The sequence below is a fragment of the Mustela lutreola genome, chromosome 16 (assembly GCF_030435805.1).
Source record: "Mustela lutreola isolate mMusLut2 chromosome 16, mMusLut2.pri, whole genome shotgun sequence".
Lineage (NCBI taxonomy): Eukaryota > Metazoa > Chordata > Mammalia > Carnivora > Mustelidae > Mustela > Mustela lutreola.
The window spans coordinates 42303467-42365385 of NC_081305.1; the positions used below are offsets into that span (position 1 = coordinate 42303467).

Below are 61919 nucleotides of genomic sequence, written 5' to 3' on the forward strand. Positions count from 1 at the left end.
CGACCATATTGAAAGGTTCCAGTCTCATGACTTGCCCGTTCACTAACATTTCATGTAACTTCATGTAAGTTACCTTTCTTCTTCCTGATACCTGTGTGCTCTTCCCTCAACTCTTGGGAGCTGCTGAAGCATCTAGGTAAGTGACCAGACGCCCCACCATTCTTGCCTTTGGAGGAAAAGCATGGGAATGAGAATAACTGGATGGTAGCACTAAACTACAAATATTTTCAGATTGCCCTGTGCCTTTTAGGAGCAGGCTGGCAGTTCTGACGGCCTGGCTTGAATTATCAGCGTTTCCTGAGAGCTGGATGGGGAGGAAGTGGTGGAGGAACTAGCTCTAACTTTCTGATGTAGAAACTCCATATACTGAAACTAAAAACTGACCGTGGGTACTCGAGTGTTCCCTCCAATCTGCCTCTGACCCACATGGCCCTTATTCCCTCTTTTCCCACCTCTCCACTTCGCCATGCCTCTTGGTTGCCCTGCGAGTCACAGAAGGGTAGGGGGTGTGGCCGAGGAGGGTGAAAATCCTTCACTCTGCTTCCCCTTTCACTCTCAGATGCGCCCAGGGTCGCCGAAGAAGGAAGACACGAGGAAACAGGTAAAAACCATTTTGCTGTCTTTTGCATTCGGCAAGTCAGTGTGGAGCAGCTTCTGTGTGCCAGGCCTGGGAGCACAGTGGCTAGTTGTCCTTCTTCTTGCCTGTGTTCTAACAGGACACAGACCCCTGTCTTTGAGCATGGCCGCTGATGGGCTTGATGGTCTTCTGAGAGTAAGATGGGTCACCAGATTCCCCGGGAGGGAAGAATGGCCTCGGGCAGGCTGGCTCTGAGATCCGGCAAGGCCCTCAACTGGCCTGTTTTGAGAGACCAGGGGTTTGGTAGTGTGACCTTATGCTGAGCCTTTGTGCCTAATGCCTATCTCCGCCCACCCCCCACCCCCCCCAGCCTCCTGCCTAGTCTCAGCAGCCTTCCAGTTCCAGGTCTGTGGTCCCACTTCTTATGGCCCAGAGACGGCCTGGGGGTGAGCACACAGCCCTGCTCTGAGGCGTGTCCTCTCACACTCGTCCTGGTATCCTCAAGCCATTCCCCCATGAGGGCAGCTGGTGGCAGATGGGGCGCAAGTGTCCAGCTACTAGAGGCTAGTCTTTGCCACAGAGAAGGGGCTCTAGCCCTTGCCACAGCTCTTGTGGAAACACAAAGGGACTTCCAGCGCATCCCTCAAAACACTGACCCTGCGACCTTGCCAAAATCAGTCCGGTGACTGAAAAGTAAAATCAGTCCCATAACTAAAGAAGTGTGGGGCAATGGACTGTACTCTGGCCCCCATGCTGGGAGACATATGATTTGCACCCAGCTGATGAAAGGGACCAAAAAGACACACATTTGGGAATCAATTTACCTTTTTAACCCAAGTTTTCTCAAGTGGATGTGGCCTTGAAGATGTTTTTGTGTGTAGCACTGTTAGCGCCCGCACAGCTGGCATCTGTTCTGCCTGGAGAGTCTGCCCCCATTCACAGTCCTCACTCCTAACCTAGGCCCAGCCCAGGCTGGCACAGCCTCTACTCCTGGGGACAGGCCCCCTTCCTGCTCAGCAAGTGGCCTCGCTTTCCCCATGCTGGGTACTGGGCCCCCAACAGCAGCTGGCATGAGCCACGCAGCCTGAGAAGATGAACAGCCCGAGGGGGTGAGGGGCCCTTGGTGCGTGGGAAATGTTGGCTGCACAGGTGGGATGGGTGCAGGTCTGTACTGAGACCGGAGACACACTCTGTCACACATCCTGCTAACTCCAGAGGGACCAGCACAGAGGGGCCCAGCCATGCAAATTGGCACTTAAATTTAACTCTCTGTAAATGTAACTCTATGTAAAAGTCTAGTAAGGTGGTGGAGAAGCTCACTAGTGTCTCACAGAGAGACAGACGGGTCGTGACTGCAAACTGGGGGCCCTTGACTGCCTCCGGCCCACAGATAGGTTGGGTTTGGCCAGCACCGTGTTTGTTTCTGAAAGCAGGACATTTCACATGAAAATCTGGCTTCTTACTTCTCTTAAAACTGGAAGGTCAGGCAGTACTGAGCTCCATGTTCCCAACTGGCAGCCACCAGGCTTCTCTGAGTGGGACCCTTGGACCACATTCTCCTAAGTTCTTTCAGTCCCCTCTATATGTTCTCCTGGAATCACACTTAATTATTAGTTTTAGAGAAATTTTGTTCTTGGTCTTTAAAATCAAGTTTTGAGCATGGTTCTGCCCTACATAAAACCCTCCACTACTTGCCTCAAGGTGAGCTTCAAGTTACCCAGGGCCTGGGATTCAAGGCGACCTAGTGGTCTGGTGCCACTCAAAGACTGAGAGCTGGGCAAGAAGTTTGTAAAATTATGAATGGATGGACAGGTGGATGAATGGAAGGAAGGATGGGATGGATGGATGGATGGATGGATGGAGGGATGGATAGATGGATGGATGATGGATGGATGGATGGATGGAGGGATGGAGGGATGGAAAGAAGGAAGGAAGGAGGGAAGGAAGGATAGATAAGTAGATGGATGGTTGGTTGGTTGGATGGAAGGAAGGAAGGAAGCTAGGAAGGAAGACAGGCTCTCTGTACAGAGTTCTTGGGCTGACACAATAGACATGGCATGCCCACAAAGGGCCCCATGAACATCCAGAATTCAGTTCCTGCCATGTAACCAAATGTGGTCCTCCTGGGATCAGGGAAGAGGGGTTGGAGCTTGGTGGGTGAGCAAGAAAGTCATCTGAAAGAAGTAAGTGACCAGACAGCTCAAAGACAAATTCTTCCCGGCCCAGGTTCCTGCTTAGACACAGCACCATGCATCTCCTCGGCCCCTCACTCCTGCTCCTTGGTAAGGACTATGGTCTAGGCTTGGGTTCTGGGATGTCTGTGGGAGCTAGAAAAGGAGGAGAGTTGGGGAGGGTGGGGACAGACAGGTAGTGTGTTTGTGTGTGTGTGTGTGTGTGTGTACACTTCTCTCTTTGTGTACCTTCCTCTCTCCCTCTAGCTAATATTCTAGAATACTTGGCCTTCTCTGACTCATCTAAATGGAGGGTTGAGCACCCCCACACTCTCTACAGCTGGGAGGGGGCCTGCGTCTGGATTCCCTGTACCTACACAGTTTACTCTGGGAGGAAGGATGAGCTGGAAGAACTGATCGTGTACAGAAACTATAAATATGATGAAGCCACCAAGAGCTTTGAGGGGCTTATTCTGTATAATGACACAAAGCCTTGGAAGGGTCCTGATCCCCTGGAGAGGGTTCAGTTCCTGGGAGACCAAAGATCCAACTGCACCATACACATCAACCCTGTACTGGAAGAAGATGATGGCTGGCTGGGGCTGAGGATGATAAAGAAGAATTCCAAATGGATGGAGAGAATAGACCTCAATGTCTCCAGTAAGGCCCTGGGGGATGGGGGCCTCTGCCTCGGTTTCGGGCAAGGAGGGAGGTGGGAAACCCCCAATTCCTGGGACAGGGGATGCAAACCAGGCTGCCTATGGAGGCCAGCCAGGAGCAAGCCCGAGACAATGGAGCCTGAAGCCTGAGCCCCTGTCTCTCCTCAAGCATTGAACCTGGCCCTCAGCTCCCACCCATGCTAGAATCTGGGTTCCAGTTTGCCTCATTTTTCTTTCTTTCTATTTTTAAGACTTTATTTATTTATTAGAGGGAGAGAGACAAGAGGACAAATGGGGCGGGGGGGATGGTAGGCAGAGGGAGAAGGAGAAGCAGGCTTCCCACTGAACAGGAAGCCTGATGTGGGGCTGGATCCCAGGACCTTGGGATCATAACCTGAGCCAAAGGGAGATATTTAAGCCAACTGAGCAACCCAGGTGCTCCTGCTTGCTTGATTTTTCAAGGGAGGATGGAAATCTGGTTTGAGTGAATTCTCCCAGTTCCTTAATATTGGCAATTCATTCTAATCAGGCCTCCATGTCTAGAAGAGACACAGGTCAGGGACGAATAAAACCTAGGCCTGGGACCTCCGCCCCACAGCCTATTTCTTCAAGTGCAGGGGCTGGAGGGTTCTAAACCGAGCAGCCCTACACTGCGATGAGAGATGTAGCTTCACACCGTCAGTCCTAGGGGTGGCCGAGCCGGGGGTTCCCTAAAGGAATGCCATGTTGGGCGCCTCCCAGCACTGAGGCTGTTACAAATGCAGGTCTGTCATCAGAGCCAGGAAAGGCATGGTGACCAAATCTGGTAAAATTGTCCCAGGGCAGGGGAGCGATCTTGAAAATGCTTAGAGAGCAAACATCAGGGAAGGATAACGAGGTTAAGCATATAATATAAAGCAGGATTCCTAAGGAGAAGCAGGGATCACAGGACCTTGAGCAAAAGCGATGCAAAGCAGAGAAATGCAGGCCTGAAGAGAGAGATGGAAGGGACTGGCAAGGGGGCCTGAGGGCTTATTTGGGGGCAGGGCATCTATAGCCAGGGGTGAGAGGCCGGCAGGAAGGCACCTGGTCTCCCAGGCCTCCAGCTTGGCCCCTACTCTCTTGCAGAGACCCCGCTTCCACTTCAAATTCAGCTCCCTCCAGAAATCCAGGAGTTCCGGGAAGCCACTCTGACCTGCTTGCTGAATTTCTCCTGCCCTGGGTACAATATCCAGCTGCAGTGGTCCCTGGAAGGGGATCCTGGAGGGTCCCTGAAGGAGCGTGCCATCACCTTGACCTCCCTGACTACCAAGACTATCTCCACCCAGAGCAAGCTCACCTTCCAGCCGCGGTGGACGCAACACGGCAAGAATCTGACGTGCCAGCTCTGGGACCGCAAAGCAGAGCAGATGCTCTCCAAGGCAACGGTGTTGCTAGATGTGAAGCGTGAGTGCCCCCCCCGCCCAGGGCCCCAGGGGAAGGATGAGGGTCTTGTCTCTTCTCCTCCACCTCAGAGTGTGCCAAGGGTAGCGGGTACCGACACGGAAGGATGCGTAATGGGTCCGGGGACATCCATGGCTGGGAAAGGTCCCACCAGGGCTATGTCCCTCCATCACCCCTGTTCTTAGGCCCAGTGTTTTGGGGGAACAGCTTCGTCTTAGCATCTGGTTTGGTCTAAGAGAATAACATAATATCCTTGAGGTATGGTGTGAATTTGAGATCATGTGGTTAGGTTTTTTGCTTCCCTTAGGTGGAGGAGGCGCGGGGTAAGAAATGTCTTCACATCATTGTTTATGCCTCATTCATTCATTCAGTAATATTTACTACGAGCCTCCTAGGTGCCAGGCCTCTTCTTGCCCACTGAGGAGCTAGCGCTGCAGCTGGGGAAGACAGACAATGACTAGATTAACAAAGAAATGCCGATCTTAAGGGTAGGCAGTGATAAGTGTATTAGAGGGAAGCAAAGCTGGGCTCCGACAGAGAGAGGGAGGGACAGAGGCCTCTCTGAGGACAGTGAGCTTGGGTGGAGGGAAAGATTGAGACAGGCAGCTATTTGCCAGAAGATCCCAGGAAAAGAAAAGAGGAAGGACAAAGGCCTGGGGGCGGGAGCTTGGTGCACCTGGGTCAGAGTGAGGGGCCGGAGAGCCTCAGACCTGTGTCCAAGGGGCCAAGTGGTAGGAAAGGAGGGCCAACGCCAGACCTCGTGGGTGGCAGTGCAGTTTTGGATTTTATTCTGCATGGGGAATCCACTGAGCAGTTTCAAGCAGGGGAGGGGCCAAGTCTGACGGACAGGATCAGGAAGACAGCTGACTGCTGGTGGAGACCAGAACTCTGGGAACAGGTTAAAGGGTGGTGCACAGAGCAGAGACTGGTTAGGAGTGTGGTGACAGTCACCAGGTGCTTGGACCAGCCCACCCTTGTTGACAAGGGGGACAGCAAGTTCCGCCCACCCTCACCCACTGTGTATAGGCCGCTGCTTTATCTGAATCAAAGCCCTGTAACATCCCACCCCACGTGGCCCCCTCTGAGAAGTCTCCGCCCCCCTCTCCCGCTGCCCCTCTGCTCCTCCAGATGTCCCAAAGTTGAAGATTGAGGGCAGTCCCAAAGAAGTCAATGTAACAGAGGGAGAGTCTGTGACCATGACGTGCCAGGTCATTAGCAGCAACCCAGAGGTCCGGAACATAGCCTGGCTCAAAGACGGCACCCGGCTGAGGGAGCAGAAGACATCCACGCTAACTCTGTTCTCTGTGACCAAGAAGATGAGTGGAAAGTACCAGTGTGAGGCCTTCAATGACGTAGGCTCAGGACAGTCGGATGCAGTGGTCCTCCAAGTGTATTGTGAGCCTCCTGGGAGCTGGGAGCGGGGGGCAGGCAGGGAGTTAGCAGGGCGTGGAACTGAGGCCCTGGAGCAACAGGGGCCTCTGTTCACCTCCCTCTTCTGCCTCTGCAGATGCTCCGGAACCTTCCAGGGTTGAGATCTTCTCCTCGACAGCTAAGGAGGGGGATCAAGTAGTGATGACTTGTATGTCACTGGCCAATCCTCCTCCAACCAATTACACCTGGTATCACAACGGGGTGGCAGTGCCGGGAAGGACAAGCAAGATCTTCCAGATCCCAGCGGTTCTCCTCAGCCAAGCTGGGAAATACTCATGCATGGCAGAAAACAGACTTGGTTCTAGTCAAATTGGCCAGGAGACTGAGTTAGACATCCAGTGTGAGTAGTCACAGAGCCTCCGGGTTCTAGCGGGAGAAGGAGGCAGGCCAATGGGGTGAAGGAGAGTCCTGGACCCCCCTGGCAAGCAGGGGGTCTCCCGACACGTACGCTCCTTGGGCAGGTGCCTCACTACTGTTCTGAGTTGTATACCCAGCGTCAGAACAGGGTCTGGCTCGTAACAGGTGCTCAGTAGATGTTTGCTGAATGAATGAACAGCAAGATGCCAGGGCCCGTGAGGGACGCGGAGAACTTGGTGTCACTTAGACAGTGCTGGAGCTCCAGAAGGGGGCCTGAAGTTTTGAGAACTGGAGCAAAATGTCTCACGCCTCTCATCAGAGGCCAGACCCTGTTTAGCATAGTCTCGTCTGTCAGTCAAGCCCGGGACCAAGAGAATCCCTAAGTTTGAGCCTTGGACCCCGAGATGTCCGAGTCTGAGTCAGATACTCACTCTGATGGGGATGCTCGAACCCTGAACATCTAGACAGTGGGTGTGTGAAGCAGCAGCAACAGCCACGTTTCCAGACTGTTTACTCCTCTCTGAGGGCTTCATCCCAGGTCCCCCTGGCAGGGACTCTACCAGGTCAGGTGTTCTTAGGACTCCATCTGATGGAGAGCACACTGAGTCCCACAGCCCACCATCACTCAGCTCTCAGCCCATCCGGCTCCAGGGCTGTGCTCCGCACTCCCCCCCCCCCCCCCTTAATGCCTGCACTACAGCAGACTAGCGCTGTGCCCCAGGTCCCCGAGGAGACCCACAGATGGAGCACTTCTACCTTGCATACCCCATGCATTCTCTGCTTGAGCTCTGCTCTAGTCACCACGCCTCAGACCACAGCCAGGGCTCTGGTCCTCGTACAGACCCAGGAGGGAAGCACAAGCCTTCCTTTGGTTGATTTAGGAACTGTGTGAATGCAGGGGATATGCTGGGGTGGGGCGTGGTGGAGAAGGCCCTGGGAAAGGTAGCCTGGACAGCAGACTTTTCCTCGCCCATCTGTCTGGTTTTCTCCCAGATGCTCCCAAAGAGGTAACCACGGTGATTGAAAACCCCATGCGGATTCAAGAAGGAGATACTGTGACCCTGTCCTGTAACTACAGCTCCAGCAATCCCGGAGTTACCCAATATGTATGGAACTTCCAAGGCTCTCAGATGAAACAACCACATGAGGTGCTGATAATTCAAAAAGTTGCCTGGAACACCAGGCCAATCACCTGTGCAGCCTGTAACCAGTGGTGTTCGTGGGCTCCCATTGTCAACCTGGATGTCCAGTGTGAGTGACTGGGCAAGGGCACCCAAGAGGTAGCCCAGCTGTGATATGGGTTCTCAGGGCGAGGGACCTAGGGCCTGGGCCGGAACCTTCGCAGAGAATTAAGGGCTGAGAATCTGGCCTCAGGGCCAAGGGGAGAGGAAATCATGGGGACGGGAAGAGGGAAAGGGACCCAAGAGGCCAGCCTGAGGCCCTTGCTCTCCAGATGCCCCCAAGGATGTCAGGGTCCAGCAGATCATCCCCTCTTCTGAGATTCGCTCTGGGAACCGAGTCCGCCTTGAATGTAACTTCTCAAGTAGCCGCCCCAGAGACGTCCGCTTCTTCTGGAAGAAAAATGGAATCTTTCTGAAGGAAGGAAAAGAACTGAGCTTTGACTCCGTCTCTCCAGAAGATGCTGGCAATTACAATTGCTTTGTCAACAATTCCATAGGTCAGACCATGTCTGAGGCCAGGACGCTCCAAGTGCTATGTGAGTGCGTGGCTGGGGCTGGAGACAGGCCGAAGAGCCCGTGGCCAGCTACCTGGATCCTGATTTTGCTTCTCCTTATAGATGCACCAAGGATGCTGCATGTGGCCATCAGCCCGAAGGACCAAGTGATGGAGGGGAAGAAGGCCATCCTGACGTGTGAGAGTGATGCCAACCCTTCTGTCCTCCAGTACACCTGGTTTGACTGGAAGAACCAAAACCTCCACCATTACGATCAGATGCTGAGATTGGATCCTGTGAAGATCCAGCACTCAGGTGCCTACCGGTGCGAGGCCACCAATCAGCTGGGCAGGGTCCAGTCGCCCCCCAGCACCCTCACTGTCTACTGTAAGTCTCCTCCTGGCCCCTCCTCCCCTGACCCCTCCCCCGCCATCCTGTGGGGTGGCCCAGTAGGTCACTTCCTGCTCCACACAGGCTCACCTGTCTGCCTCCTTCTCTCAAGACTTCTCCTGATTCTTTCTAGGAGGGTTCCCTCTAGGGCTGCCCCTACCTGCCAGACATCCGGGGCTCTGTCTTTCTCTGTCTCACCCCTGATAGGCTGCTCATCTTTATCTTGAGATTTCAGTATTTTTTTTTAAAGATAAGGTAAAATAAAATAGCATGAGAAAGTAAATAGTAGAAAGACACCTCTCCTTTCTTTCTCCCTGAGGACTCTACCCTCTCTCTGAAGGCCTTCAGCACTGGTGGCTGGTTGCATGCCCTTACAGAACTATTCTGTACACAATACCATATTCTGCACAATACCATAAGTAGGTCTATGTCTGTACACCCTCCATCACGTGCACACATTGTCTTGGACGTTCTTTTCTTCCCACATAACAATACCACTCGGAGACGGTGCTATATCCATGTGTGGATATACATACAGGGTGTATGAAGAGTCTGGAAACAATAGGGAAGATATTTAATTGACTTTTTCAGATTAAACGTAGAGCTATGGCTTTAGATTTAGAGGATCGTGGCCTGCAAAGCTGGATGCCTGAACTTTGGAAATGCGACATATTGTATAAACACCTGTGTCTGGGGTCTCCACTTTGCAGACACCCTGGAGACCTGCCTTTTCCCCTCAGGGCTGCATTGTCATTGTCTTCCCGTGCACAGAAGCGACAAACCCTATCCACCCTGAGCCTTCCCCAGACCCAGCTCTGGTCCCACTGAAAGACAGTTGCAGGAGAAGTTCTGATAAGTATGGCCAAGCAGCCGCTGAAGAAGTTGTAGCTTGTACTGTGTGTCCAGTGTGTACCTGTGTCTGTCACAGAACAGGTGCTTTCCTGAAAGTTAGCCCTTCCCCCACCCAGGCCCCAGTGGGCAGGGGTCAGCTTCTTCCTTTTTCTATATCTTGGCCCCTGCGTATGGAGAAGTTGCCCATGCAATGACAGTGGCCACGCAGAGAAGCTGAGGATGCCTCCTGGGAAAATGCTGCAAAGCATTGCTGGCCATGATCCAAGAAGCAGTATCCCCAATTCATGGTTACTCCTTCTCCCACCAGACAGCCCAGAAACCATCGGCAGGCGAGTGGCTGTGGGAGTGGGGTTCTGCCTGGCCACCCTCCTCCTGGCGTTCTGGGGAGTCAAGCTTCAGCGAAGGTAAGCTCCTCCCAAGGCCCACATCCTGAGCTCTCCCTGATACCTTTCCTGGAGTGACTCTGGTTGGCCATCCTGGAGCCCCCCCAGCATGCCCACTGCAAGGGGTCCTGTCCCACTCCCCGATCCTCACAGAGTGGGGCTTTATTTATTAGCTGGAAGAGGATACGGAGCCAGCAGGGGCTCCAGGAAAGTTCCAGTGGCCAGAGCTTCTTTGTGAGGAAGCAAAAGGTAAGAAATGGAAAAAGATGACCAGGAGGGCAGACTCAGAAGTCAAGTGGAGACAGAGGGAAGGGGGGATGCAGAGCATAGTCGGAGGGGAGGTCAGGGGTCAGAGGCCAGGGGAGGGGGACTCGGGTGGAGAAAGGAGTGGTGAAAGCTGAGGCCTTGTCTCTCTCTCAGGTTAGAAGGGCCCCACTCTCCGAAGAGCCCAACTCCCTGGGGTGCTACAATCCTGTGATGGAAGATGCCGTCAGTTATGCTGCCTTGCGCTTTCCTGTCGGCGACAATGACACACCAAGAACTGGGTACTGAGTGAGGGTCCCGGGATGGGGACACGTGAACCCAGGGAGGGCTGTGGGAGGAACAGCTCGGCTCGTGTCCTGCCTGCCCTCTTTGCGGCAGGCCCATGAGCCAGGCTCCACTCTGGGGTGCTCTCAGGGGCTCGGGGAGTTTGAAACAGGAAGAGTTCACGCAAAAGTCTTCATCTGCGGCCATCCACCCACCCTCCTTCAGAGATGCAAGGACCCTGGAGACAGAGGGACCTTCTCCAAACACGGATGACACCGTCACTTACTCTGTCTTGAAGAAGTGTCGAGTGGTAATGGGACTGGGCTGGGGAAGGAGGGGGTGCAGGGGGACCTGGCCTCAGCTGGGAGCCCCAGATGGGAAGGACTTGGAGACCTCTGCGGTGGCAAGGGCTGGTGGGGGGCAGGGGGCTGCTCAGACACAGGTGTGGTGGGAGCCAGGGCGGATGGCCCAGTCTGAGATGCTGACTGCACCAGCATGGGAGCAAGAGGACTTCCGCTCGGGCTCCTGGACCCTCAGGAGGAGCCAGGGAGGGAGAAGGCCGGGGACGCAGACCGGGAGGCCGGCGGCCGTGAGGCCCACCTCACACTGTGTGGCTTTCTCAGGGCGACTATGAGAACGTGCTTCCAAACAGTCCAGAAGATGAGGGGATACACTACTCGGAGCTGGTTCATCTTGGGGTGGGGGAGCGGCCTCAGGCCCAGGAAGCCGTGGAATACGTGACCCTCAAGCACTGAGGGGCCACACCCGCTGGAGCAGAGGCACCGAGGAAGAGACCAGAGGGAGAGACCAGGGACGGAGGAGCTGGCCCCACCCCTGCTGCTCAGCTGCAAAGCCACACAACCTCCCTTCCACATCCAAGCACACGCACGCGCACACACACACCATCACTCATGCCCTGGTCAGCGCCCAGAACTTCGTATGTGGCCCAGGGATGGGCTTCCTTCTCCACGCTGGTGACCCTGACCTTCCCAAAGACTTTCCTTGTCCGCTTTCCTTCCCACTGGGAAAGTCCTCTAAACCCCGATCCTGCACTGCACACATCCCCCTGCCCCTTCCTGGCCACCTGCCGCCTACCCCCATCCCCCACCCCCAAACCCCATCCCCAGCGGGCCGGCATCCCTGCTGGAGTCAGCTTGTGACTGTATTTTTTCCTTTCCCTCTCCATCCATTTGGACCTCTCACTCCTGCTCTGAAAGCCGCACTCACTGGTCCTGTGCCTAATTTCTGCCTCTGGGGCAAAGCACAGGGATAGAGCGGCTGTCCTGAGCTGCGTTCTCCACAGGTCAGCAAGGCATTCCATTACGCTGCTGCAGCCCCTCCCCATGGGGGTCTGGTGGGCTGAGACTTACACTGGTGTGGACAGACGTGTAACACACACAGAGCTGCATAATAAAGATGGCTCAGATACCACCTCAAAGAACCCATGAACGATTCCCATCTGTGGGGTCAGAGTGAGAATGGGGAGATGCAGGAGGGCCTCGTGGGACCTGGGGAGAAGGGAAAGTGGTCGAGGCAACCTCAAGGTCAAATCAGCAGCCTGGGGAGTCCGTTGTCGTGTTGCAAAGGGTGCACTGACCCTGCAGGCAGTGTCTGAGTCCTGACACTTCTGCTAACAAGCTCAGCGATCTTGGGCAAGCTCACCAGCCCACCTGAGCCTCAGTTTCTTCATCTGCAAAATGGAGATGCCGCCCCCTACGCGGCAGGCAGCTCAAGACAGGAAGTGAGGACATATATTGGAGTCACTTATCAGAAACGTAACACAACAGCCTGACGTCCCTAAAAACCAGATTGCCATCTTGTTTGCCACTCTTAAAGAATGTAAGAAGGGGAACCCGATTCATCACTCGCAGCTCTTCTCAAAAGTCCCACTGCCAAGCTTGGTCACACCCCACAGTTGCCCAAGAACTTCTCGAAAGCCAGCTGCCTTGAGAAATCTCATCACTTGCCTCTTGACCCACCATCACCTTTACCCGTTCCCTGTCACGTTCGCTAATTTGGACTTTCCAGTTCAGTCCTCCCAGTTTCCCCACCATGTTCAGGTTTGACCTTTCTCCACCTATTCTTAAAAGCAGAAACAAGGGGATGCAAGTTCCTGGCCAGTGGTGGGCGCTGCACAAATTCCACCTTCCTCCCCTGTGCTCCCTTCCCATCTGCTCGAGACCGAAATCTACTCTCTGAGCAGACGACGTTCTGGTCATTCTTGGAATTGTGCCAGAACAAGGCACTCATTTCCCCACCAATCCACTTTGTCCCCAGTGTGAGTCAGCACTTCTGGACGAAGGGGGGACAGCCAGAACTGTCTCAGGCAGAAGGTAAGGGTTTAGGTTTTCTGTCTCTAGAATGAGGTCCAGGATCATTCGCCCATTCAACTGTGTATTCAGCAAACATTTACTGAACACCTGTCAGCGTATCCAGTATAGAGCAGTTGTTGGGGGTACAAAAAAGAAAGGACATCAGCCTCATCTTGGGGACCTCTAGTCTAGGGTACCCATAAGGTTTTAGGGCTTGATCCCCTCTAAGGAGCTGGAGGCAGCCCTGAACCTGATGAGGCCTGGCACGGGCTCCCTGGCAAGCAGCATGTGCCCTGCCTTCCTGTTTGAGCCCAGCTGCCGACATTAACCTACTTCGTGACCAACTGACCGAGAGATGTGGCTGTCAACAGGCCAACGGAATTCAGACAGCTCTGAAGCCAGGGCCTCCAGAATCCAGGCAGCAATCCACATGGCCCCAGATCACCCTGTCCTCTCAGGGCCCAGACAACCAGCCATTCATTCACTTACTGAGTCCTACTATGGACACAACAAGCAGAGGATAAAGCAGACAGAAATCTTGGGCCTCACTGACCAACATCCCAACAGAGGAGCCAGCAAATCTGATATCACAGACTCCTGAATGCTAGGAATAAACACAGCGTAAGATGAAGATAGACTGGAGTGGGGGAGGGACCCAACTGGAGAGGGTTTGAGGAAGGCCCTCAGGTGACACTGGGCAGAGACCTAAGCCGGCAGAGGCATGGTGCTGAGGCAGAGATCTTGAAGATCCAGGGTCTCCCCTCACAACCTGCTTTTGTCTTCTTCCAAATGCTTGTTACAGGAGGTGAAATGGCCCTTCTTTTGACTTTTCCTGGGTTCTGTCAGTTTCCGAAGATAAAATATTAAACACAGATGGCAAGCTCTTCTACAGTCCAGGGGAGGTGCTGGACCACCTATGTAGGACAGGGAAGGGAGGCAACCAAGACTCAAGTTGAGTGAATGAAGTAGAAAACGGGGATCCAATCGTGTCTTTGGAGGCCGTGGTTGGTATGCTGAGAATCCCTTGCTGTCTCCACCAGAAGCCTGGTGGGGAGCACTTCGGGAAACCACTAGCGAATCTCGTTCTGGGTGACGTGGAATCTGGGAGAACGTGGCAGCCTGATGACTGACACACACACCCAAAAAAAAAAAGTCCAGAGAGAGGCTGTCTTGTCCATTTGAGGGAAATACAGACAGGCAGAGAGAGAGAGAGACACAGGCATAGTCAGAGACAGAGACAGAATCATAGAGACAGGCTGTGGCCATTTTAAATCCCACTTGGGTTTTCCTAGAGAGGCAGGGTGACCCCAGTAGGGGGTAAACAGCTAAATTCTGAGAGGCTGAGAAGAAATCTAAGCAGGCAGCTGGAGTCTCGCACCGTCTATGCTTTACTGAGAGCCGCTCAGTGTCCCTCCATGTGCCCCAGAGAGAAGCCTGGCACCTTCGTGCCACCAAAGGAGACCCATCCTTGGTCTGTCCCCCTCCCCATTCCTGTCAGCACCAGAAGGCAGGGTCAGAAACTACTGTCACTGAGCCAGAGGGCAGAGGAGAGGGAAAACCTTCTCCTCCCAAAACGCGCCCACAGCCTGTCGCAGAGGCAACACCTTGGAATGATGACTTCATCGTCCCCACATCAGTCACCAGATGGATATGGTGTGGGTCACCCAAGCTTGTTACCTATGAGTGAGTGCTGCCCACTAGCCAGGGCCTGCCCATGGGCTCATCTGGGAGGAGAGAAAACAGTGCCCAGAGCAGGTCTGAACGGGCTGGGGTGGGGTGGGATTGAGCTGTGCTCTGGTCGTACCCCAACAACCCGGCTCCTTTAAGGGACTAGCTACACACTCCTCCTGCTGCCTAGGGGTAAAACCCTGGTTGCCACCCTGTCCCTTCCTGTGTTTGCATCATCTGTTTGGACCCTCACCTCCTTGCCTCAGCTCCTGCTCGAGATGCCCCATTAGCTGCTCACCCAGGCTGCTGATGCCTCGGGCTAATGGCCTTCCACCCCGCCCTCCTCTCCCTTCCGGCTCACTGCCCATCCCGGACACCCTCCCTCAGCCGGGCCAGGGGGACTCCTGAGCCTCAGAGACATCTGGCAATGCCAAGAGGTGAGTCTGTCTTTCTGTGGCTCCTCTCTCCATGGTGATTATTCCCCCAGACTCCTCCATTTACCCACTTAGGGTGCCCCCGAAGTTGGCTAAGCTCATTCCCTTTGGCACTGATGGGACCTGGCTTCCCCTCGGGCTCTGCCCCGCCATCCCCCGTGCCTGCCCTTGGCCACAGCCTCTACCTTACCCAAATCCTGACATTCCCTCCACCCCCCATCCCAACTAGGAGTGGCCTGCAACCCTCAATGACTGCGATGCAGACTCTCAGCCATCCCTTTTGGGAGGAGGGGGGCAGCTGCTTCCCTTCCCAGAGAATTGGGGGCGGGGAGTGGACACAGGACTCTAACTTCCCGTCCTAGGAAAAACACACACCCCGTGGGGCCCAACTATGTACTAATTTTCTACCCTTTCTCTCCCCAGTCTCAGAAATTAGGAGGCTTTTCCTCTAATGGGACGTGCACGCTTTCCATTGTGTTTTAAGAGAGGACATGGTGGAAAGGAAGCAGAGGACTGAGGGCGAGCCGTCCTCACTTCGAATCCAGACTCACCGTCGTACTGGCACCAGCTCTCTCATGGGCCTCTCTGCTTGAGATAGTTGTCATCCCACTAGATGACTTCTAACACCCTGAGCAGTCTGTGACCCCAGGAGCCCCCGAGCACCACCCCTCACCTTACCTCAGGCCTATCCAAGGGTGGGGAGGAAGCAGAGCTCAGGAGCGTGGAGGCCAGCCCCGGTCCCATGGACCTGCCCCCGCAGCTCTCCTTTGCCCTCTATGCGGCTGCCTTTGCGTTGGGCTTCCCACTCAACGCCCTGGCCATTGGGGGTGCCGTGTCCCACGCCCGGCTCCGCCTCACCCCTAGCCTTGTCTATGCCCTCCATCTGGGCTGCTCTGACCTCTTGCTGGCAGCCTCTCTGCCCCTGAAGGCGGTGGAGGCCCTGGCCTTGGGTGCCTGGCTTCTTCCGGCCCCACTCTGTCCTGCCTTTGCTCTTGCCCACTTCGCTCCGCTCTATGCCGGTGGGGGCTTCCTGGCTGCCCTGAGCGTCGGCCGCTACCTAGGGGCTGCTTTCCCCCTGGGCTACCAAGCTGCCCGGAGACCGTGCTATTCCTGGGGGGTGTGTGCGGCCATATGGGCCCTTGTCCTCTGTCACCTGGGGCTGGTGTTTGGGTTGGAGGCTCCGGGAGGCTGGATGAACAATACCACCAGCTCCCTGGGCATCAACACACCAGTCAATGGCTCTCCAGTCTGCCTGGAGGCCTGGGACCCAGCCTCAGCGGGCCCCGCTCGCCTCAGCCTCTCTCTCCTGCTCTTCTTCCTGCCCCTGAGCATTACAGCCTTCTGTTACGTGGGTTGCCTTCGGGCACTGGTCCGCTCAGGCCTGAGCCACAGACGGAAGCTAAGGGCAGCCTGGGTGGCCGGGGGGGCCCTGCTCACACTGCTGCTCTGCTTAGGACCTTACAATGCCTCCAATGTGGCTGGCTTCCTGCGCCCCAACATGGGAGGCTGCTGGCGGAAACTGGGGCTCATCACAGGGGCTTGGAGTGTGGTGCTCAACCCGCTGGTGACTGGCTACTTGGGAGGGGCTACCAGGAGGGTGACAAGTGTGGCAAGAACAAAAGGAGGGACATCCCAGAAGTAGTAGCCCCTACTGGGGAGAAGGGGTATGGAAGAGAGCTGGTTGCTTGTCTGGGCCCCTGGAGCCCAGAGCAAAAGAAACTTCCAGGGCAGCGTGGACTGGGAGCATCCTTGGACCTGCTTATGGAAAGAACTGAGCCTGGCAGAAGACTGCATCCCAGCTGGAGGGCAGAACAGAGGCTGGGAGCTAGGTCACAGCAAGAAGGTAAGCTTGTGTCTGTACACATCAGCATGACTCCCTACCTCTGCCTGTCCCTTTTCTCCTCATGCCCCACCTGCCAGTGCTATGGAAGTTTTCTTCCAATATAGAGGAAATGCCACTCTGATGATACACTTTGGGAGACGCTACTCCCAAAATATTTCCTTGGAAAGAACAGTTTAAATTTCCCAGTAAGAGAAGACGCAGGAGCAAGATACTGATGCTGTTATACCATCTGGAACTCACAAGAGGGCACCATTCGAACTGTGAATGGGAAGTTGGTAGGAAAAGCTGCCTCAGCAGCAGAAAAAATACTAGCAACACCAGAAATAGTCATGAACAAACACAGAGTCTCTGAGACGTGACAGTCACCACATCGAGCACTTTAAAAGTGTCCCATTTCACACAATCCTTTGATATGGCCATGCAGCTGCTGTACACATGGGCAGGTGGTTCACTGCACAAGGGTGCCAGGCAGAGGGGCAAACATTGATCAAACTCTAACCTGAGATTTGCTCACGAGGCCATGTGCCTGGCATGGGGCTGTTTCCATCCGAAGGAAAGAATATGTTATTCTAATCTGAACAAAGTTGCTGCTTACTCCTCAAGCAGTGCACCCTGGTGGAGGGTGCTGCCACTTGGAGGGGGGGCGCCTTTTCCTCATTTGTACAGAGGCCCTATGTAAGTTAGCTACAGTCCTGGAACAAGTCTTATCACCATCTTCATTTTGCAGGTTAAGAAATGTTCCCAAGGACAAACCATAAGAGACTCTTACTGTCACAAAACAAAATGAGGGTGACCAGGGGGAGGGGAGCAGGTGGAGCAGAGAGAGGTTATGGACATTGGGGAGGGTATGTGATATGGGGAGTGCTATGAAGTGTGTAAACCTGGTGATTTGCAGACCTGTACTCCTGGGGCTAATAATACATTATATGTTTATTTAAAAAAATAAAAAAAAAAAAAAGAAATGTTCCCAAGGCCCTACAGCAAGGAAAGGGTGGATGTGGGATGCGATACTTCAAGGCAGGACCTCCAAAGGGCAGGGGCATTTGAAAAACTGGGTATCAGGGTGAACGCCTGTCCTTGTGGTCCACTTTGCGAAGGTGAATGGTGGAACCCTCAACCTGTGAGAGAGTGGGTAGAGGAGAGTGGCCATGGAGGAGACAAACATCTGGGCATCTGCTCTGATGAAGCGAGGTGCAGGAAACAGACTTGTTCCTTTAAAGACGATAATGCCACGGACATATAAGACACAGGAAGTCAAGCTGCGTACCTGGCATGCACGAAGCAGTTTATACAAGCTATTTCTTTTTATGCATAAATGTCCACGAGGGCAAGGCATTTTATTTGCTGATATATTCCCAGCACCTAGAGGGGAGCTTGGCACATAGCAGGCTTTCATTCAATGTTTACTGCATGAATGAATGTTCACAATAGCCTTCCAAGGAAAACATTATTTCCTGTTGTATAACTAAAACAGACCAGAGAAGTTATGAAACTTGCCTGAGGCTCTGCAGAAGTGAGAAACAAGTTTATTCCCTGCACAGTGGTGAGACCAATGAATTTCAGTGTAAGCTGACCTCTAGCCCAAGTGGCCTTACTCCCCTCCTCCCAGGAAGCCAGGGACCGACCGCTCTCTCTCCTACCGCTCGGGAGCACCTGCTGCTTCTGGACCACTTCTTCTGAAGAATTGTACCTGCTCCTTCTAAGGGTGGAATTTAGGGTCCCTGAAACCCCTTGTGATCTGCCACAAGCACCCTCATGACCCTTGCCCCTTAAGCCCGAAGGCTCCTACATGTTCTCCCAGCAGGTCAGTCCATGCACTTGTCATTCTGCTTGCCTTAAGTGCTTCCACCATGGCTCTCTGCCTTTGTGACGCTGAGGTTTTATTACCCTCTGACCACTCCATTCCCTGAGATCTCACTCCCATGAAACCCACGACAGCAAAAACTATTTTCAACAACTTATTTGGGATAAAATCGATACCTCATAAAATTCACCCATTTTAAGTATACAAGTCAATGCTTTTCAGCAAATTTACTAAGGTAGGCAACTCTCACTTTCATTCAGTTTAGAACATTTTCATCTTCCCAGTAAGACCCCGTCCTGGTCATTTACAGTAAATCCCCCTAAGTCCCCGGGGCAACGAGTAATCTATTTTCAATAGATACAAATTGGCCCATTCTGGACATTTCATATACATGGAAACATACGGTGTATGGCCTTTTATGTCTCACTTGTTTCACTTGGCACATTTTTGGGGTTCTAGTACTCATAGATATTTCATTCCATCTTACGGGCAAATAGTATCCCATCGTAGGGATAGGCCACGATCCATCCTTTCAGCAGCTGATGGACCACCGGTCGGGATGGGGGGTTCCTACTTTCTGGCTAGTATGAAAAATGCTATGCGAACACTGCTGAAGCAGTGGAGCTGGATCACACAGTAAACTGATATTAACTGTTTTAAGAAACTACTTTCCAAGGTCACTCTACCATTTCATATTCTTACCAGCAACATATGAGAGGATTCCCACTCCTTAACCTCCTGCCAACCATCTGGCCTTGTCTGATTTTTTGCCTATAGCCATTCCAGTGGGCATAAAAGGGTTATCTCACTGTACTCCATAACTATTTGAATGAATAAACCCATAATCTCTGAAGTCAGACAGAACTGGGGTTTGAACCCCAGGGGTGATCCTTAACAAGCTGTGTTGCCTGGAGTGAGTCACTTCCCCACCGAGGAGCCCGAAAACAGAATGGCGATGCCCTCATGGGCAGAGTGTCTGCTACTGATTATGTGACCCCTAAATCATCATTACTGTCATTAGTCTTCTCATTATTACCATCACCCCGGAGACAAGCCCACACCAGTGACTGGGATGATGGCAGCCACCATCTGTTAGGTACCCACCACCACACGCCAGGTTCCCTTCTCAGCCCCTGACATACTAATGCTCTCATCTAACGACAACCCTATGAAATTGGTACTGGGATGGTCCCTCCTTTGCAGATGGAGAAGCAGAGACAGAGTTTAGGTCACTTGCCCGAAATCACAGAGTCAGTGACAGAGCTGACAGCACAGCCAGGCCACTGGCTCCAGATCCCCAGGCTCCCCATCACTGCCTTAGGCTGCCTGCCCTTATTAGGCAAATTAGATGGCTGCCATTCCAGAGAAGCAAATAAGAATCAGGTGGGGGATCCAGAAGGGAAGATGAGGTTGGCTCAGGGTTGTCTCAGGCATCCCCTCTGAGATAGCCTGAGAGCAAGGCACGGAGTAGTGGAATTTGCTCCTTGTTTTGCATACTGGCTTGGAGCTGATAAAGGAGCTAAACGCATCTTTTGTGCGATTGCTCAGTGGTGAATGATGTCACGGGTCTTTATCAGTTCTGCCAGATAATAGCTAACTTACACTGTTCTCCAGAAGCTGGCAAAGAGCTGGACGCAGAGCAGCTGAGTTCTCAAATAAGCAGGTAAGCATGGGGCCCTTGAGGGGCTTGGGAGGGGGCCCCTTGGTGGAAAGGGACAGGGAATAGGGTACAACCAGGAAGACAGGCAGGCTTACCGTTTTGGAGAAAGCATCAGAGGGCATGAAGGGGCTGCGTGGAGGGGCGGGTGTTCCCTGCCAATGGTTGAGATGCTGCTGGCACGGGGCATGAAGTCCCCCTACCCCTGAGCCTGTCCCCTCCATCTAGCTGTCTCTTTCTCCAGTGGCCATCACCATGGGCACAAGTCCGAAATGGTCCTTCTTCCCCGGTGATCACTGGCTCTACTTCTCCGTGTACCTCTTCACCTTCATCGTGGGGCTCCCCCTCAACATGATGGCCCTGGTGATCTTCGTGGGCAAGCTGCGGCGGCGCCCGGTGGCCGTGGACGTGCTTTTGCTCAACCTGACCCTCTCCGACCTGCTCCTGCTGCTCTTCCTGCCATTCCGTATGGTGGAGGCCGCCAGTGCCATGCGCTGGCCCCTGCCCTTAGTCTTCTGCCCCCTCTCTGGATTCCTCTTCTTCACCACCATCTATCTGACCTCCCTCTTCCTGACAACTGTAAGCATTGAGCGCTTCCTGAGCGTGGCCTACCCGATATGGTACAAGGCCCGGCCCAGGCCTGGACAGGCCAGCCTGGTCAGCGGGGCCTGCTGGCTCCTGGCCAGTGCTCACTGCAGCGTGGTCTACGTCACTGAATTCTCAGGGAACTCCTCCTACAGCCAGACTACGAACAGCACCTGCTACCTGGAATTCGAGGAGGCCCAGCTGGCTCTCCTCCTCCCCGTCAGGCTGGAGATGGCTGTGGTCCTTTTTGGGGTGCCCCTGCTCATCACCAGCTACTGCTATGGCCGCCTGGTGTGGGTGCTCAGCAGGGGAACCAACCACCGAAGGAAGCGGCGCGTGGTTGGGCTTGTGGCAGCCACCCTGCTCAACTTCCTTGTCTGCTTCGGGCCCTACAACGTGTCTCATGTCGTGGGCTACATCAAGGGTGAAAGCCCTGCGTGGAGAAGTTATGTGCTGCTTCTTAGCACCTTGAATTCCTGCGTCGACCCCCTTGTCTACTACTTCTCATCATCCGGATTCCAGGCTGACTTTCACGAGCTGCTGAGAAGGCTGACGGGGGGCAGGGGCCCTTGGAAGCAGGAGGGCAGCGTGAAGCTAAAGAAGAGTGAGGAGGGGGGCAGCCATGGGAGCTGTCCAACGTAGGGAACAGGGAGCGGACTCTGGCAGTGGCCAGGCAGTTCCTAGCTGGAGTCAGGCAGGACTAGGGAGTGAGATGGGGGAGCCGGCGGTTGATGCAGCTGGGACGGTGCAGGCATCCAGCCTCCCCAAGGATGCTCACCCAAGCCTAGCTCTCGGCCTCACCCAACTGCCCTCCTTTTATATTCCCCCTCTGCCCCCCACCCCTGAAGCTGTGGATTGAGACCTGGGAGACAGTCGGGATGAGAGCATGCTCTGGAGAAAAATGACCTCCCATGGCAGCAGGGCGGCTCCCATGCTTTTTGGAAGGTAAAGGAGGAGTTGAGAGCAGTGACAAGGGACTGAGGGAGCTGCCTGGTGGCTTGGGACAGGAGGGAGAAGAAGCCACCCTCCAGAGCTGCTCCTACTCGCAGGTCAAGAGTGGGTACACAAAACCCCAGGCTTGAGGGAGCATCCTGCTCTCATGCGGATTTTTCCAGAAAGTTTCCATTGTTCAGTAAATTCAGATTTTGGGGGACATTTATGGAAAATAATAGAAGAAAAATTACCTAAATAAATCTGGTAGCAAGTAAAAGAGAATGGTCTTTCCTTATTATTATTATTATTATTTTTTTTTTTGAGAGAGAGAGAGAGAGAACATGCATACACGTGCAAGTGGGGCCGGGGGGGATGCAGAAAGAGAGAGAGAGAATCTCAAGCAGGCTCTACACCCAGTGCAGAGCCTGACACAGGGCTTGATCTCACAACCCTGAGATCACGACATGAGCTGAAATCAAGAAATCAAGAGTTGGATGCTCAACTGCCACCCAAGGGCCCCTGTCTTTTTCTTATGGTATATCTAAGCCAAATGGGATTGGTGCATGGAAGCATAAAACACCTAGACTCCGAAGGAAAAGAGCTAAAATCCCTAGATGCCAGGAGAGGATCTGCGTCGGAGGAATAAAAGTAACAGCTACTCTATGGGAAGGACTTGGCCTCACCCACTAGCTTCTTCCATCCTCTCACTAACCACAGAAGATACTATTATTATTCCCACTTTGCAGGTGAAGGGATGGGCCAAGAAGCTGAAATCTACCTGAGATCCTACAGTCCGTAAGTGATTACAGCAGGCCTGGAGGCCAGAATTAGCTGACCCCGACTCCCATGTCCCCCACCCACTCTCCTCTTTTGCCTCCAGCTGTGTCATCTGCAGAGAGAGGGCCAAGTCTAGCTTCCAGAGCCAGCGAGACAGTCTGCCCAGGACAGATGTAAACAGGCCATGAGGACAACTGGAACGACATGCAAAGCAGCTCGGCTGTTGCTAAGTCCTCTTCCCTTATTATTAGAAACCCACTCGAAAAAACAAAGCTTATCAGTCAGCACAGTTGACTTCAAAGACAGATGTATGTTCTTAAGAGCTATTTTTATAAGATGGGACCATTTAGTAAGCTTTCCTTTCCTACTGAGGGGTGGTGCATGAGAAAGCGTGGGTTAGAGCCTCCTCTACCAGCAAGGCGACCAGAACAACACGGGCACCTGTTTGTACTCACTCTGCTCTAGTTCAAAAACATTTGTTGTGCACCTACTGTGTGCAGCTGGCTGGGCTGAGAACTGCAAGGGCTTTTAATATGAACGTCTTTAGCGTCTGCTTTTCTCCTGGGGTGAAGGTCACTGGAGAACCACAGCTGGCTGTGGGTGCAGGGCTGGGTTTCAGATGGAAGGGGAGAGACATTATCTCAGCGCCGAGATGGAGGCATGCGCTGTCTCTCTGACTGTGACTCATCTTCTGTCCCAAGGCACTCAGCCCTGGTGACAGCTAAGAACTTAATAAAAACATGAGTCTACATGGTTCAGATAGGGAACAAAGGTTGACATGGAGTTCTATCGCTCCAGCATTGGTAACAAGGACCCAACTCAGAACAAAAAGGAATTGGAAATCCTATGTTCTAGAGAGAGCCTCGAAGAACAGGAACCTGACTCCTCTCCCAGAGTTTACAATGAGGAAGAAGAGGCAGCTTTGAGGTCTTTGCTACTTCCAACTATCCCCCAGCACTAATTCCTTCCCAGTCTGTATAAGCAAAAGGCTAGGGGTGGGGAGAGCGAAAAGTCATCAGAGGCTGGGTGGTTGTCTGGGCCGTGGTGAGGGGACTGTGGTGGCATTTTCCATATCTTGCAGAAGCCAAGGGACAGGGGTGCTCAGGGAATGGCAGGGCAGGTGTCTTCTGCGACTGTTGCCCTGTGCCTGTCCAGGCAGAGAAATGAGACCAGCAGACAGGTGGCATGGGAGCGTCTGTGTGCGTGACGAGCACCGTGCTCTCTCACCAGCCGGCTGAGCAAGCAGGTGAGAGCTCCCTATGGGTGAAGTGGAAATTCTAGATGCCGGAAGAGGTCAAACCAGGTTGGCTCTCCCAAGACAGAGGTCAGAAGAACTCAATTCTAGCTACAACAGAAAGCCAGTAAGTGGGCTTCCAATGCACAGTGGACACCAAAGGCTACTTGGTATTTAGCTAAAGCACTGTTGCCCAAATTTTTTTTTGTGTCTCCATGCCTTCAAGGAACCTTGTTGGGCATTTTTTCCTATTCATCACCTTCTTCTGCCCTGTCCGTGAAATTTTAATACAACACACACTAGATACCTGTTTATGGGTATGGCCATTTGGAAGGCCACAAACCATTGCTCCTCTGCGGCTCATTTTCTCCTCTTTGGGGAAGAAAAGGAGAATGCAGAGCTAGAGAAGCGGTTTTACCTCACAGAGTGATAAGGCCCATCTCACACAACGGTAGCCCAACGAAGTGACGTTTACTAGGCTGCCAGAGCAAAGGAGAGCACATTCCAGAGGAAGCGTGGGTGCCTCACCAGAGAAGAGACAGGGGTATTTTAGGATTCGGGGTGAGAGGAATATTTGGGTGAACTTTCAGTGAAGCAGTGCTTGACAAGCTCAGAGCAAAGACACCTGTTTGCAACGATGTCAATGTCAGGTCCCGGCTGAGAAGTGGACTCCGGGTCCTGTTCTTCTGGAAAATATGAAGAAAAGGTAAAGGCAGGATTCTGTGTCTGAAAACCCTTGTTCTGAAGCTCTGGGGATTGAAAAGCTGGGCTGCTTCTTGGTGTCACACGCTTCCGCTCAGACTCTCGGAGCAGCAAGGGGAACGTTCAGTTCTTCACTGACCGGATTTCAAACAGCCAATTTTCTGACAGCGGGATTTTAGGAAGTAAGGGTTCTCAGCAATATAATTTTGTTAACTAAAAAAAACAAGTTCTTCAAGGTTTACAAAAGGAACTCATTGATGGCCATGATGGAGGAGGAGATTTTCTTTCCTAGTAGTAGGAAGGGTCCCCCTGCAGCACGACCCAGAAGGAGGAGAGGAAGGACAGACATGACCCATCCCTGCCACAGGTTCTCTGGGCCGCAGGTCAGGTCTCAGCATATAGGGAACAGAAAGGAGGCCAGAGGTTTTAAATTTCCAAGTGCACCAGAAACTGAGGGAGGCTATTCACAAAGTCATTAAGAAACTGGCAGAGAGGGGAGGCGGGGTGGCTCAGTCGGCTAAGTAATTGCCTTCGACTTGGGTCATGGTCTCAGGGTCCTGGGATCGAGCCCCACATCAGGCTCCTTGCTCAGCAGGGAGTCTGCTTCTCCCTCTCCCTCTGCCTGCCACTCCCCCTGCTGTGCTCCTGCTTTCTCTCTCCCCCTCTCAAATAACTAACGAACTAACTAATCTTTAAAGAAAAAAAGAGAGAGAGACGGGCAGAGACAGTTCAGTACAGCTTGGCTGATGGCCGTGAGTGTTGCAGGGTTGTGCTACAAGTTCAAACTCTCTGTAGACCAGTGCCCATCTGAGGAGGGCAGGGGGCAGGCAGGAAAGCAGAGGGACAATGGTACCGCGAGGCAGGCTGACTCACTGTCTTTTCCTAAGTTGAAGACACCACCTGTGACCAGAGCCTTTCACTGTTCTAGCAAGTGGCCTCTCAGCCAGTGAACGTGCCTGGCAGGGTAAAAGGAAGCTGTGATGCAGGGCCGAGAGGTCAGTCTGCCTCAGCAGGGTGCTGGTCAGGGTTGGGGGAGCAAGAAAGGAGGGGAAGGACAGACGGGGGTGAGCAAGAAGCTTGGGACTCTGAAAAACTGGTTGCAAAACTCATCCCAAAGCAGGAAGCAGAGCAGCAATAAAGGTAAGAGAATGTGGAAGACCTCGGGCCATGGATTCCGGGAGATGAGAAATAAGTGGGACACAGAGTCTGCTGTGGAGGAAAAGAATAAAGTGAAGTAGTGTGAGAAAGTGCTCAACTTTTTACCTTCCTCTCTCTGATATGACCTCTCCGGTTTAAAAAAAAAAGAACCCAAGGCAATATAGGTAGTTGCAGCCCTTAATACTGCAGAGTCTATGAGAAGCCTGCTGACTTCCCTTTAAGGCCAGTTCTGAAAAACCATTTGAATGGAGGGAGATCAAGGCATCAATATGCCGGCCAGCAATCTGGGAAAAGGATGCTGGGATCACATTCCAGAAAAGAATAGGAGAGAAGAAATGAAGTCTGAGAAAGTGGGTGGGCATGGGATGGTGCACAGAGCTCACCGCCCCCCTCCCAACCATGGAAGCATGGAGCAAGGGGAGAGAAAATGTTGTAGAAGAGGAAATGGGGTCCAGAAATGTTTTGGAAGGGAGGTGATTTCGCTGAATTTAGACTCATTTCACTGAATTTAGACAAGCAGATCAACCAACCATCCCCTGGTGCAGAACCCCCAGTTCCAGCATTAAATTGCAATTGGCACTAATCACGACGATATCATTCCCCTTTACTGGCGACTGCTCTCAGAATGTACACACAGTGACCCAATTCTAGACGGCAAAAGGTAAGAAGTCTGCAGGAGAAGGAGGATGTCTGGGAAAGATTTTTCTCCATACTGAAAGAGATAGCTGTGTGAGGAGCTGCCCTCCCCCTTCCTGGTTTGAAAACTTTTTTTTTTTTAATTAATTTTTTATTTTTTATAAACATATATTTTTATCCCCAGGGGTACAGGTCTGTGAATCACCAGGTTTACACACTTCACAGCACTCACCCAAGCCATCAAAAGAAATGAAATCTTGCCATTTGCGACAACTTAAATGGTTTGAAAACTTTTACATAAAGATGTGATACTTGGAGCTGTGGCAGCCATTTGGGGGCCATAAGGCCACAAACTTGAGGAAGGAAGCTAACAAGCTAAGGGTGGCAAAGGAGAAGGATAAAAAGGCCTTGTTGAGCTGAGATCCCTACCTCCACACTCATTGTCAATAAACACTCCTATAGGGGCGCCTGAGTGGCTCAGTGGGTTAAAGCCTCTGCCTTCGGCTCAGGTCATGATCCCAGGGTCCTGGGATCGAGTCCCGCATCGGGCTCTCTGCTCAACAGGGAGCCTGCTTCCCTTCCTCTCTCTCTACCTGCCTCTCTGCCTATTTGTGATCTCTCTCTGTCAAATAAATAAATAAAATCTTTAAAAAAAAAAAACACTCCTATAGCTGATTCACTATTAGCTAGAGAGTCTCTCTAACTTGTAGCAAATGCTTAACTGTAACAGATAAGCCTCTCTCTAAACAAGACTATCTAAACATCCTATGTCCTACTAGAGTCCACTTGGTGACATCTTCTCATCTTCTAACTTGTTTAGCGATCCTGGAATTTCTAAATTCTGACTATTTACTTTGGAGGAACTATGAAATCCTAGTGTTTTATCTTACTTATCAGAGCTGGACTCGAGGGAGATTTCTTATGGATCCCAACAAGTAGCTCTGGTACCATGATGTTGGGACTCCCCTCATTCGAAGGCTTATGAGAGTTGATTGGCTGGGTCTGTGAGGATACAGCATTACAAGACAAAAAACCCAAACTTACTGGATGGGACCTTTTTTGAGGCTGAATATCATCTGACTGATAGTCTGCGTTGCAAGCACCTCTCCTTTTATTGATAAAAATTCCCATGCTTGTTATGGGACACAGATTGCCATGGAAACAAGAGAGGGTTGAATGGGGTGGAGGGATCATGAACGATATCCTCAGTGTTCTTAGAAACAGGAGAGCTACACAGTCTTCTTGCCTGCGGAGTCACTGTCACACACATAATGGCGACATGACGATGACAAGGTGTCTTCCTGGATGCCTAATTCACCACTTAACAATGTGTGTACATGGTCAGGAGTTTGTGGCTTACCTTGTTCCTGCCCCCCCTTCTAATAATTGTTGCCTAGTGGTTCTCAGTGCTCAGAACACATCTTTCTGACGCCCTAGAAACCTCTTTCGGAATAACTCCTTGTTTGTTCATCCTCTGGAAAACTATCAAATTATATGCTGTGACTCAAAAGGTCAGCTGGAGAACACATAAATGGGAAAGTTCACTGCAGAGTGGACTGAACAAACAGGCAGCAAGCTTGGGCCCGGTTGAGGGTGCGGACAGTGTTCCTGCTGTTGCATGCCCTCCCACCATACCCCAGCCAGCCTGATAAGGCATCAGGCCAGGACCTGGGAGAAGAGAAGAGAAAAGCACAGGCTTTGGAGGCATTACTTGTGACCTCACAACGCAGCAATGTCCTCCCAGGTGTTACTTTGGAGGATGAGAGCAACTCTGTGCACACAGACGGTACACAAATATTCATACTGGCTTTAATCACCATAGCCCCAAATGGAAAATGGTGCAGGTGTCCATCAGGAGAGAATGAGTTTAAAAACTGTGAGGTAGCCATGCAACGGAATACCTCCAGGCAATAAAAGTAATGAACTGCTGACCTAGGTAACAGTATGTAGCCTCTGACTCTGATACTGCGATTTATAATAACAAATAGATTTGGTCTTCAGCCAAGGGTCTTGGATGCTCGGCGGCCCATTCCTGCCATAGAGCTCCTCAAACCCTTGGGATTTCCTAAGTGATAAGAGTGACAAAGGGGTCTTTTGTTATACTGAGGTGACTCTTGGACCCCCACTTAAGGATGGGGACTGGTTGCCAGCGGGACCAGCTGAGGGATGAGAGGGTTGGAGAAGGAACAGGGGTAGAGGCTGAATCAATCCCAGTGGCTAGTGATTTCATCAATCCTGCCTCTGTAATGAAGCCTCCATATTAACTCAAAAGGGTGGGTGCAGAACTGCAACTGGGGTGCTTCCAGTTGGTGAATACGTCGAGATTTGGGGAGAGCATGGAAGCTCTGCACCCCTTCCCCATCCCATCGCTTGTCCTGTGTGTCTCTTCCATCCAGCTATTCCTGAGTTATAGCCTTTTACAATAGATGGGTGATCTAGCAAGTAAAATGTTTCTGTGAGTTCTGCAAACCACTCTAGCAAATTAATCGGATCCTAGAAGGGGATGGTGGGAACCTCCAATCTGCAGCCATTGGGTCAGAAGCACAAGTGGACAAACTGGACCAGCAATTAGTGTCTCGAGTGATGGTGGGGCATGGGACAGGTGGGATGGTGGGGGAAGGACCAGCGGGGGAGGGTAGTCTTCTAGGACTAAGCCCCCTAACCTGTGGAATGTGACATTACCTGTAGGGAGACAGTGTCAGTATTAAGTCGAATCACAAGACACCCAGCTAGTGTCCAGAGAATTGCTTGGTGGTGTGGGGTGGGGGGCAGTCCCACTCCTGGTTAGAATTGGTACCAAAACCCTACACTGACAGAAAGCAGATGAATGGTTGCCAGGAACCAGGGATGGGAGGGAAGGGGAAGGGGACCGAGTGGCACTTGAGAGGGATGGAAGCATTCTATAACTTGATTGGGATGGGGGTGACACAGATTTCTAAATTTGTCAAAACGAACCCAACTCTATGCTTAAAATGGATGCCTTTTACTGTGTGTAAATTTAGCCTTTCTAAAAACAGTTACAAAAGTCACATCGCCCTGCATCTCTGGGTCACTTCATGTTATGTGTGTACATAGTGTCGGCCATATACCCTCCCCCGTTTTGACGAGCCACGCAGCTCTCTGCCTTTGTGGTGCCACTCTGCTGAAGTGACAGCTAGAGGGTGACCCAGATTGCAGGAAAAGGCCCGAAACCATGGTACAAACAGATGAGAAAATGGCAACCGGCTCTTATCTTGGTGCTGGAGACCCACGGGGTGTAGCAGGGACGAGGCTGACAAGGGAATGCACCACTCGTCACAACTCAACTCCAGTCTTGTTGCCAAGAAGGGCTGTACGTTTGGGGCTGCCATACCTTCCCATTCTTCTAGTTGAAAACCCAGAAGCTGCTGCTGGTTTTGAAATCTTATCTTTTTTGAAGCCGATACAATGTTAACATTTGTGTTGTGTGTGGTGAACCTGAGACAAACCTGAGGGTTGTGGTCTGGCGCCTGGGCTTGGATTCAGTCTGTGGCCTTGCAGCAGGGGAGGCTGAGGAGGGTTCGTCTACTGGGAATGGGTGGGGAAAGAAGTAGGAGGAAGTGTCATTTTGCCACAAGTGCAGCTTGGAGATAACTTTGTCCAGATCAGCTGGTAAACAGTTGCAGAGATCTGCTGACTTTCTAAAATCATTCTCAGTATTCCCAAGTACCCCCTCCGCCCCAGCAGCCTAGCAGCCTGGCTCTGAGAGCTGTACCTCCTACCCCTCTCCACTCCCCGCCCCCTACCCTCCCCTATCCCCCTTTCCCACGTTAGAGAGATGTCTCTGAAGAACACAGACAGCAGCAACATCATCTACCTATCTGCCCATGCCAGAAACCCAGGAATTGCTTTGGTTTTTTAAATTATTATTAAAGGTTTCTTTTCTTACGTTTAAAATGATCATATAATAAAAAAAAAAAGGAACTTTTTCAGGGAGGACTCCACAGTTCTGTGAATTTGAACACTCATGGATTCCTGTAACCACCACTGCAAGCAAGATAAAGAACTGCTCTAGTCACATCCCCCCCGGCTCCTGACCACTTAACAACCACAGACCTATCATAGTTCTATCTTTTCAAACATGCCACCTAAAGGGAATGAAACAGTCGCTAAACTTTTGACATTGGCTTCTCTTACTGGACACAACGTCCTTGAAATTCACCTCGGTTGCTGTGAGCATCATGGTTTGTTCCATTATCTGGCTCTACCATGATGTGCCCATCTACACACCTGCCAAAGGACATCGACGTGCTTGCTGGTTAAGGCAGTGATGGATAGAGCTGCTTGAAACGTTCACATACGATGTCTGTGCGGACTCAAGTTTTCATTTCTTGAGGTCAGATATCCAGGAGATGGACAGCTGAGTCATCTGGTAATTGTATGTTTAACTTTTAAAGAGAACTTCAGCCTATGGGTTGGTGGCTGTGCCATTCTGCATTCCTTCCAGCAATACGAGAGATCCGGTTGCTGCACAACCTTGCAGCACATGTGGGGTGGTGTTTCTATTTTGGCCATTCAGACAGGTGTCTGGTGGGCAGGCAGCCATCCTTGATGCCTGCTCCTTACAGCCCACAGGCAATTTATCATCAAGTCCTACTGCTTCTATCTCCAGATCACGTCTTGCATGAATCCGCTCCTCTTGCATGAATCTGCTCCTCGGCAGAATGCAGGGCAACCATTATCTGTCATCTGGACTACAGAAGCTTCCAACCTGGTTCTTCTTCTTGCCCTTAACCCCATTAAGTCCACACCACAGCCAGAGGGCCGGCTGAAGGACACTAATTGGATCAGGTCATTGTCAACTATTCATTCCTCTCCCCTCCCAGGCCCTGTGCATCTGGCCCCACCTCTCAGCGTTTCTAAGCTCCTGGGGAGCCACCTTCACTGACATTGCTGTGCTGGCCTGGCCTCAATCAAAAACTAGCACAGAGTAAGCATTTGGTATTTGACAAATAAATGAATGAATAATAATAAGTATCTCTGATTTTCTACTATTATAAATAATGCTATAAGGAATATCCTTTTCCATAAATGCTAGTGCATCTATACATTTCCTAAGGGGTACTGCAATATTACATAGTATATATATTTGATTTTTTATAAGTACTGACAAATTACCTTCCCCAGATGAATCAATTCTCTGTTCCTTAACCATCAGTAGGAGACTTCATAACCTTGCCATGAAGGGGAAATACCATTTTTCATTTTTTTAAATTGACATTTAATTTTTTTAAATAGGCTCCATACCTAGGGTGGCGCCCAACATAGGGGCGCAAATTCATAATCCCAAGATCAAGACCTGCGCTGAGATCCAGAGTCAGACAGTTAACCAACTGAGCTACACAGGAGTCCCTTTAAGTTGACATTTAAGATGTAGTAACTCAGTGTATTAGGGTGATCCGGAGAAAGAACCAGTAGAATGTGTGTATACATAGAAAGAGATTTATTTCAGAAATTGGCTCATGTGATTATGGTGATTTGCGAGCCCAGAATCTGATGGAGGAGGCTGGCAGGCTGGAGGCTCAGGTCCAAAAGGTTGTAATTCAATTCAAGTCCAAAGGCAGTCTTTGCTGAGAGTCAGGAGTCAAGTTTACAACTGAAATCTGAAGGCAGTCTGCTGGAGAATTCCCTCTGACTCCGGGAAGGTCAGCTTTCTATTTAGGTCTTCAACTGATTGAATGAGACCCACCCACATTATGGAGAGAAATCTGCTTTACTCAAAAGTCTAAGAATTTAAATGTAAATCTCACCCAAAAACATCCTCAGAGAAACATCTGGAATAACAGTTGACCAAATATATGGGCACTGCGCCCCAGCCAAGCTGATGCACAAAATTAAACATCCACTCAGAACTAATTTAACTTTAATTTATTGGATAAAGATTAAGGTAGCCAATATTTGCATATTGAAAACATGCATGTATATTTCTTCATAGAGTTGCCTTTTTCTTATTTACTTTGTGGGATACTTGTATATCTTTGAGACTGCATACAAACCCTTTATCAGTTACATATGTAGAAAGTGTGTCTTTCAGTTTGTTCATACCTTTTTCCCATAGCTTTATATATTTTTTAAAGATTTATTTATTTATTTTAGAGAGAGATAGCATACACACACGGTGCAAACAGGGAGGGGGCAGAGGGAGCGAGAATCCTGACGCAGACTCCCTGCTGAGTGCAGAGGCTGATGTTGGGCTTGATCTCAGGACCCTAGGATCATGACCTGAGCAGAAATCAAGAGTAGGCCGCTCAACCAACTGAGCCACCCAGTTACCCCCAGAGCTTTATATTTTGATGGGCAAGTTTATCATTTCTTCTAAGACTTCTACATTTATGTCATGGTTGAAAAAAAGCCTTCTCACTTACGGGGCTTAAAAATGATCTCATATAATACCTTCTACACAACTTAATTAATACCTTAATATAACTTCTATAGTCTTTAAAGACATAACTGATCTTTAATACACCTGGATTTTACTTTTGTTTTCTAATTGTCACTCTTTCAAACTCTTCCAGCTGTCCCAGCATAATTAACTGAATAACTAGTCCCTTCCCACTGATTTGAAATGGGTTTTGATCACTTAATTAGAAAGAAGCCTCAAAATACAATCAGTGCAATCCATTACATTGTAATCAACTGTAATACATTATATCAGAAAGATATCATCATTTTCACCTATCTCATTAGCAAAGAATATTAAAGATTCAAAACATCCAACATTGGAGAAGGTACACAGAAATGGGTACTTTTATACCTAGTTGGTAAGAATGTAAATTGCTGAACATTTTCAGGAAGGTAATACAGAAATACCTATCAAAAATTTTATTTTTATTATTTTTTAAAGATTTTATCTATTTTTTTGAGAGAGAGAGAGGGAGAGAGAGAGCATGAGCAGGGAGAGCAGGGGAGGGAGAAGCAGGCTCCTCACTGAGCCGAAGGCAGACGCGTCAGGGACTGAACCACTCAGGTGTCCCTCTATCAAAAATTTTAAAGAATATCTCTTTGACTCAGTAATGATACCAATTACATATCTAAAATCCACCTAACCCAAATACTCTCACACATATTTACATAGATAGACAGATAAAAAGACAGATGGATGTACCCGTCTTTCATACCCGATATTCACTGCAGCCCTGTTTGTCATAACAAAAACACTGGAAACTATGATGACATGGAAGGTCACCAGGCATAGTAAGTAGTGAAAAATGAAGTTTCAGAGCAATATATATGGTATTACTCCATCTATGCACTTTTTAAAACTACACGTTCATATATGTACATATATGGGTATAAACCAATGAGAGATTGCTTCTGGAAAGGAAGAAGTGTCAGGAAGAAGGGAAGTAGCATTTTACATTTCACTTCTGTATTGTTGAATTCTCCTACAGTAAGGATATATTCTCACATTATCATGCCATTTTTTAAAAAAGATTTTATTTATTTGACAGATAGAGATCACAAGTAGGGAGAGAGGCAGAGAGAGGCAGAGGGGGAAGCAGGCTCCCCACCAAGCAGAGAGCCAGATGCGGGGCTCGATCCCAGGACCCTGAGATCATGACCTGAGCTGAAGGCAGAGGCTTAAGCCACTGAGCCACCCAGGCACTCCTATTATGTCATTTTTTAAATTAAAAAAAATAATAATAATAGTGGAAGAACACTCACTACCTTGCTTGTGACCAAGTTAGAAGAGAGAATAGGGCACAGAAATTCCAGTTGCCTGAAAACTCACAAGGCCATTGTGAGGTTAGCTGGGATAACAGGGATAAATCATTTCACAGTCAGCCCTCCTTGTCCCCACCCTGGGAGCTGGGAGGGGTTTAATTTTCTCAAATCTCAGGCATTAAAAACAGGTAGAGGGTTTTCTCTAAGAAAACTGAAGTGTGTTATCCCTGAGAAATGCAGAAATGTGAGCAAGACTGGCCATTCAGAAATGACCCAGGAGACACCTGTGGGAGTCTCAATACCTGCCCTTCGTGGAGAGCAGCAAGTGCCCTTGGACACTACTACTTCTCCCACTGATAGGAGGTAGACAATGTGACCCCCAAAGGGTGACTACCAGGATAATCACTCCCACAGAGAGCTCTGAGTGATCGCCGATGAACATGTCACACAGAATCAGCAGCAGTGACTTTAACAAGCAATCAGATTGCTCTGTGTCTCCCTGGGCTGATCTTCAGACCCCCCACCCCCACCCCCGCAAAAGCAGGCATGGGATTTTCCCCAAATTAGAGGGCTCCTGGGAGCTTGGGACATTCGGCAGCAGCCTCTGGTGTACAAACAGTGTCACACCCTTTTGGGGAAAAACTCCTACCACAACAACCAGAGAGAGGAACTTAAAAATGGTAACTTAGGGGTGGGGGGATGGGCAAAATGGGTGAAGGGGAGCAAGAAGTACAGGCTTCTAGTTAGGGAATGAATAAGTCATGCGGATAAAAGGCACCAGAAAAGGAACACATGACATCATAACAGTGATGTGCAGTCAATGAGATCGTAACAGCGACATATGGACGCATCAGCACAGGATGGACAGCATCTACGTGTAAACCTGTGGAATCAGCATGCTGTATATCTGAAACTAGTGTCACATTGTATATCAACTATATCCAAGCAAAGTAAATAATAAAATAAAAATTAAAAGGGTAACTTAGAAAAAAGATCAACAGATACCAAGTGCCACCGCATCCTGACCTCATGGGAGGCATTAGGCCATCCCTCTAAAAACTGGTTTTATCAGCACTGGCTCAAGACCCACCTCTAGGCCAAATATGAGGAGCTGCGAAGTGGAAGAAGAGACACTGAGGACTGTTCTGGACCACTGGGGCCTCAGTGGGAAGAAAACGGGAAGCTCTTCTTGCTCACAGATAATGTACAATAGAAGGACTTGAAGACAGCCACGAGCAGGCTGGACATGTCCCTGAAGTTTAGAGGACACAAGGCCTGGTGCCAGATGCTTGCTGGGAGAAATCAAAATAGGGCAGGTGTGGGCTGCTGTCCCACTAACAATGGTATTAATAAGGTCCTTGGCCCCCTTGGAGCAAAGCCTGCCTAGACAAGCCAGCCTAGAGTCCTTTCATGAATGACCCCACCCAAGAGTCAGCCTGGAGAAGCAGTGCAATCCCAAGTGGGGAGGCCCAGGGAAAGAGACTGGACTGGGTGACCAGGCCGAGGAGGCGCTCTGTGTCCTGAGGTTCCAGCTGGGGAAGACTAAGGACCCGCAAGAAGTCCCCTCGGGAGAATGAGTCAGCATTAGATATATCCCACTCGGAGGGCATCCAACCCCAGGTCATAACTATATCAGGCCAGCTAGACATTCCTGGCCCTTCACTCTTCCTCTCTGCCCACAGGGCAGGGCTGAAACCTGGGGCTAATGAGTGGGAGAGCACGGGAGATAAGGTAGAGCAAAGACAGAGAAATGGCACCATGCCACGTGCCCCCCTCTGCAGGCTGGGAGTCCAAGGCATTGCAGAGCTGGGAGGGAGAAGCGCTCCTTGGAACAGAATTGGGAATTCTGATATTACACTGGGCTGGAGCTATGTCATGACACCACCAGACTTTTAGGGTCTAAGCATACCCAAAGAGGCCATGGCCCTACCATAGGAAGAAGAAACGGGGTTCACTTGTATCTGCCAAATCCAGTTCACTCCGCAGCAGTTATAGTCCATCTTAGGTGGCCTCAGAGTGTAGTAAGTTACCTCCCTGGCATTCAGCCTCTGCACAAGGTCTAGGGCTGTTCTTGGCTCTTGTATAAGCAGATTTATTTCTGTGCAGGCAAGGGCTGCTGCCCAGGGCAGATCCTGACTCAGAGCAAGGCAGCCCTACGCCATCGGCTCACCCCAGTGCTGCCAGCAGGGCATCTGGCCCAGGCCTCACAGTTACTCTCAGGACATGATTCCCAGATAAGGTTAAACATATGGTCACAAAGGTGTGTGTGCGCGCGCGCGCGCGTGTGTGTGTGTGTGTGTGTGTGTATATATATATATATATATATATATATATATATATATATATAAAGATTTTATTTATCTATTTGACAGAGAAAGAGAGCACAAGCAGGGGGAGTGACAGGCAGAGGGAAAGGGAGGAGCAGGTTCTCCACTGAGCCTGATGCAGAATCCTGGGATCATGACCTATAAGCCAAAGGCAGATGCTCAACCAGCTGAGCCACCCAGGTGCACCTCACACAGATACCCTGGCAGGACCTAAATTTCAACCCCATGGCTCATTTCTGGTTCTACATTTTAGTGAATTCTTCCAAAAAGTAAATAAATAACATCCTGAAACTATTTTGTGAGGGTACAACTACACATCATATTTCATGTGAAGAAGCCCCCCTACCATTACAATCCCACTTGGGCATGTCATCCAGTTTTCTCTTCTTTTTTTTTTTTTCACATACTGGGAACCTCAAAAAATGGAAGTGGTCTGGGCTGTCCTGACACTGAGTGATCCTGGCGTAAGAACCTGGGCTGTCCTTATGCTTCCTAGCATCTGAACCCCTTCCCATGCTTGGGGAACTATCCACGTGGGAATCTTTAATCTTGGTGGGAAGCACAGACCGGCTCCCACCAGAGAACTTATTTTCCCCCACATCCCTCTTATGTTTAGCTAATCAGGTTCACCTGCCCAAATTCAGAATCATGGGCTTCAAAGTGGTACAGAGAAGGACAGCAGGGAATGACTCTGGGTGGTGGCAGCAGTCACAGCAAACAGAAGAACATGGCTCTCGGGCCCAGAGTTGAGCATGTGTGGGTTTGGGAGGAGGGGCTCCCCTCACTGGACGGGGCCAGTGGCATGACTTTCAATGTGGTCCTGGTTGCATGGCTCCCTTTCTTCTCTAAGCCTGGTTCCCCAGGCTACCTGGGAGATCTCTGAGCTACCCAACATGTTATCATATGATCCCTAAATTATCGGAGTTGGCCTCTGGTGCTACAATTAAGAGCCATCACTGGGAGATTGTCCAGTACAGTGATTAGGGGCTGAGAAAGCCTGCCTTCTGGTGAGAGATGCGAAACCCATTAGTAATCCATAAAATGTGGCTGCATTAAAACAGCAAAGAGACACTGCTTGATATCCACTTGACTGGCAAAAACCTGGAAGCTGGATAACGGCCAAGCATGGGTGGGGATGTGGCTCAGAGATCTAATGCCTGTGAGACCTGTAGCTCTGTCCTTTTTCTTTCTATACCTACTTTGGTCCCATCCACTCCTGCAGCTGGGGCAGCCCCACAGAAGGGAAGGCTGGGGCCAGGTGGGGTGGGGCCGGGTGGGCTGTGCTCTGGACCCACCTCTGCTTAATCACGAGTGTTCACAGGATACACAGTCCAGCTTGTGATGAATGCTCAATGAATGTTAGCTGCAAATGTTTCTCTTGCTTTAAATTACTTTTTGAGTAAGATTACACACGCTCAGAAAAAGGATTTTTTTTTTTTTTTTTTTTTAACAGCACAAAAGGATACCGTGGAGAAAAGTAAGTCTCCCTCCCACCAGAACACCCAGTTCTCCCACCTGGAGACAAACCACTGCTACCAGTCCACGGATGTCCTGTCCACAGTCCATTCCTCACCCAGCATCCAGAGGGGCCCTTTAGAAATGTGAAACATCATGCCTTTGCCCATCATACTCCAGATGTCATGCCACATCCTGACCACGGCCGAAACGTGGTTGGGGCGGGGTGGGGGGCTGCCGACCACCTGACCTCATTATCACAACTCCGCCCTCACGCGGCCCCCTTGCTGCCACTCTGGCCTCCCTGACCTCTTGCAACAACATACTGGCTCACCTTGGGGCTTGCTGCCCCTGTGTCTGGAGAACCACAACAGTCTCGCACCTCAATCTCTTTGTTCCTGCATGTCTCTGCTCAAACCTCACCTCCTGGGAGAGGCTTTCACAGACTGCCCTCGTGCTCTGCCCCTTACTCTGTTTTCCCAGTATCTGCCTTCCTCCTGAACCCCAGCCTAGCCCTGGGCATGCTGTTATGTCCATCTGCTGCTCAGCAGAAGGTCAGCTCCGTGAAGCAAGACACGTTTGCTGCTGATTCTTCCCCAGAGCTTGCAAGTGCTGGACTGTGGGGGCTGCTCAGGAAATCCTTACTGAGCGAGTGTGTGGGTATATGTTCCCTTTTCTGATACAACCTGCTATTCTTATAACATGCTTTTTTCTTTTGACAATACACCTCAGAGTCTGATCTACGCTGGCCTTTGGAGATCGGCCCTATTATTCATAACACGCATACTATTTCTATTGACTGGTTGCCCCATTTTTTTTTTTAACCAGATCCTTACTGGTTGTCCCCAGTCTTTTATTATCACAGAACAAACAAACAACACAGTGAGGAATATACTTCTTCATGCACACAGCAAAGTATATCCATATAATAACTCATCAATGTCAGCTCGTTGGACCAGATGGTATGGGATTTTGAATATTGAAAAATATAGTCAGAGGCGCCTGGGTGGCTCAGTGGGTTAAGCCTCTGCCTTCGGCTCAGGTCATGATCTCAGGGTTCTGGGATCGAGCCCCATATCGGGCTCTCTGCTCAGCGGGGAGCCTGCTTCCCCCTCTCTCTCTGCCTGCCTCTCTGCCTACTTGTGACCTCTGTCAAATAAATAAATAAAATCTTAAAAAAAAAAAAAAAGAAAAGAAAAATACAGTCAAATTGCACCCTCTAGAGAAGTGTCCCAAGTAACAAGGAGAGAAAGAGGAATAGGGGTTGAGGTCAAAGAGTGACAGGGACAGGAAGCCAACACAGTAGAGCTTGTAGGCCACTGTAAGGACTGTGGCCTTGAAAAGAGATGGGAAGACCGAAGGGTTTTGTATAGAGGAGAGATGTGACCTATTTAGGTTTTAAAAGGACCACTCTGGCTGCTGTGTGGAGAGAACAGACTGAACAGGGCAACAAGAGAAGCAGTGCGACCAGACAGAACATTGCTCAGAAACACAGGCCAGGTGACGGGAATGACAGCTTGAACCTACGGGGCGGCAGTGGACCTGTTGAGACATGTTGGTTGGGGATATATTTTGAAAATAGAGCAGAAGACATTTGGTGAAGGAATAAATGTCAGAGTAAGAGAAGAGTGAAGGATCTCTCTTGGGGTTTTGGTTTGAGCAGCTGGAAGGATGCGGTGGCAAAGTCTGTGTAACCTGGGTCCCACCCCTGAGATGTGGGGAGTCAGGGCTGCAGCAGCAGCAGCTGGTAGAGAGGAGGGGGTTGGAAAACCTTAATTTCCTAACAGGTGAGGGTTCTCAATCTAACAGTGTGTGGTTTCAAGGGGGTACAGCGGAACTGCAGTGGGCTCAGCTGTATAGCAGTCTAGTTCAAGGGCAAGTGGGATAGTGACTACCTTGAGCCCCACTCCCTGGATGAGCCCGTGTTCCATCTCTTGACTTCCTATGGTGCTGCATGCTGCTGCATGTGTGGCTGGGCACCTCTGTTCCCTAATCTCTTACAGTGTTTCCCAGTGATCCCATGTTTAGTGTCCTCCTGTCTGGCCTTTCCCTGATCAGTGATTGCCAGATGCTGAAGAGGACAGTGTTGTCAAGATGGCAGAAGGGCTCTGAACAGAAGGGGGCTGTCAGACTCTGCCTGGCACAGCAGCTTATTGAGACACGCCAAAGAGCAGGAGAGAGAGAGAGAAGATCAACAGATGAGACAGCTGTCCTCCCAAGTCGAACTACTCCAGATGACAGTCAGCACTCACGAACTCACTCCTGTGTCCTCTCCTCTCCTGTGGCCCACAGGCTGAGCAGCCCGACCTGTCTCTTATGCCCAGCCACAACTGGCCTCCTTTCTGTTCCTCTGACATAGCAAGTCTGTTCCCACCGCAGGGCTCTGGTGTTTGCTGTCCCCTCAACCTGCAGTGCCCTTCACACGGCTGCCACCTTGCATCAGTTCAAACATCCCTGTTCAGCCTGGGCTGTCTCCCAAAAAAGCCCCACGAGAAAAGAAGACCCTCCCCTGGCATTTTAGGATGAGAGAGGCTTTATGTGACAATCTTTACCTTGCCGGTAAATTTCTGTTACTCAATGAAAGGCAGACAGCAAAAATGGTACAAATGAACTTGGTGGAGAACAAAATGTTGCCTCTGTCCCATGTGTTTCAAGCATCAAAACCAATTCTCGTGTGCCTTTCACAGGACAGGACAGGTACTGTGTGGGTTAGGGAAGGCAGCCTACAGGGATATAGAGAGAGATCACCGGGCTACCAACATGGGGAGACATGAGTAACAACGGATCTTCTCTGGAGGAGAAACTGGGCTAAGGGTCTCCTTTCTGGGGTCAAGGGGAAAGGATGAAGGTCTCTGTTGGCAGGGTCAGGTGGCCAGTGGCAAGACATACAACATACACATTCCCTGAAGAGAAACAAAGCATCCCCAGTGAGTGTCCAAGTCTTCCTGGGTCTATCTCAAGACACCCCCAGGGAGAAATGCAGACCAACACAGGTTGGTGAGAGATCAGTGAAAAGAAGTTTGGCCCAGAAGGGCACAGCCCACCGGAAGAGGGACTGAGCAGGGAGGAAGACTCAGAACCCTACGCGCCTGGAAGCAACATCGACTTGGGAAAGTCCAAGTCCAAGGAAAACCATTTATAAGAAGGGACCTGATGGGCCAGAGGAAGTCAGGCAATGCTTTAGACACTAATGAGTCTCAGAGGAGCCTCCTAGAAACAGGAAATTGATTAGGTCAGGGGCCTTGAGAGAAAAGATGGGGAAGGAACAGGTGTAGAAAGACCAGAAGGATCAGGAAGTGGGTGCATGTGCAAAATTGTTTGGAATAATTGCCCATGGAAAAGAAAACAGAATGCATTATTTGAAATGCAGAAGAAGCAGGAAGCCCCAAAGAGCTGGTGTGATCTGGATTTTTGAAAGGAATCAGTTGGTGGGGACAGAATTTGGTGGACGATCCAGATGGTCACACTGCGTTGGGAAAACTCACCTATTGACCTTCCTCTCTTTGACCATGTGACTCTTCCAGGCATAAAACCCTCACATTTGTGGAAGAGAAAAAGGTGATCCAGTTAGATAAGCTTCCCTTTGCTCCTGAGACGCAACAAATGTGAAAAGCTGCCTGTCTCCAGGAAAAGGCAAGACACCCAACTTCACTGTGCTCAGGAAGAGGCCATTGGGAACACAAACCTAGGGAAGGAGTGAGTATAGACAAACTTATGAAGGGGGACAGAGATAGGAAAGGAGCCGGAATAAGCCAATGGCGAGCTTGTTCTGGTGAGGGCCTGGTGCAGGCGAGAGGGGCAGGAAAACAATGGTGAGCTCAGCCCCGACTAGGTGGGAATCTCCCCGTTCACCGGGCCCTCTGAGATTCTCTAGTTTGGGAATGAGATTTATAGGTCGGGGACAATTAATACACTAACAGTAACAGGTTGAGGACTCAAGTTTTATTTCAAATGTCTACCTTTTAATGATAAATAAGAGATGAAAAGTTATTCTTCACCAGCATAAATCTCACACACATGTGCTTTCTTCAGACATCGAGAAAGGGAACATTAGCGGCAGCAGACTGGGAACTGTGGTGCTTTGGGAGAAATCATGATTATCTGTGCTATGGAGGAAAACACGCTGCTGCTGGGATCTTCCCAGAGTCACACAACTGAGCTGAGGCATGGGATCCTGGTGACTGGGCCCAGCTCAGGCTATTTCCATTACTACCAACACCCTCCCCCACAAACCTACAGGTTTTCTTAGAATGGCTTAGTGTGGAATCAAGAAGCTGGGCATCTGGGAGTCACCTTGGGCTCAATATGACCATCCCTCAGGCTGAACCAAATTCCCATTTTTAGGGGTGAAGGTGAGAGTCTTGTGTTCAATCCCAATGACAAAAGAAAGAAAAAAGAGGCAAATGGAAGGAAGAAAGGAAAGAAGGAAGGAAGGGAGGGAGGGCGGGAGGAGGGGGAGGGGAGGGGAGGGGAGGGGAGGAGGAAGAGAAGGAAGAAAAGGAAGGGAGGGAGGGAAGGAAGGAGGAAGCAGGGGGCCACAAGCAGGCTAAATAAAATTTGGAAAAACTCAGACGCAGTCTCAGGCTTAGTCCCTCTTGGTGACGAAGCAGCTGTTTCTTTTCCCTCTGTTCCTACAGCCATTCATTTATCAGCAGATGGGAGCACCAACTATGCATCAGGCAGAGTTCTAGGTCCTAGGGACAGAGTGGTGAACAAGACAGAGGGTGTCACTGTCCTCACAAAGTGTCCTTTCTAGGGGGGACTTAGAGACCTCAAAACTTTTCCTGTGGGAGCTTCTAAGACATCAAGATGGTTAGGACACCCTTCCTTCCTTCCTTCCTTCCTTCCTTCCTTCCTTCCTTCCTTCCTTCCTTCCTTCCAGAAACAATCTGGTTGGGAAGCAAGGAGGCTTCCTTTCTCTGTGACACAGAGAAAGCAGAAGAGTACTCAGTTTGAGGGGCCAGCCATCACCACTCAGTAAGGCAGGGAAGGGAGATGCGATGAAGCCAAGAATGGATTCCCCTTGGTTTGGGGCTCGGAAACCCATGGTCAGAGAGGATTCTCACTTCATCTTTCGTCTCTTTAGGAAGGATGGCCCTAAATTTCCAAGAGATTGCTCTCCTCTCTGCCTACATAATATATTTCCTCGCTGGTCTCCCTGCCAACCTCCTGGCCCTGCGGGCCTTCACAGGACGGGTCCGCCAGCCCCACCCTGCCCCCATCCACATCCTCCTGCTCAGCCTGACGCTGGGGGACCTCCTGCTGCTGCTGCTGCTGCCCTTCAAGATGATCGAGATCGTGAACAACTTCCGCTGGCCCCTGGGAGACACTCTCTGTGCCCTCACCGCCTACGGCTTCTACAGCAGCATCTACTACAGCACGTGGCTTCTGATGGGCATCAGCATCGAGCGCTACCGCAGTGTGGCTTTCCCTGTGCAGTACAAGCAGTCCCGTCGACCCATATATGGAGTGATCGCCTCTCTGGTCTCCTGCCTCTTGTCCTTTGGACACTGTAGCATTGTGATCATCGTCTACTACTTACCAGCCCAGAAGGAGGGGGTTGATGATGCCATAGTCCTCCCTGCCTGCTATGAGGACTTCTCCGAAGAGCAACTGAAAGTGTTGCTTCCTGTGCGGCTAGAGCTGTGTCTCTTCCTCTTCTTTGTCCCCATGGTGGTCACCATCTTCTGCTACTGGCGCTTCGTGTGGATCATGCTCTCTAGACCCCAAGTGGGAACACGGAAGCGCTGGAGAGCTGTGGGGTTGGCCGCCGTGACCCTCTTCAACTTCTTGGTCTGCTTTGGGCCTTATAATGTGTCTCATGTGGTGGGATTCTTCCAGAAAACGAGTGAACGGTGGCGGGTGTGCGCCGTGTTGCTCAGTGCTCTCAATGCTTGTGTCGACCCCTTGATTTTCTACTTCTCCTCCTCAGCTATGCGCAAAGCCTTTGATCAGAGGCTACGGGGTCTGCAGAGCTGGGGTGTCTTACTGTCAGGGTACTGTAGGAGGAGAACTGGGGAGCCGGCCGCAGAGAGAGATGGGAGTTTAGGTATGGCCAATGTCAACTTCACAGGAGACTGAATTGGCCAGCTTGCTGTTATATTTTGTGGGAGGAGGGAGGGCTCAAAATGGGGAACAGTGAAACAGAACTGGGGTAACTTCTCCTGTGCCTAGCTTACAAGGCAAAGAAGAGCAGTGGACATCTCAAGTCCAACTCATCCATTGGGAGAGTGTTTTTGTTTTGTTTCCTGGGGGTTATGACATTTCCTTATTTGTGGTTGGCACTGCTTCATGGTAAGCCACAGCCCTTTGATCCTTGTAATTATTTCCCCATGCAGTATCTTTAAGATGGTAGCATTCCTCAACTACTGCAGAGCTGTCTTGCTCTGTCCTTGATTCAGAGGCAGGGGGAGAGGTTGCTCCATGCAGCAGGTCTGAAAATCTAGCAAAGGCAAGAGTCTACAGAGCAAAGGACACCTGGATGGCTTAGCCGGTTGAGAGTCTGACTCTTGAGTTCAGCTCAGGTCATGATCTCAGGGTTGTAAGATGGAGGCCTGCGTCAGGTTCCACAATGGGTATGGAGCCTGCTTGGGATTCTCTCCCTTTCCTCTACCCCTCCCCCTATTCATGAGCTACTTTCTGTCTCTCGAATAAATAAATAAAATCCTAAAAAAAAAGAGTCTGGAGAGCCAGACAGGATCCTGCCATGTGAGCCTGCACAACCAGTCCCCCAAACAAAGCCGTTGCTAGCTCAGGTCTATGCAACAGCAAGTCAGTGCTGGTGTGTAGAAACTAGTCAGGATACTTCTTGGTGGTTACGTCCTATTTTCAGTCCCCAATGCTGTGTATTTGTTTCATTTTTTTCTGTCATCAGTCTTGTCAGAGGTCTGTTACTTGGTTTTCAAAAGCCAAAGGCCTTCTGTGGAAGTCACCCACAACTTCTATTTCTTTACTGTTGGTTTGTTTCCTTCCCTGTAGTTTTTTGAGTCTTTTCAGTTGCTCCTTTTCCAACTTTTTGAAGTTGATGCTCATCCATTTTTAGCCTTTGTTCTTTGTTACCTAAGCATGTGAGGTATCTCACTCCCTTAGTGAGGGAGTGAGATCTCCCTCCAAGGACAGTTTCAATGGGATGCTACCAGTTTGGATTTGCATAATTTTTCATTATTTTAAGTTCTAAATAGGCTCTAATTTCCATATGATTGTTTTTTTCTTTGACTCAAGTTTAGAAATATTCTTTATTTTTAAGGATACAGGTTTTTTTTTCCCCTTGATCCTTTTGTCACTCTGTTCTAACTAAAGGCACTGTGACCAGAGAATATGGTGTGAATGGTTCCAGCTCTTTGAAATTTGTTTTGAACTGCTTTTTGACCTGGAATATAGTCGACTTACATACATTCTGCAACCATTGTGTCTCTGTACATGGGGTTTGTGAATGCCTTATATCAAACCTGTTATTCTGTGATGTTCAAATCTTTATAACCTTTATTTACGTTTTGTCTGTTTGATCTATGAGCTACATGGAGAGGTGTGTTACATGCTCCTCCTGTGACAGTGAACTTGGCTGTTTCTCCTCATAGTTCTGTCTTCCTGGTGAAATGAAATGGTCATCATTCTGTTTGCCTTAAAATTTATTTTGTCTGAGTTAATATAGCCAAGCCAACTTGCTCTGGGGGTTAGTATTTGCCCAGTGCATCTCAGTCCCTCCTTTTACTTTCCAGCTTTCTATATTCTTAGGTTTTAGATGCATTTTTTATATGCAGTGATATACAGTAGGTGGGGGGTTTATACTTTGATTGGACAATTCAACAGTATTTGTTTTCTACCTATACCATTTTATTTATTTATATTTATATAATAATCATTTCCAATATGCTTGGATTTATTTGTCATCTTATTTTTAAACACTTCCAGGAAGTACACCCACAGATTGAAATCTACACGCATACTGCAAATGGCCTAATAATGAATAGCCAGATAAATTATCACAGTGAATACAAACATTTATGAAAAAACAAATGAAACACCATCTTACTTTGTGCTATTTTCCTCACCTACTATTATTTGCTTTTTCTTTCTTCTTGCTTTCCTTTGGGATTAAACTGCTTTATTTCTTTTCATTTCTCATATTACTAAATTAGAAATCATCAGCTCTATTTTTACTATTTTAGTGGTTACTTTAGACATTTTATTATGTTAAGAGTTCCTTAGTTGGTTTCTCCCTCCCTTTCTTCCTTTTTCCTTTGGCATTCCAGATGGCATTCAACTATGTGAGTCCTTGAGAGCACTTTTCTTTCTTTCTTTTCTTTTTTTAAAATTTTATTTGTTTGGTTTAGAGAGAGATAGAGAGCTCAGGTCGGGGGGGCAGGGAAGAGGCAGAGGGAAAGAAAGAATCCCAAACGGACCCCATGCTGAGCACAGAGCCTGTTGTGGGGCTCAATCCCAGGACCCTAAGATCATGATCTGAGCAGAAATCAAGAGTTAGATACTTACTGACTGAATCACCCAGGTGCCCCTAGAAAGTACTTTTCAAAGTGTGATCTGCAGACCCCTGGAGACCTGGAGACCATTTCTGGGATCTGAGGGGTCAAGACTATTTTCATAATGATATTAAGATACTAATTGCTTATTTCACTCACATGCTTCCACAAATGAATGCACAGTGGAATATTTCAGAAACTACCTGACATGTGATATTACAACACACTGAATGCAAAGCAGCTATGAGAATATAGTTGTCTTCTATTAAGCTAGAGGTCTAAAGAGGTCTGCAAAAATGTAATACCATGCCACTTTTCTTCCTAGGATTTTTTAAAAAAAGATTTTATTTATTTCTTTGAGAGAAAAAGACACAGAGAGAGAGTGTGTGTGCACAAGCAGTGGGAAGGGGCAGAGGGAGAAGGAGAAGCAGACACCCTGCTAAGCAGGGAGCCCAATAAGGGGCTCAATTCCAGGACCCTGGGATCATAACTGGAGCCAAAGGTAGATGCTTAACTGACTGAGCCACCCAGAAGCCCCCTCCCTAGGATCTTTGAAAACATAGTTATCTTCTGAATATATCTTCTATTAACTCATAATGGCTTTCTGATTCCCTTTGAATACATACATATTTAACTTTTCTTGTTTTAATTTCCAATATGGTATGTGTCAGCAGCTATAACATAAAAATTTAAGAAGCTCTTTGGGGTCCTAAGTAATATTTAAGTGCACACAGGGGTCCTGTATTTAACAGAACTGTATGTATCTAAAATCCCATGCTTCCTGGTGCATCAGCATTTAATGACTCAAAATTTCATAGTTTAATGCCATTCAAGCTTTTCAAGATGTGAGTTTAAAGTCTGCCAGGTCAAATGCGGAGCTTTTTGATGTTTGAAAAGGGAGAGGTAAAGGGGCGCCTGGGTGGCTCAGTTGGTTAAGCAGCTGCCTTCGGCTCAGGTCATGATCCCAGCGTCCTGGAATCGAGTCCCATATCGGGCTCCTTGCTCCGCAGGGAGCCTGCTTCTCCGTCTGACTCTGCCTTCCACTCTGTCTGCCTGTGCTCGCTCTCGCTTGCTCTCTCTGACAAATAAATAAAATCTTTAAAAAAAAAAAAAAAGAAAAGGGAGAGGTAAAAACAAGAACTACCATGTCATGAGATAAGGAGGAGCAGACAGATCTAGAGGGTAAGACAGAGTTGCTTTGCACAGGACTGAGGGTTCATCACTTGATGCAAGTCAAGAATCTGGTTCCAAGGGGCGCCTGGGTGGCTCAGTGGGGTAAGCCGCTGCCTTTAGCTCAGGTCATGATCCCAGAGTCCTGGGATTGAGTCCCAAATCGGGCTCTCTGCTTCAGCGGGGAGCCTGCTTCCCCCCTCCTCTCTCTGCCTGCCTTTCTGTCTACTAATGCTCTCTGTTTGTCAAATAAATTTTTAAAATCTCAAAAAAAAAAAAAAAGAATCTGGTTCCAAGACATTTCTGCAAAGAAGACATCCAGATGGCCAACGGATACATGAAAAAGTGCTCCACATCACTCGACATCAGGGAAATACAAATCAAAACAACAATGAGATACCACCTCATGCCAGTCAGAATGGCTAAAATTAACAAGTTAGGAAGTAGCAGATGCTGATGAGGATGAGGAGAAAGGGGAACCCTCCTACACTGTTGGTGGGAATGCAAGCTGGTGCAGCCACTCTGGAAAACAGCAGAGAGGTTCCTCAAAAAGTTGAAATAGAGATACCTTATGACCCAGCAATTGCACTACTGCTACTTACCCTAAAGATACAAATGTAGTGATCTGAAGGGGCATGTGTACCCGAATGTTTATAGCAGCAATGGCCACAATAGCCAAACTATGGAAAGAACCTTGATGCCCATTAATAGATGAATGGATAAAGAAGAGGTGGTGTATATACATACAATGGAATACTATGCAGCCATCAAAAGAAATGAAATCTTGCCATTTGCAACAGTGTGGATGGAACTAGAGGGTATTATGCTGAGCGAAATAAGTCAATCAGAGAAAGACAATTATCATATATCTCCCTGATACGAGGAATTTGAGAGGCAACATGGGAGGTTTGGGGGATAGGGAAGGAAAAAATGAAACAGGATGGGATTGGGAGGGAGACAAACCATAAGAGACTTTTAATCTCACAAAACATACAGAGGGTTGTGGGGGGGAGGGAAGTAGGGATAGGGTGGTTGGGTTATGGACATTGGGGAAGGTATGTGCTATGGTGAGTGCTGTGAACTGTGCAAACCCGGCGATTCACAGACCTGTATCCCTAGGGCTAATAATACATTATATGTTAATAAAAAATTAAAAATAAAAAAAAAAAAAGAATCTGGTTCCAAAGATTCTCTCAACTGGAGTTTTCCTTTTTGTTTCACAGAGGAGGATTCCTTCATCTACATCTGTGTGGTGGTGTGTTGATCCCAAATATAGGTAGGACTTGGGATCTAGGAAGTTGTATGAACCAGAAGCCTCAATGCTAATTATATTTACCCTATGGCATCCTGGGGGTGGGGGGGAACAGCACATTTGATTCTTGTCCGCAAAGAGAAAAGAAAGCTAGTCAGGACAAAAGTTATGAGCATGCTTAGTGTGCTTTATTTTGGAATGAGGGGAGGCTTCACAAAGCCCTAGTAAAAGCCCCAGTAAAAGCCCCAGTTTTGTGGCTAGAGTACTTGATCACCTCTAGTTCATATATTCTAGCTCAACACAACTCCTGTTGCCCCTCCTGGGAAATACATGGTTCCTGGAGCACGGTGTTAAGAAGGGAGAAGAAAGGTCTGAAGATACCATTAGCAAAGTCTCCTCAGCCCTCTCTGGTTTTCAGGTTCATGGTGGCGAAGGTGAGCTTCCACTGGAAAGGGACTCGATGTGAAGTCAGGTCCCTTGGTTTATGTAAACTTCAGTGAGAGTGTTCTCTTTAAGCTGGGCTCAAGAAACTGCACCCCTAGTGAGCACTTCACAAATCTTTGAAGATATGACTTTTTGATAATAACAATAAATTGCTCATTATATTTTATGTTACATTAGAGAAGTTATTATTTGGCAGAGAGAAAATTCTATCAAACATGCACTGTCAGGGGCACCTCGGTGGCTCAGTGGGTTAAGCTCTGCCTTCAGCTCAGGTCATGATCTCAGGGTCCTGGGATCAAGCCCCACATTGGGCTCTCTGCTCAGCAGGGAGCCTGCTTCCCCCTCTCTCTCTCTCTGCCTGCCTCTCTGCCTACTTGTGATCTTTCTCTCTGTGTCAAATAAATAAATAAAATCTTTAAAAAAATGTACTTTCAATCCTTCTACTCCATCCTGCCTACAAAACACCTGAGATGCGACCGCTCTCTTGGCAGAGGCTAGGCCCCCACCCCGACTTGGGTGGGGAGCTTATGGCTTACTGGAAGTCTACCGAGAGCCTCACTCTGCCATTTACAGCATCACTCCCATGAGGAAGCCCCACTAACGGGGCAGGGTGCAGGGTGGTGAGAGGTGGGCAGGGGAAAGCAAATCGCTTGGTGGACTTAAAGACTACAGTCTTCTCACAACGTGCTTCGCGATGCCTTTTTGAACTGACCCAGCGATCTGAGGCAGGCACTTGTTGCTTTGGCCTCTTCGGCAGTCCCCCTTCACTGGTGAGAGCACCTCACTCCCACCCTTCAACTGTGACATCCAGCAGAGCTAACATCACTCTTGACTTCATGTTGTGGGGCAGAGGTATGACCCAGGATGAGAGCCATCAGCCTAGATCCCCTCTGGCGGCAGTGATGCTTCACATCTGAGCATGTGACTCAACCTAGACCAAGCAAAGCCAGCCCAGTCCTTCTCTTTTAACCATTTAGGAGAAAGAATCCCTCTTCTAACTGGACTGACTCTGGACGTGAGTTTAAATTCTGGGGACCACTTTGAGGAGAGACACTGAAGTCAACTTGAAGCCAGGCAGAACATCAAGAAACCAAGTCCATGTCTCTGAAATCCCAAAGCAAACATATTCTGGAGCCAAAATATTCTCCCTTTTTAGCTTAAGCCAGTTGGAATTGGGCTTTCAGTCACTTGCAACCATAAGATGTATTATTTCTCAAGTGCTCACAGTGACAGCCAGTCTCTGCAATTATTTTAAAAATTTTAGTCAAAAGTTTAAGTATAGAGAATTAAAACCCAACAAATATGCATACACCCCTCTTGCAGAGGGACTGCTCGTCAATGGTCATATTTCTTTGGATGTTTTTAACTTTTATTTTTAAGTGATCTCTATACCCAACTTGGGGCTCAAACCCACAACCCCAATCTCAAGAGTCACGTGCTCCACTGACTGAGTCAATTAGGTGCTCCAATATTTGTATAGATTTTTTAAGTTGATGTCCCCATTAATAATGTTTCTCCCTCACTGAATTTCCTCGCTTCTTCGCCAGAAGCAACATTATTTTGGAAATTCAGTGTATCTTTCTGGTCCATGAAATGTACTTTGTAGCTGAATCTACAAGCATGGTTTAGTATTCTCTTGGTTTAGTTTTTTTTTTTTTAAAGATTTTATTTATTTATTTGACAGAGAGATCACAAGTAGGCAGAGAGAGAGAGAGAGAGAGAGAGGAGGAAGCAGGCTCCCTACCGAGCAGAGAGCCCGATGTGGTACTTGATCCCAGGACTCTGGGATCATGACCTGAGCTGAGGGCAGAGGCTTAGCCCACTGAGCCACCCAGGCACCCAGTTTTGTTTTGTTTTGTTTTGTTTTGTTTAATGCCCATAAACACCACACAGTACAAGTCATCCTGGAACTCGCTGTTTTCCATCCAAATCATGTCTTTGATGTCCATGCCTTTGACATTCATCACTAAAGGTAATGGCTCTCATTCATTTCTTTTGTCTGATGAGTAATATGATGAGTAATAAAAGCTGTCTTATACTTTCCATCCTACTAGTTATAACCATTTAGATCATCTCCTATGTTTCAATGGCATAACAATGCGGCTTTGGACATCCTGCGCATGTCTCTTTGTACACATGTGGGAAGGTTGCTTGAAGGAGAGATCTACTAGGTGGCACGGAAGGTACCTTTTCCATTCCAGCAGAAGCTGCCAAGCTACTCTCCAAAGCGATAGTGTAAATTCAACTTTCCCCGAAAAACAGCTTGCAATATAGGAGCTCCTGAGTCTAGTCCTCCAGTGGACCCAGGGTGACAAATGGGAGGGAACAGGCCAGGCATGCACTACCTGCCAACAGGAAAAGGGGTTCAATTGATACCAGAGACCCAAAAACTAACCCAGTGGACATATGCATGGGCCATGTTGGGGTGCCAGGGGGCAGACAGCCTCTCCAAGGACTCTAGGGGTAAGGAGTGACCCATCTCCCCCATTCTTCACCTTTCTTAATCAAATCCAGTCTATCATGAGCATTCAACAAAAGTATGAAGGTAAAAATGATATAATGAAATGCAGCTGAGAAGGGTTTCTGCCACCCACCATGTAGTTTGTATAGAAAGTGCATGTGGGCCAAGGAGAAATGATGCCTAGAAGCTAGAAAACCTTGGACCCGGAAGTGAGCACCAATTGACAAAGTAGTGAAAGGAGAATAAGATGCTGGGGTCCTAAGGATGACAATGTGGCCTCTGTTGGCCCTGGGCCATGTAACAGGGGCCAATACCAGACACAGTTCCTGCAGAGAGGTAAAGCTTAATCTATCATGTGTTCATGTGTCTGTGTCAAATGGCTTCCAAGGCAACTGGGACCACCTTGGATCTATATGGTTGAAGCAGAGAAGAGATAAGAAGGCAAAGGGTATGCAGAGGCAGAGATACTGGAGCAGAGGAGCTGCCTGCAGACGTGATGGGCAGTATGAGGCCCCACTTTCTTCTGGATCTCCACTCGGGAAAACGGACCAAACAAGGTGCGTGGCCAGGGGCGGGGATGGGAGTATGTGGGACAGCTGGCCACGGGCAAGCCTATCTGTACTAATCAGGGACAGACATAAAATGGGATTCCTGAATTATGAAAGCAGAACAAAATCAGAAAGAATGACCACAGCTTAATTAGGTTAATTAGATTTGTGTGAACATAATTTTGGGGGAAAACAGAGAGGGCTGAGTGGCCTGACAGAGAGTTCCACTCTTGACCTTCCTCTTCCTGACCCACAGCAAGTTCAAGTTCAAATGCTCTTGGCTCCTTGGAGACCCCGAGAACGCAGAGGTACCTGCCTCTGCACCTTATCCCACAAATTGGTAAAAGTTCGTCTTCAGCTGATCTCCAAGAGCAGTCTGCGTGGGAATGGGGCTGAATTTAGTTACCCATAATACTGAGCAAGTCCTGGGAGAGGGCACCCTGAAGTCTGACCCAGAAAAGGAAGGGCAGGACAGGCCTAAGTGACCACACAGTCATAGCTGGGGAACAAGATAAAGAGTTCATTTCCAGTGCAGGGGCAAAGCCAGAATGGTAGGAGATCAAGAAAACTGAATGGAGACTCAAGAGGTAAAGCTGTGGAGGGATTATACACATTGGCATGGGAGGTACCAAGCAGAACTGGTCTCCCTCTTCAGACTAGCAAAATGCCTGTATTCACCTGGCCTGGGATGTAAGAGACCTCACCTCACCTCTGTGCTGGCCCCATTTCTTGGGTGGCGACCTGGGGACTTGCCTGCCAGCATCCATTCATCCTCCTCCTGGTAACAACATCCCAATCCAATTCTCCACTAGTCAGCCACTCCTCCACCACTGTTAGTCCATGTGGCATCGTGTAAGGGGCAAAAGGTTAGCCCCAACCCAGCTGCAGGGGTGGACATGTTATCCAGACTTAGCCCCAGGTCCAAATCAGTCCATCCAGAGTCACCATTTCTAGACTCTTCTAGAATGATTTGGAGAGAAGCATACTCTTTTCATGGGATGGTTAGGCTGGTAAAATGTAATCCTGGAGCTTGTGGGAGCCATTTTTGCTACCACTTGGAGAGGGCCTGCCTAAGAAGGAAGCTGGCATAAGAAAACAAAGCTGAGACATAGAGATAAAAGGACCGACAGCTTCACTGAAGCACTTGATCTGACCACTCACAAAGCCACTTTACCCTTTAACTACAAGACTCTTTAATTACATAACAAATAAGTTCCCTTCTTTGCTTAATCAGCTGGGACAACTTTCTATCACCTAGAATCAAGATATTAGTATAAACAATTGTTAAATAATTTGTCATTCCTAATAAATAATCAATGTTTCTGAATTCTTTTACAATATTTTAAAAAAATAGAACAGATTTGAGTGACCTGTATAATAATTTCACCAATTCATCTGCATTCTGATATGCAAGGGTTAGAGTCATTGCCCCTGGGCTGGGAATGGCACGCTCTGGGCATGCCAGGGACCGCCTTTCTTGCTCTCATAAATCAGATGCCTAGTTAATGATAATAACTTCTATCAAAGAAGGCTGTTCTGCAGTTTTAACAGTATTTCCACACATATCATCACACTTGAATCATAAAACAATCCTAGGACGTTGGTTTCTTATCCTTCTTCAGAAGGAGGGACTCTGAGAGAGCCCAGAGAAGCTAAATGCCTTCCTCAGATACACAGCCAGGAAGCGGCCACACCTCGACCAGAATCTAGGTTGGTCTTCTGGGGCCAGTGCTCCTTCTCTTCCACCAGCTTCCTCAAAAGTCAGTGTCCAGTGTGTGGGACTCAGAGACAATGGTTCCGAAGGAAGTCCAGGCTCACTGGGTGAGGCACTCACAAGGGATTTGAGGGAACAGAGAACAGAAATAGCACGGCTGAGGCTGGAAAGACTCTGGCTGCCTGGGAGATTCCAAGAGCTACAGCATATCCTTTCAAAGGAAAATTCCTGGGGCACCTGGGTGGCTCAGTTGGTTAAGCATTTGCCTTTAGCTCAGGTCGTGATTTCAGGGTCTTGAACTCCCTGCTCAGAAGGGAGCCTGTTTCTCCTTCTACCCTTCCCCCATGCTTGTGTTTTCTCTCTCTCTAATAAATAAAATCTTTTTAAAAAAATTCCTTTCTGTTTAAACTAGAGAGAGAGGTCCACTGTCTGCCCCAAGAAGGCTGACTGTTCTCTTCATCTTATCCATGCCATGTGTCCCTCTGGCACTGTCCTGGCCGTAGGTGACCTCACGGGAAGACTGGAGCCCTGTCCTGCTCCACGCATGACTTCCTGCAGTGGCAACCGCCACTACCCAAAACAGTCAGGCTGTGGCCAGTGGCCTGCGCCATTGATGGTTCTGGCTTCTCCTGTGGTGCATGGCTACTGCCTTGGAATCTGACGCAGGAACGGGGCTTTCCCCGAGGGAGAGGAGATGCTCTGCTCACCCACATCTTGCCCCTACCACCAGGCAGCACTGTGGTCCTAGATCCTTGACAAATGGATCCGACAGCCCCCATTTCTCTGTGAGAACTGTGTCCAACAGCAGCTGGGTGTGGTGCAGGGAACACTGCAGTGCTAATGGCCAGGATCCTGGGAGGAGAGCTGAATCTGTGGGTGCATCCACCTGTGTCCCTTGGGAACAGGAAGCATTACAGAGTACTTCCTGCTCTAAATGTTTCCTATGCTCTAACCCACTACTCTAACTCTCCCAAAAGGCTCTCACTGCAGGGCTTCCAGTAGTCTTGCCAGTGACACAGACATGTGCCCGCACCCTTTGTCCTTCATTCCTTCATTCAACTATGCTTGTGAGGTAGCTGCTCCATATCAGGCCTTGCTCAAGCGGTGGAAAATGCGGTGGTGAGCAAGACAGAGGCGCTCCCAGCTCTCACGAAGGGCAGCTTCCGGAAGGCACTCAGGTTGAGGGCCTAGTATTCAGGCTCCCCAGAAACAAGACGGTACTTTCAATGATTACTTGTGACCCAGCTAATAAAAGACCTGAGACAGTTACCAATATTGTTTTGATGAGTTAAGTGGGGCTTCCTCCTCCCTGTTTCTGGGCCAAGCTGTGGTGAGAGGTAGCCCAAAAAAAAAAAAAAAAAAAAATATATATATATATATGTGTGTGTGTGTGTGTGTGTGTGTGTGTGTGTGTGTGTATACACACCCACACGTATATGTGTATATATATAATTAATAAAAAATTTTAAAAATAACTGTTTGTTTTTAAAAATAACTGTTTGAAAATCTGCCTAATTATCAGGCACAACAAGAAGTTTTTACTGGAACAATGTAAAATCAAGCCTGTGACCTGAGTGGCACCTCCCGGTCACCAAGAACTGGTGATAAACAAAAGGTAAATAAACATTTTCCAGTTTTGGTAAAGTATAGCTATAGCGAAGGCAACAGAACAGCACTGTGATGAGGAGGAGAGGGGCCTTCTGTAGGCGGGGTTGCCAAGGTAGGACTCTCGGGGGCAGAAAGACGTGGTTGGCCACCAACTCTCTGCTGATGACATGGCCCATCCTGGTGAAAGCGGACGGAGGAGCAGAACCAGACAAGGCAGGGGCAGCTCTGGTCCTGCCTCTTCATTAAGGAGCCTGAAGACTTCCTTTTGGAGGCTGCCAGTCCCTTGCCCGATAAATAATCAGAATAAGGCAAGGTCCCCAGGTGGCTGCACGTGCTCTGGGAAAAGATGTTGGTGTCATGGAGCAGAAGCAATCAGGGCAGTACCACACTGTTAGGGGACAAGACAAGCGCTTCACTTCCAGGGGACAGACATAAGTAGGGAAGGGAAAGCTCACAGAGAGAGAGAGAGAGAGAGAGAGCAGGGGTGGAGAGAGAGCAATGTAGAGACTGTGCCACACTGAACTGGGCTAGAGTGGGGGTGGAGGGGACAGAGCAGATCAGGTCATAGCCACAAGGCAGGGACATGTCTCTTCTGCCTACTGGAACTTCTGACTCAGATGCTGCTGACGTGAGAGAGAGAGAGAGAGAGCACTCGAGAGCGAGAGCAGGAGAGAGGTGGGAGAAGTCATAGCTGGAATGCTTTGGGAGTCTGCTCAGCATGTTAGCAGAATCAGTCCCAGGCGTGACCCCTGGAAGAAAGCAGAGAATTGCTCCTGTGGGGAGTTTAGTTGTCTGGTGACAATTGACAGCAGAGAGGTATCTGCAGTTTTGCAAAATGATTTCACCTAAGTTACCTCATTTATTCCCTAAGCCATCCTGCTCTATTCCCAGAGGGCTGCAACCTACAGTGAAGCCCAGAGAGGTTACATGACCTCCCCAAACCACATAGCTGATCAGGACACCAAACTTGTGGGAATGCAGGCTGTCTTCTCAACTGCCGGGCCAACCTCCCTGAGCTCTGCCTTTGGGAGGTTTGGGAGGGAGCCAGGCCAGAAGACATCCAGAGTGGCCAGCTGTCTCCCCTTCTGTCGCTGGCCCCTGTCTGCACAACGGAGCCTTAAAGTTTCATGTGAGCACCAGCTCTCCAGAACAGGACTGTGAAACTGAGCAACCCCCAAACAGCCACTGGACCCACTCTTCCTGTGGGATGGCAGCTCTCAAACCCTGGCATGCACCAAAGCCTCCTGATGGACTGGTCAGAATGCAGATCACTGGACCCCATCCCCAGAGCCTCTGATTCAGCAAGTACAGGCAAGGCGGGCAAGCTCCTGCATTTCTAACAAGCTCCCAAGTGATGCTGCTGTTGCCGGCCTGGGGCCACATTTTGAGGACCATGGAGTGGGAATGTGAAAGGCATCTTCCCCTCCTGGAGGGGAGAGCGGTTATGGGACTCTGGAGTCCGCATGGGGTGATTCTTCCTCAGGTGGAGAAGTAGAATGATGAGAGGGTCAGGTGGACGATTCAACAGAGATCTAGGGAGCTGGTCGGCCGTGAGGCACAGGATAGAAAACTCAGTGAATAGAGCAAATAACAAATTAGATCAGAGGAAGTCAGGAGGAGCCTGTAAGATACAGAGCAGAGGACAGAACGCCAGGAACCAGGTTAGCATTCACTGAAATTATCGAAGAGCTCTACTGCAACATCCACACTGGCCACAGACCACCTGTGGTAGGATTTACTTATGGGTTTTCTACAAATCAACATGGTTCTCACATATTTAGCCTTATCCTAAAAAAAGTAAAATAATAATAGTAACAGCAGCCAACACACGTGCTTGCGAGGTACCAGATGTGCATGTACATACATGCAGTATGTTTACACACAGATGCACACACGCACACATACTTAAGTGCATACATGCGCACAGTCCTTTTCAATCCTCATGGCAAGACTCCAAGGTCAGCCCTGTATCATTAGCCCCGTTCTACAAGTAAAGAAACGGATGTCTGGGAAAGCAACCCTACCCAAGGTTACACACACAACAAGCACGTGGCTGGGTCCAGAGTCCATGCTCTTAGCCCCCGAAATTAGGGCTTTAGTGGCCTAACTGTGGGTTAGGTAGTTCACCAAAGAACACAGAGCTAGCAACAGGACGGGAACAAGATGTGAGTGTGAATACGACTTAAACACCACAGTGTTAACTGCTGACACATCCCCACATGGGCTGTGGCTGGCGATGGTAATGAGGGGGTGCTGGGCTGGGCTGGCATCGTGGACCTTGGCCAGAATAAATCCTAGAGACGGCTCCCTCCTTTGAGTTGGGCTTGAGAGGCCCACCCGTCTCCTCAGTACCTCTCAACCTTTAGTAGAAATAACCTCAAAGCTGACTTTCACTCGTCTGCAGCATGAATCAACTTTTTCAATTTTGTTTTTCAAACCTGGAAGTATACACGATATGTTTTTTCAAAGTACTTAATCCAGTATTTAATCCAGCCCAACCCACACTCTCTCTCCCCAAACACCCGCCCCCAAAAACCTATGCTCTTCTAAGTCTAAGGGGGAAGTTCAGCCTCCCACACAGTGTCAGATGGACAGCTGGAACAGGCAGAAGGGAGACCAGCTGGGGGAAAGCAGGGCGTACTCAGCTTTGCCCCATTTGGTTCCTTCCAGACCAGAAACTCTCCCTCCTCTTCCGGCTTAACAAGACTTAACACCCCTCCCCATCCCCAGCAACCCTGGGGCAGCAAAGAGGTCTCAGCAGGGGGGTCTGAGGCTCATGGGAGTCCTGTGGCTTGACGTTTGTTCCAGAATGGAGATTCCTCAGTGACACTCAGAGGCTGCTGCCTCTGCTGTGGGGGCCAGGGCTGGCAGGAATGAAGGTGAGACAAGACTCAGGAGAAAAAAAGCGGGGCTCTCCCTTCCCAATGCTTCCGATGAGTTTGTGTCATTCACTCAAATCCAGAACATCATGAATATCTATGTAAAATGATGCAAAGGACGCTGGGCAAGAGACAACCGCAAGTGGTCTTATCCCTTCTGCTCCTGCTAGTCTGGAAAGTGGGCTGGTATGGGAGAACAGCAAAGCCTGGACAGAGAGAATGGAGGGTTAAGAGGCAGATGCTAGGTCCCTGCAGAGACTCCTGAATCAAGAGACCTCCCTCACCTCCCCAAAAACCTGGGGAAGAAGGAAGCTCTGCCAGACAGAAACAAGACTCCCTTGTCCTCCAATAGGTAACTAGAGGGGTCCTCACATACCATAAATCAGATTTCACTTCTCTGTCCAAAACCCTTCCACAGTGTCCTATTACTTTGAACATAAAATCTGAATCTGCCCTTTGGGCTGCAGAGCCCTACATCAGGAGCTTTCCCTACTCAGTCACCTCTCTGACCTCATTTCCCATCACTCTCCCTCACACTCATTCTACCTCAGCCACACTGGCCTCCTTTTAGTTCTCCCACCACACCATGCTCTGTGCAGCCCCTGGGCCTTTGCACAAACTGCCTTGCCTGCCCAAGTGCTCTTCCCCCAGCTCTTCACAGGGAGAGCTCCTTCAGGGCTCTGCTCCATGTCACCCCTCCAGGGAACCCTTCCCTGCCACTCAGAGTACCTCCCTCACACCCCAGGTGACTGTTACAGCATCCTATTTTGTTTCCTTAAAGGAATGTGCTATGACAATAAATTATCTTCTATATTCATGTAGATACTGTTCTATTCTCCTAGCATGTAAATTCCATGAAGGCAAAAGCCCTGTCTGTCTTGTTTGATGCTCTGTCCCCATTCATTCACAGAGAGATGAAATGCATGATCTGGTTGTCACCCTGCCCTCAGCTGCCTCATCCAAGAGACTTCCAGGAGTACCCGAGGACCCTACAGCTGTCCTGGGCCTGGAGAGCTCAGAGAGAGGTCACTGGAGAGGAGAGAGGAGGTTGCAGAGAACTCGGGGAAGAGAGATGTGTGGGAGCAACAGTGGAGCCTGATTCCTCAAACGGCCATGGACTTGTGAGGCCACGTAGCCTCAGACACACTTCCGGGCAACCTTGGGACCCCTGGAACTGAAAGCCAGGAGTGCCCCATTTCTACAAAATGTGCTCGCTGGCCAGGGAATGCCAAATGATGCAAAACCGGAGATGAATCTGCTTTGGCTGGACTCTGCCAGGAAGGGAACAGGAACTTGACAAACTTGACATTGTCCAGGGTGGGGGTGGAGAGGAAGAAAATGAAGACAGACAAGAAAGAAAGGGTGAAAAGCAGCTAACAACCGAAAGAAGCCTCCAAAAGAGAAAGTGTGGGCTGTATGATTGTGATTGGAAAGAGAGGCCTGGGAGAGCAGTCAGAACTTGAATTTGGAGACAGATGAATTAGATTTGCAGGGACAGAGACGTGGGGAGAAGCAGAGAGGGCCTGACTGACTCAGCAGCATTCAGTGAGGGCACTTCCCCTCTTGGATGTGACTCCTTGGACAGGAGAACTCTGTGGCCCTAGGAGAGAACAGCCACGAAGGTGGCTTACAGGCCTGTGTCCTCTCCCCGAAGACCTGAAACCTTCTCGGGGAGCACCATGGGAGCCATTCCCCCACCACTATTTGTGTCTGGGGAGGAGGGTGCTGGAGCACGTGCCACAGAAGGCCTGGGACTGTTGGGGGGCTAAGCTGAGGGTGCCACTCTTGGAAACAATGTGATACTGTCAGGGGTGAAGAGGTCCGAAGGTGAACAAGGGCAGGTGTTTACCTGCACTGCCGCCCCGCCTTACTTCAGGAGCCCAGGTGTGCTGGTCCATCGCCAGCCAGGTCTGGAGCATCTCAGCTCATCCGGTTCTCTAACTCAACAGTTCTCCAAAGATATGTTGAGACACACTGGTGTGTGGCAACCAGAGGCAAGAAATGCAGGTCAGTGGTTCATGGTAATACTGAAAGGACCAGAGTTTGTGAAGTTAAGTAAACAAAGAAATGATCAGATACAAGGGAAGCCCTTCAAATGTCACTGTCAGTTGTGAGCGTTCCATCAACCTTTCTAGAGCGAACAGAAAAGGGGAACATCCCAGTGCAGATCAGAAATTGCTCTGGACATGGGCACAGCAGATCCTGATGCAGAACTGCTTCCCCGGGGGGGCTTTGGGAATGTGCCTTTCCCCCCTCGCTTTCTGAGGTTCGAGCAGGGAGGACCTGAACCCTGGGACCTCTGGATGAGAGACGCTATCCATGCTGCCTGGTACCCTACGCCGGGCAGAATCATCTCACTGAGGAAAGAGTCTCCAAGCTCCTCCCTTCCCTTAAGCCACGTCCGCCCTTCTCAGAAGAGTTCGAGGGGCCTCTGGGGGAGTGAGACAGAACAGGACACAGTTCGAAGGCGGTGATGCCTGTCACCTCTGCGTGTTCACGTGACGGGAGGGCACTTCTGAAACTTCAAACTCCTGTAAGAGCACATCTTGTCCAGTGAGGGTAGAGGAGAAAAGTCTGAGGTGTCGAGGAGAGAAAGTGAAGAGTCAGCCCTTCCTGAGACCCAGGATGGGGAATCTTTACCCATCCAGGACTCCCAGAACACTTCTATTAAGGGAGCGTGAATGGAGGCACCAACAGACGTTCCAAAAAAGCCAATGGCAGACAAATAAGCAAACAAAAAGCAGAAAGAGATGCATAAATACAGAGAACTAACAAACAAATGGCTGCCAGAGAGTAGGGGGAGGGGGAGGTACAGGTTTCCAGTTCTGGGACGAATGAGTCATGGGGATAAAAGGTACAGCCTGGGGAATCCGGTCAACAGTACTGTAACAGCGCTGTGTGGTGACAGAAGGGAGCCGTATTTGTGGGAAGCGGAGCATAACATACAGACTTGCCCAACCACTACACTGTATACCCAAAACAACTGTAACATTGTGTGTCAACCACCTTTCCATTATAAATAAATCGATAAGCACATGGTAGAAGCTCAATCAGTTAAGCATGGGGAAAAAGAAAACAAAATCTGGAGGTGATGTATCCTAATTTTTCTTAACTCACTAAGAACATCCCAGACAGCCTCACCTGATTCCACACTTCTCTTCATCTGTGACAAGTCTAGCAACTTCCTTCCCGTCGCTGCCAGACAGCTGCTTCCACCCTTTCAAGGCAGCTGAGGCCATGGCCCCTGGCCCCTTTCAGCTGCCTCTGCACAAAGGAGAGCTTTGCCATCCGCTAGTCTCGCCTCTGCTTCCACAGCAGACTCTCTGGGACCCACAGCTCACAGCTGCTCAGGCACTGAGGGTTATGGCAGTACAGCTTTCCTGGCCAGCGGGTGCTCCCCCTCTGTCCTCCATGTGGGTGGCTGGGCTCCTGGCTCCTACCCCACAGCGCTGTGGCTGATTCTTTCACTGGGAGACAAATGGCGCTTGTGTCAAAGGAAACACAAATACAAGTAATCTAAAGTTGGCCCAGCAACAGCTGGCTGGGATGTTCATAGAATGCTCACGTCTGATTTTGTGTTCCTAACACAAAACTGACCTCCGCAACCAGGCTGAATTCTATTCATCCAACCCCAGGACCCACAGAACCAGACAAGTATGGCTGATGGCAACACTCCCCATGGTACCTTCTCCCCCACGTGCTGAGGTTTTCCC

At 49.6% G+C, this 61919-nt stretch overlaps 4 protein-coding genes and 1 long non-coding RNA gene across 8 annotated transcripts; 4 read left to right on the top strand and 1 right to left on the bottom strand.

Moving 5' to 3' along the window:
* Window positions 1–393: 393 nt before the first annotated feature.
* CD22 (CD22 molecule) lies at window positions 394–11886 on the top strand. Of its 4 annotated transcripts, none has more exons than XM_059151839.1 (14): window positions 395–601; window positions 2804–2859; window positions 3016–3408; window positions 4515–4832; window positions 5958–6224; window positions 6337–6600; window positions 7611–7868; window positions 8071–8334; window positions 8416–8679; window positions 9842–9938; window positions 10091–10166; window positions 10338–10462; window positions 10596–10755; window positions 11069–11886. In XM_059151839.1, the coding sequence occupies exons 2-14, from the start codon at window positions 2826–2828 to the stop codon at window positions 11198–11200; spliced, it is 2652 nt and encodes an 883-aa protein (XP_059007822.1). In that variant the 5' UTR covers window positions 395–601; window positions 2804–2825; the 3' UTR covers window positions 11201–11886. The 4 variants fall into 4 exon arrangements, with proteins under 4 accessions (XP_059007824.1, XP_059007822.1, XP_059007823.1 ...); XM_059151840.1 differs by having other exon boundaries at window positions 396–601; window positions 10671–10755; XM_059151841.1 differs by lacking the exons at window positions 5958–6224; window positions 6337–6600 and having other exon boundaries at window positions 394–601.
* LOC131817937 (uncharacterized) lies at window positions 5312–20411 on the bottom strand. Its single transcript, XR_009348640.1, has 2 exons — window positions 20262–20411; window positions 5312–8188 (listed from the first exon to the last, which is right to left on the bottom strand). It is a non-coding gene; the product is annotated as an uncharacterized LOC131817937 (long non-coding RNA).
* On the top strand, window positions 15602–16527 carry FFAR1 (free fatty acid receptor 1). The gene has a single exon (XM_059151851.1). It carries the CDS (start codon window positions 15602–15604, stop codon window positions 16499–16501), a length of 900 nt encoding a protein of 299 aa, XP_059007834.1. The 3' UTR covers window positions 16502–16527.
* Window positions 20412–20418: 7 nt separating the features above from the next.
* Window positions 20419–21952, top strand: FFAR3 (free fatty acid receptor 3). The gene is given in 2 exon segments (XM_059151844.1): window positions 20419–21355; window positions 21358–21952. Coding segments are annotated over 2 exon segments (1032 nt in total). The 3' UTR covers window positions 21453–21952.
* A 19267-nt stretch (window positions 21953–41219) lies between these two features.
* Window positions 41220–43734, top strand: LOC131817935 (free fatty acid receptor 2-like). The gene is made up of 2 exons (XM_059151850.1): window positions 41220–41349; window positions 42740–43734. Exon 2 carries the CDS (start codon window positions 42745–42747, stop codon window positions 43732–43734), a length of 990 nt encoding a protein of 329 aa, XP_059007833.1. The 5' UTR covers window positions 41220–41349; window positions 42740–42744.
* The last annotated feature ends 18185 nt before the right edge of the window (window positions 43735–61919 follow it).

Coding starts and splice junctions, on each gene's coding strand:
- CD22 (XM_059151839.1), top strand. CDS start 2,826: ATGCATCTCCTCGGCCCCTCACTCCTGCTCCTTG. Junction 6,225..6,336: donor AGTGGTCCTCCAAGTGTATT/GTGAGCCTCCTG, acceptor CTGCCTCTGCAG/ATGCTCCGGAACCTTCCAGG. Junction 8,335..8,415: donor CAGGACGCTCCAAGTGCTAT/GTGAGTGCGTGG, acceptor TTCTCCTTATAG/ATGCACCAAGGATGCTGCAT.
- FFAR1 (XM_059151851.1), top strand. CDS start 15,602: ATGGACCTGCCCCCGCAGCTCTCCTTTGCCCTCTATGCGGCTGCCTTT.
- LOC131817935 (XM_059151850.1), top strand. CDS start 42,745: ATGGCCCTAAATTTCCAAGAGATTGCTCTCCTCTCTGCCTACATAATA.